This window comes from Arachis ipaensis, chromosome B4, assembly GCF_059453495.1.
Source record: "Arachis ipaensis isolate K30076 ecotype BB chromosome B4, ASM5945349v1, whole genome shotgun sequence".
In the NCBI taxonomy this organism is placed as follows: domain Eukaryota; kingdom Viridiplantae; phylum Streptophyta; class Magnoliopsida; order Fabales; family Fabaceae; genus Arachis; species Arachis ipaensis.
The window spans coordinates 140,497,053-140,569,141 of NC_142439.1; the positions used below are offsets into that span (position 1 = coordinate 140,497,053).

General features: G+C 34.3%; 3 protein-coding genes across 3 annotated transcripts in view; all 3 read left to right on the top strand.

Annotated features, from left to right (window-relative positions):
• Positions 1–3,036, top strand: part of LOC107637227 (proline-rich receptor-like protein kinase PERK3) — a 7,226-nt gene extending 4,190 nt beyond the window's left edge. The window contains exons 4-8 of the mRNA XM_088485343.1: positions 1,282–1,352; positions 1,422–1,498; positions 1,596–1,728; positions 1,847–2,008; positions 2,899–3,036. Coding sequence (XP_088341469.1) covers positions 1,282–1,352; positions 1,422–1,498; positions 1,596–1,728; positions 1,847–2,008; positions 2,899–3,036 — 581 coding nt within the window. The remainder of the gene's footprint in view (positions 1–1,281; positions 1,353–1,421; positions 1,499–1,595; positions 1,729–1,846; positions 2,009–2,898) is intronic.
• Positions 3,037–40,701: 37,665 nt separating this feature from the next.
• LOC107637228 (proline-rich receptor-like protein kinase PERK1) lies at positions 40,702–46,730 on the top strand. The gene is made up of 8 exons (XM_088485494.1): positions 40,702–41,224; positions 42,693–43,031; positions 43,335–43,418; positions 45,002–45,072; positions 45,142–45,218; positions 45,319–45,451; positions 45,566–45,727; positions 46,593–46,730. The coding sequence occupies exons 1-8, from the start codon at positions 40,702–40,704 to the stop codon at positions 46,728–46,730; spliced, it is 1,527 nt and encodes a 508-aa protein (XP_088341620.1).
• Positions 46,731–71,644: 24,914 nt separating this feature from the next.
• The window catches only part of LOC107637229 (proline-rich receptor-like protein kinase PERK1), a 6,789-nt gene continuing 6,344 nt past the window's right edge, over positions 71,645–72,089 (top strand). Inside the window, exon 1 of the mRNA XM_088485063.1 lies at positions 71,645–72,089. This exon is cut by the window's right edge and continues 60 nt beyond it. Within this exon, the coding sequence (XP_088341189.1) occupies positions 71,645–72,089 (445 nt within the window).

Genomic DNA, 72,089 nt, shown 5'->3' on the forward strand with positions numbered 1-72,089 from the left:
GTATCTTATGACAACCATGTTTATGTTAGACATACATCAAAATTAACAATAAAAAATAGTTATTAGAAGTATAAAATAAGAATAAGTATTGTTTGCATTGGTTCTTAAGATTTACAGTCAAAATCAATTCATCTCTAACTTTATTTTTTAATTTGAAATCGTCCTCAACATTTTATTTGGTATTAAAATCGTTCTTTTGATCATTTTATACTTATCTCATTAATCTTACTTTTTCACCTTTCTAATTCCAAATCCTATCATCTTCATCTCCACCGTCATACTCTCTCCCACAGTGGTTTTCGTCGTAGCTGAAGGAAGCCACCGCCGAGTTGCTCCCCTCTCTACAGTGCTCCCGCAGTGGTTTCCATTGCGGCTGAAAGAGGCTGTTGCCGAGCTGTTCTCCTCTCTACCTCGCTGCTGCAACCACCTTCTTCATGATTTGCCCATGACTCTACCTTTGTTGCGTCCTTCTTGTAGCGTCGGGGCTGACCCTCGAAGCTACTGGAAGCCGTTGGCATCATTGCTGGAGCTTGTTGCCGGGTCTAATAAGAGCAAGGCCGTTGGGTGTAGCAGTAGCAGACTAGCAGTGTCTCTCAAAAAGACAGCCTTTTCCGGCAATAGCAGTGGCGAAACACGGACCTTGTTGCTTCTGCTTCTTTCTATATCTTGCTCGTTTGTTTATCCCTAAAGACGCTAAATGATGAATTTTTTCATTCTTTTTGTTTTTAAAAATATCTAAATCTTTTGTTATTGTTGTTAAATTTAAAAAATTTGATGTTATTAAATATCTGAAGTGTTGGTGGCGGTGGTAGTGACTATAAAAAGGTAGAAAGGTGATTGTAGGACAAACGCTGGTGTAGTGGGGGTATTTTTTGTCTTTTAAAAAATTATTGTCTTCAAAAAGATAATTTTAATACTAAATAAATTGTTGAGAATTATTTCGAACCAAAAAAAAATTAGGAATATTTTGATTTTGATCCTAAATCGTAGGAATCAAAACAATATTTATTCTTATAAAATATATATTAAAATATAAATACATATCAATAATAAATTAAACAACACATATTTATACACAATTATATAACAATTAATTTCAGTATACTTATAACATTTTATCTAATAAATAGCAAAAATCCTTTTCATTATAAACTTCTACGATATATGCAGTTTCGGTGGATCGGAGAGAATCCACCCTCATGCTCTATATATGCATTCGAATGTGATTTCTTCTACTACGTTGCCTATCAAGTATCAACATATAATGGTTTGTATTTTCAGGTTATCCCAAGATCATCCATCGTGATATCAAAGCTGCTAACATTCTCCTCGATTTTAATTTCCAAGCGAAGGTGAGCGATAAATGATCAATTTATCCATTTGATGAACTTGATGAACAACCCCTTTCATTGTGTCAGCAGGTTGCTGATTTTGGGCTTGCAAAGTTTTGCCCAGATATGAATACGCACGTGTCCACTCGAGTGATGGGAACTCTAGGGTACATTATTACAACACATCCTTCTTTTTCTCTCTTCACTATTCTTCATCAATTCAAACATAACAATAAAATGCTCATGCATGAATTGTTAGGTCAGGTATGTGGCCCCTGAATATGCTTCCAGTGGAAACCTCACTGAAAAAGCCGACGTTTTCTCCTTTGGAGTCATGCTTCTTGAGTTAATTACTGGCCGCCGACCAATAATTAATTCACATCATACTTTCATGGAGGTTAGTTTGGTACAAAAGCTAATGCACTATATATTATATCCGTACAGATATAACTATTCATATATTTTTTCTTATTAGTTTAATCTTCTCACAGAAGTGATTTCATGAATGCTCGCAGGCAATGCCTTTGCTAACAAAGGTTTTGAAAGAGAATAATTTTGAAGTTGTAGCTGACCAAAAGCTCCAAAATCAGTATGAACCAACCGAAATGGTTTCCATGCTGGCTTCTGCAGCTGCTTCTATACGATATGAAGCAAAGCTTCGACCAAAGATGAGCCAGGTAATAACAAAATACTCATAATTTTGACTTTTATTAACAAAGATTTAACTTGTAAGTTCACATCAAATTAAATGAGAAATTAAATTTGCACGAAAGTGGACATCTCTTTTGTACTATCAAGGATAAAGATTAGCAAGTGTATGCAGTTGAGCACTGTTATGGTAGTTAGTGCCTTAGTGGTTGATCTGCTAAATAGGGAAAGTTTGTTATGGCTGTTAGACTTGTTGCTAGCTGAGGCATCTGTTTGCATTCTTGTATAAATACTTCATATCTTTATAGAAATCTTGTTAGAAATAATATAACAGTGACTTTTTTTTGTTTGTTTGTTTAAATTTTTAAACAAAAAAGTATTAGACAAATAAAAGAAAAAAGTCTATACAAAAATAATTTTAAGTCCAAAAAAATTTACCTAAAAAATCATATTAGAAATATAAATATTTATATATATTTTTTTATTAATTTAATCTTTTAAAAAACTTAATTTCATGACAAATTTTACACAAGTACTCATTCCTTTTATAAAGTCTTGAATATGCAATCTTTGGTTTCTCTTCCTTACTTTCTGCCTAAGTCACAATTTGTATGTTCATGTACATATTTTGTTAATGGTATAATAAAATAATTTTTTTTAATCTTTTTTAAATTTTATCTATCACTTTTTAGTACTAAAATTAAAAAGAAAAGTGTACAACAGAAATGCATATAACATTTTTCAAATTAAATATGTAAAAGATCTATTTATAATGGTTTTTTTTTTTTTGAAAAAGGAAATTATTTTTTATTCAATAAAATATATTTTATATAATTATAAAAGTTTTTTACCATATTTTTTTAAAAAAGAAAAGACTATTTTTAATTATTTCAATGATCCTTGCATGTATGTGTTGCAGATAGTTCGTGCTTTGGAAGGAGATGCATCTCAAGTAGCTGAGTTCACTTCTAATGTATTATGCTTAGATTCCGAGGCTGCTAGATACCGACGAGAAATGATCAAAATCATTAGTGACATGAGTGGATCCACGAGTTAATTAGTTGGTATAAACCCATTCGAGAACGAGGGATAATTCTTAAGTATTTCAAAATATACACAAATACAATATTAATGACCCTAATACTACGAAAAAAATCTAGAATATTGTGGACAATAGAGCTCATTCACCAGCAATAGAAGAAATAGAGTGATGCACTACAAAGGCAGTTATGCTACAACTGCTATTTAAGTACTGAATAACTTAACTAGAGTTAGATGTTAATCTGAGTTTGTTAGCTATAGTTAGAAGGCAGTTACATTTTTAGTTGTGTATATAAACGCCATTGTATAAACTGAATTGGGTGTGATTCATCATTAATTCCATTCTCTCATTTTTTATTCTGCATGTTCTGAGTTTTCTCTCCCAACTCTTCTCACTCACCTTCACAAACTCTGCACTCAGAGCATGAGTTTTCACATGGTGCGGTGAGCGTGGAAGAGTGCAGAGATCGAGAATTTCAGAACTTCTCAACAGTGCAAGAATCGTGAGAGTTGGCTCTCTAGTGCGAAGGTTTATCAATGGCAACCATGGCACAGGGAGAAGCGATGGATCCAAGTTCGAACCAGAATTTTACTGCTAGCGATTTCCAGAATTTTGCTCAGATGATGAAACAATTTTCCGCGTTCCAAGCACAGATGAACAAATCGAACATGAATCTGATTCAAGATCCTTCGAGCCATTTCTTCTTACATGCAAGCGAGAATCCAGGTATATCTCTTGCGCCATCTCTTCTCACTACCTGTAATTACCATGCCTGGGCGCGATCTGTTTGGCTTTCACTCGAATCCAAGAATAAAATCAAATTTGTTGATGGAACCCTACCTAGACCTAATGAGACTGATCCAACCTTTGGTGCTTGGAAAAGAAACAACACGATTGTCCTGTCTTGGTTGCATACTTCAATTAGTCTTGAGATATTACAAAGTGTGTTGTGGTGCAACGATGCATGTGAATTGTGGAAAGACCTTAGGCATAGGTTCTACGAAGGGGATTTATTCAGAATTAGAGAATTGGAGGAAGAAATGTTTAAATTGCGGCAAGGGGAGCTTACAATTATAGCCTATTTTACCAAACTCAAAGTGATTTGGGAGGAATTAGATGAGTTTAGACCTATTCCAGTATGTTCTTGTGGCGAGACTTGTTCTTGTGGTCTTGCTGTGATGAGAAGGTACAGACTTGAATCCTATGGTGTTAAGCTCCTCCGAGGACTCAATGATCAATATGCCACTGTGCGATCTCAAGTAATGCTGATGACGCCTCTCCCTGACATCAATACAATCTATTCCTTGCTTCTCCAGCAAGAACGACAGATGCATCATGGTGACTACTTTGACCCGAGTATGCTGATCAATGCAGCGACAAATGACTACAAAGAAAGAGATGGCAGAACAAGCTCGAATTATCGAGGGAGAGGGTGCTCAGGCAGTGGCAGAGGCAGAGGAGCCTCAAAACTCTGTTCTTATTGTGGCAAGCACGGACACATGGTGGATACCTGCTATGCCAAACATGGATATCCCCCAAACATGCAACGCAAGATAGTCAATGCTGTCAGTGTGAACAGCTCAATTGCTGAAGGAAATGTAGAACTCAGCAACACTACCACTCCTAAGGGTGAGAATGGAATCAGCATTGATGGTTTATTTTCAGAAAAACAAAAGGAGGCCTTGATTGCTCTTTTTCAACAACATGACCAACAACCTGCTCATAGTGGAAACTTGGCATCACCTGTACTTGCTCCATCCGCAGGTATATTCCAAATACTCTCAACCACGAATTATAAATTGAAAAACCATGATTGGATCCTGGACTCAGGTGCTACTGCACATGTGTCTTCTTCGTTGACACTCTTTCAATCATATCATCACATTAATCCAGTAACAATTAAGATGCCAAATGGTTCAAAGACTGTTGCAACCATCTGTGGAACAGTCTTCTTTTCAACTAATTTGTATTTGACAAATGTGCTTTATGTCCCTACCTTCTCTTTCAATCTGATTTCTGTTTCACATGCCACTAAATCCTTGCTTTGTGTTTTTTCATTTGATAAAAATGCATGTAAGATCCAGGAACTCCTTTCCTCGAGGATGATTGGAGCTGCTAAACAGTTAGGAGGTTTATACATCATGAATAAAGAGACTATTTTCACACATGTCATCAACCACAACATTCACACTACACATGACTCTCAGCACAAACAGTACAACACAAACAACATCACACATTCCATTGGAGACAGTAGCATTTGGCATCAAAGATTAGGACACTTAGCTTTAGATAGGCTTAGTTCTATGAAAAAGAAATATCCCTTTCTGATTTGTCCTGATGCTGGTATGCCTTGTGACTCTTGTCACTTTGCCAAACAAAAGAAAATTCCATTTGGCACTAGCATCACTCAATCAGAGAGAAATTTTTCCCTCATTCATGTAGACATCTGGGGTCCCATTAACATTCCTTCAATTGTTGGTCACAAGTATTTTTTGACTATAGTTGAGGACAAAACAAGATTTACTTGGTTGTACTTCATGCAAAATAAATCTGAGACATCCTCTTGTTTGAAACAATTTGTTCAATTCATAAAAAACGCAATTCAATTGCAGTATATAATGCATAAGATCAGACAATGGCAAAGAATTTATATTAGGTGATTTCTTTCAAAAAGAAGGCATTATTCACCATACCTCTTGTGTTGAGACACCTCAACAAAATGGTGTGGTGGAACGTAAGCACCAAGAAATTTTAAATATGACAAGAGCATTGCTTTTTCACGCGAATTTACCTAAAAATTTTTGGCATTATGCAGCCGCATATGCTGTACACATTATGAATCGGGTACCAAGCTCCGTTCTTAATGATTGCAGTTCATATGAAAAACTTTTCAATAAACTGCCTGACATCAGTCATTTTAAAATTCTTGGGTGCTTAGCGTATGCCTCCACTTTAGTTGCCCATCGAAAGAAACTAGATAAGCGAGCTCGAAAATGTGTTTTTCTGGGTTTTAAAATTGGTACCAAGGGCTATGTACTCATGGATGTTCAAACCAGAGAGGTTTTCATCTCAAGACATGTCCAATTCTATGAGCATTGCTTTCCTTTCCATAATCACAACACTGAACCTTCATCATCATCCAATAGAAAGGTTGATTTTACTATAAACAACACTCCTTCTTCGTACTTCATGGATGATGTTGATGATTTCACTCACCTTCCCTCTGATGCCATAATGCCTACTTCCTCACATTCTCATACTCATTCATGTTTTCCCTCTAATTCAACTCATGCATCCTTAGGCAGCACTAATACCACTGTCTCACCTGCATCTCATAATTCTAGTGTTCCATGTACTTCTACTCCAGCACCGCATGCATTAAGAAGATCCACTAGAGATAAACATAAACCATCTTATCTCCACGACTATCATTGTTTTCAAACCTCTTCTAACACCGCTCCTGCACCCTCATCTAAATACCCCATTTCCAATTATTTGGACTATGCATCTTTATCACTTGAGCATAAAGCATTTTCTATAGCACTTACTAACACCATAGAACCTACAAGCTATGAGCAAGCTGTTCTTGATGACTGTTGGAAACAAGCTATTAAAGCTGAACTTGATGCTTTAAATGAAAATAAGACATGGATTCTGACCAAACTGCCCAAGGGAAAGAAGGCCATTGGGTGCAAATGGGTGTTCAAAGTGAAGCTCAAGCAAGATGGTTCCATCGAAAGGTATAAGGCTCGTTTGGTGGCCAAGGATTTCACCCAAACTCTCGGTTTTGATTATTTTGACACATTTAGCCCGGTGATAAAGATGACTACATTTCGTTTGTTACTTGCCATTGCTGCCTCCAAAGATTGGTATGTGCACCAATTGGATGTGAACACGGCATTTCTCCATGGCGATTTGCCAGAAGAAGTCTTCATGAAGCCTCCACCGGGCCTGGCTGCACCTCCGGGGATGGTGTGCAGACTCCAAAAATCCCTCTATGGGTTGAAACAAGCAAGTCGTCAATGGAACACCAAACTGTGCTCTGTTCTGTCAGAATCAGGTTATTTGCAATCCAAGGCTGATCCGTGTTTGTTCACTAGGTTGTCCCCTCGAGGCTTCACTTGTATTCTCATCTATGTTGATGACTTGGTGGTAGCTGGAGACTGTTTGGCAGATATTCAACATATAAAGAAACTCCTTGATGACAGATTCAAAATTAAGGACTTGGGTAATCTCAAATTCTTCTTGGGTATGGAGATTGCTAGAAGCACTCAAGGTTTTGCTCTTTATCAATGCAAGTACACTTTGGAGCTCTTGAAGGAGTTTCATCTCGAGGATGCTAAACCCGCATCAACTCCAATTGATTACACAGTGAAACTTTCAAGAACTACTGGTTCGAAGCTGGAGGACTTTACTGCCTATCGAAGAATAATTGGAAGACTCATTTATCTTACCAACACTAGGCCAGATATTACCTTTGCGGTAAGCAAACTCAGTCAATATCTTGACTGTGCTACTGATTCTCATTTCAAGGTAGCCTTGCATATTCTTCGTTATCTCAAGCAATCACCCGCCAATGCTGTTCTCTTTCCTCCTTCTCCAGATCTTTCTCTCACAGCATTTACAGATTCCGATTGGGGCAGCTGTCCAGACTCAAGGCGCTTTGTTTCTGGTTTTTGTTTCTTCTTTGGAAAGTCCCTAATTTCTTGGAAGAGTAAAAAACAAACAACTGTGGCTAGATCCTCTACTGAGGCTGAGTATCGCGCCCTGGCCTTGGCCACATGTGAAGGTCTTTGGCTCTCTTATGTGCTCGCTGACTTCAGACTTCCGTTGTCTAGGCCCATTCGCATGTTTTGTGACAATAAATCAGCTTTGCATATTGCTGCAAATCCCGTCTTCCATGAACGTACCAAACATATCGAAATTGACTGCCATGTTGTACGTGACCAGGCTCAATGTAGGATGATCAAGCTTCTTCCCGTTACTTCAGCTAATCAATTAGCCGACGTCTTTACCAAAGCACTGGCTCCTGGACCTTTTAGCACCTTTCACTCGAAGCTAGGAATGTTGAATTTCCATGCTCCTAGCTTGCGGGGGGATGTGGACAATAGAGCTCATTCACCAGCAATAGAAGAAATAGAGTGATGCACTACAAAGGCAGTTATGCTACAACTGCTATTTAAGCACTGAATAACTTAACTAGAGTTAGATGTTAATCTGAGTTTGTTAGCTATAGTTAGAAGGCAGTTACATTTTTAGTTGTGTATATAAACGCCATTGTATAAACTGAATTGGGTGTGATTCATCATTAATTCCATTCTCTCATTTTTTATTCTGCATGTTCTGAGTTTTCTCTCCCAACTCTTCTCACTCACCTTCACAAACTCTGCACTCAGAGCATGAGTTTCCACAAATATCATTAGATTTACAGTTAAAAAAACGAAAAAATTCGATGGTAAAATAATTATCGTTGAAAATAATCAGACAGTATAAATTTCGCCGGTAAATGTTTACCGTCGAAATTTTTTTGTTCGACAATAATTACTATCAAATTTTACGATGGATTACCAGCTCGAAAAACTAATTGGTTACTGGCGAATTTTTTTGACAGTATTATTGGTGCCAAAAAATGTTTTGCGTACTATTGTCGTCAGATTATTCCTAAAATAAATCCGACGGTAATGTCAATTTTTTTTAAAAAAAGTTTGAAATAAATAGTCAATTTTAATTTAAAATTTAAATTTATTTTTTTGCAAAATTAACGTTCAATTCATAAATATTGAAAATCTATTTTTTAAAATAAATAATACAATGTTCAAATAAATTAAAAGTCAAGTACATCAAATAAATACAATGAAACAATAAAATGAAACAGAAATAACTACAGATTCAGGTAGTCCTTATCGTCGTCGTCGTCCTCGGTCCCGTGGTCCTGTGTCGGCGACGCAAAATGTGGTGATGTCCATGTGCCACTAGCAGGACTGCTGCCACCAGCAGTGGTGATACCACCAGCAGGGTTAATGCCAGTGGCGTTCATCTGGGGTTGGTACACCTCCATTTGAGCCTCCATATGCTGAAGTCGCTTCTACTCCCTCCACTCCAGCCTGAGCTCATCCATAGACGTCACGCGAGTGAGGAACTCCTGATACTTCTCCCAATAATTGTTCAGCTCCTAAGCCTGCTAGTGAAGGTTGTATTAGAGCTTCTGCACCTGCAGTCTCAAATCCACGCTTTTCTTGGACTCGACTAGTGGCGGAGCCTGACGATGGCCTCAACGTGGAGGTGCAGATGCTACTGGCGAAAAATGACCCCAGCCCGTATACGCGATTCTTGTATGACGCTGAGGCGGTCTCGTACCAAACTGCATCCGGCCCACTTTGTTGAGACTGCTAAGTCGCGGCCTCTAGTCTCTGTATGTAGGACTCCTATGTAATTAATACAAGTTATTGTGCTTAGTACGACAGATATACAGTTAATCACTAATAATTTTATAGCAGAAGATAATCAAATGTATGTTTACTCACATAATGGTCCTGAGACCGCTGATCAGCAACTCTCTCTTTGTTCTTCTTCAGTGTGTGAGTGTAGTTGAATGTATCTGCCAATGTCGCCTTATTGTCCAACGACTTCGACTACACATGTTGCATTGAAACAATATGATTAGGATACCTAGTAATGATATGCAAAAGAATATAACTACGTTATTAACAAAATTAAAGTCACTACGTACCAGGATGGCCTTAGTCTTCATGAAGATCGCTGATACGCCGATATACTTGGACGACCTGGCCGATGCCTTGTTAACTCTGTTGGTGAGACGCCGATGCCTGAACCCCTCATCGGTCTCCCAATGAATTAACAGACCCTTCTTTATATCCAGTCGGGGCCAGGTTGTCAGGTGGTCCTGCCCCTGACGAACATCATCCAACATCTGCTGGAGGCACCGACCCATTCTACAGTCGAATATTTTTCCTATGGTAAGATCGTGCTCAACATTCCATCTAAAGTGCAGCTGTAACAAAGAAACTTTAAAATTAGTTAAGCAAGATAGAAGATATAAACTAGTTAAGAAGGTTTGAAACTAAAAAAAAAGGAATTACTGCCCATTTCTGAAACCATCGTTCCCTGATTTCAGCAGGGATCTTCTTATAGTTGGGCCAGGGATGATCGTACATCAGCTTGATGATATTGGTTATCTCCTGAGTACACTCATTGTTGTTTGGCGCCAACTTAACAACAACTCACAAACAAAACAATATGGCAATTCCATAACCAGGCAACCAAATAAATCTAAATCCACTAAATAGGAATCAATTTTCAGGAACTTTCAGCAATAATCATAATCAGGCAACCAAATAAACCAAAATCCACTAAATAGGAATCAATTTATATAAACTTTCAGCAATATCCATAATCAATAAATAGAAAATCATAACCAGGCAACCAAATAAACCTAAATCTACTAAACAAGAATTAAATTTCAGGAACTTTCAGCAATAACCTAAATACGTACTTATCCCATACCGCCATCAGGCCAAATGGTCAACCGTACGATGGGAGGTGGTGGAGGGGAATCAGCTGCCTTACTTTCGTGAGAGAACTCCGGGCCTGTATCTTCCGTCGCTGGAGGCGGCGTCGCCATGGCAGTGGGCTACTGAGCGGTAGGAGGCGATATCATCGCTGTAGATGGAAGCACGTAGTTGAGGTTAGGGACCGTGATAAATGGCTGGTCTGTTAAACCCGCAACTTGTGACGTCACCGGGGTGGTCAGAATAGATGGAGCGTATCCAGAAGTCTCTGGGGTATTAGAAGAAACCCTCCCTCTACCCCGACCACGGCTACGACTATAACCAGTAGCCTGATCCGAAACACCTCTATCGGTCGTCATGTTTGCAAATAGCATACCAATTAATAGAAATTTAGAACAACAAATGAACAATAATACGAACACAGAAAATCTTATCATCGAACACTTCACGTGCAGAAACACAAAAAACACAAAATAGAACTGACAATCAGACTTAGTGTACTTGTTTGAAAACTAAAAAAATAACGGATAAATGAATGCAACCATTTCTATAAACCAAATAAGGTATATCTTTGACATATGGAATGGTATAAAGTGGTATAAAGTGAATAAAAGAAGCATGAGAATAAAAGAAGCATGAGTTGAAATGAGGCAGCATACAATACTTATGTGTTAAATAAGAGTATGTTCTCAATATATAAGCATTCAAATTGCAATCGAAGCGGAAAAGATAAAAGATATCAAAACAGAACAGATCAAATAGAGAAAATAAGTCGAAGCATGTCTGGATTTTATATACGTGTTTATAGAAAAAAGCAAATTGTAACATTGAGTATGAACCTAGGCACATTGGACCAAATTAATAAAAGCATATTATAAAACAAATAGACATTTAATTATTTTCAGCAGTCTATTAGCTAATAATATTCTTTCAACAAAATGAATTTACTAAGGCAATCAATCACAACTCACAACTAAACCAACTTCTGCTAAAAGCATATGTAAGAAAAATGAGAATAAACCATTAAAATACCAGTATAATTTGGGCAAAAAATGAAACGTATGTATGATTAAATTGTATGGTGTTGATTAAAAAGTGGTGTTAAAAATTTAATTGAATAGTGAAACTAATATTCAAAACTACAAAGTGATGGTTCGAAATAATGAGTTAACTGATCTATTGTGGATCCCACAAAATTCAGCAAAATATCAGTCAATGAACCCTAAACAAATTTAAATTACAAACCCAAGAATCACAATAGCTTGCTTAATTACTTATGAACCAAGAGAAATCCTAATAAAAAATTTCTAATTTTAATCTAAATCAACCTAACAGTAAAAAGTAATTTAATTAAATCAAATTACTAACGAAAAATTAAACCATAATGAATTTAAAATAGAGAAGATTAATAGTAAAATTGACAAAATCCTAAAACCAACTTTAGAGCAAGAAGAGTGGAGCAATGGTGGAGGTGGAGGTTGCGGCGGTGGAGGTGGCTCGCCGGACTGTGCCTCAGTGGAGAGAGCGGCAGACGCTGCGGTGGTGGAGGCCGTACGCGTGGCTCACAGTGGAGGTTTTGCTTCCCCAAGTAAACATGGAGCGTTGAGCACGGCCGGCGGCGAAGGTTCTAGTTCGCCGAGAATGGTGAAACGGCAACGGCGGCAATGGGAGGGCAGAGAACGGAGGTGGAGGCGATGATTAGAAAGAGAGGGTGGTGATGGAGAGAGAGAAGGAGAAATTTGAAATGGGAGAGACGATGGTTCACGCTTTTATTTAGGACACGATTACCATTGGATTTACCGTAAAAAAAAATCTTACAGTAACGTTTTCCGTGTGTCCAAAACGCAACGTTTTACTAAACAAGATTAACGTCGGATTTACCCACCAATAAATTCAATGGTAGTGAGCGCGCCATAATTTCTTTTTTTCTCACCAAATATTACTGTCGACGATGTTATTGTCGGAACATCAATCTGACGATAATATTTTAAGATTACGAATTTATAGCCAAATCTAACGGTAAATCTGACGGTACTCATCGTTTTTTTGTAATGTAACGAGATTATATATTCACAAGAGTTTTCTCACCCTCGAAACTGGTTAAGTGATTAGTGTTTCTTTTATAATTAATAACTAAGCTTATACTATCCCAACAGATGTTAATTAACCATACAGACCAAAAACAGTGTGTGTCATATAGTACATACTACATCGATTGTCGATCTATTAAAAAAAGCTAAAAATTTGAACTTTAATTCATCTTGGATGCATACTATAAATATTACGTAACAGCTAATATGTACAAAAGTATTTAGAAAACCATTACAACTACTTTTATTTTGCAATAGTTATACAAATTGATTGTTGATAGTGTGAGATTTCAAACATTTACTATAAAGTGTCAACTCTAGTTGGCATACTTTAATGGATCTTTTTAAGACGCATACATTATTATTATATTATTTATTTTTTGATTGGGAAACATGATATTATTTATCTATTTGATCGGAGAACATTATATTATTTCTTTTTTCTCTTGAACATTCTATTGTTTTAATTCAGCAAAATTCACTCGAAGTCTGTCTATTTTTTTAAATGATAATTCGCTTGTTAACAATACAAACATTGTTAACAATACAAACATGATATACTCTAACATGGTAATTACTGTAAATTAAGGAATATTTCACTTTTCAATTTCCAGTTGTTCACGGGCTTGTTAGAGAATGCAGCCTAGCTCATATATATCATTGATGTATATAAACCTTAGCGTTCTCTGTACTATGTACGATTCTCAAATTCATTCAATTCATTGAGTATATATTCTATCATCTCAATCTTTTTTATTGTGTTTTGTTTTGAATCATATTCAAGAACCTTTCAGTTAGCATATATTTCTGTTTTACTCGATTTTTGGTATATTTTGACAGAGTGTCGAATCAAGCATGCATTAAGATCTCAATTTGGAGAGCAGATACGACTCTTTTAAAAAAGAGTGAACTCGATCCGAAAATTAGTTAGGGCCCGTTTGGGAAGGTTCAAAAGTAATTTTTTTGAGCTTTTGACTTATGAAAAGTAGTAGCATTAATGTTTGGTGTAATTTTCAAAACAAAATTGCGGCTTTCTAAGAAGCTATTTAGGAGCTTATAGAGAAGTTAAAAAAATGACTTCTCTCATAATACTACTCTTTTTACCACATTTTTATAAAATAAGCACTTTAAGAACTAAAAATCCAAATACAAAATAACTTATTTATAAGCTATTTTTAATATAATCATTTATTGTTTAAGCTATTTTTTCAAAAGGAGTTTAATTAAGTTGTTACTGGGCCTTAGTAATCATGTTGAAGTAACTTGTATTGAAATTACTAGCAAAATAACAATAAAAGTGCAAAGAAATGAAAGAAAATGAATTAAATAAATAAAAGAAAATAAATTATAAGTTGACTTCTAATACTCACATGCACTTGCACTCCATATTCTTTTGTTACATCACTGAAACTGAAAATTTTATGAGTTTATGTGATAATCTAGTATTCTTGATTGAAGTCTCCCCAACCTTTCTAGGTTCCTCGTATTTATAGATTACAAGGATGGACTAGCTCATGAATAATCTTGACCATGACCTGATTCCTCTTTTTTCTAAGGCGACGACCTTACCTGGACCCTAAAGGATTCTCATGGTGACTCCCCACGTGCTATCTGCCTTGTCCTTCAAGCCCCACGTTCTGATAATTTTTCCATATTTATCACGTGGTATTTTTCTGGTTTCAACCCTGTTTTCTCGACCCCTCTTATTATTAAAACTTTCGACCTATACACAAAGAGGGATTCCTCTATAGCTAGCCATCTATATCACACCTTTGCTTCCCTATATCCTCTGATAGAACTTTTTATAGGTCGAAAAACTCATACTAACAAATTGCCCCTTAAAACTTATCGTTTCAAAGTATGAAACGATGGGTTTTACTCAATCACATGTTCCTCACGTGCTTCTTTTAAATTTTAAAATTTTAAAACATGGTTATAAGAAGATGAAACAGTTCGCTTTTTATGGGGATGTTATGACGCGTTTCTAATGGGATTTAATTGGCCTTTATTAATTCAAATCCTTTTATATTCTCCAAGTCTTCATTATTCTCATTTTTTAGAGAATATTTCTCAGAAATTCTTCATCTTCCTCAAAAACTTTTCTTACTTTCTTGCAAATCCTTCATTTGAAACTTTCGGTTCCATGGCTACTCAATCTGATCTTCACTTTAGTAGTACTCTAGTTATTATAGCTGCTTCATCTTCATCCATCACTATAGCTGCAACTACTATCACCAACATTTCTATTACTGCCTTTACTGCAGGAATAACCATGGCATCTACCTCTGTCTCTGCCACTAGAGCTGCTACTGCTGCTCTAGGTGGAACCTCTGCTACTCCCGTTTCGTCATCCCAGGAGGGTGATGACGACGTTCACGTTGTAGGCCCTCCACCTCTGGTGATTAGCGTGTCACAGTTTTATAATGATGATGGGACTTTAAGAGCTCCGAATCCAGATGTAGAGACCCCCGCCTTATGGCGTAGCTAGGTACTACTTCCATTTCAAGTCTCCAGTGTCACATATTCATTCCTAGGTATAACCTCCACCTTAGAACAAATTAAGTCGATTTCTCCTTTCTTTTCTTATCCTCCTGAATACCTTCCTTTAATTTTTTGTAAAAACATTAAGGCTACTTATTTTACTAGTGTAGTCTTTAGGACCACACCCCCAAAAGAGTCAAGTTCATCTTTTTCGACATGGCTGTCGAGGCTTTCTTCAACTTACAAATCTATATGGAAGTCTTTAGGTATAGTATCTGCTCTTCGACTTTCTACTTATGACCTCTCTTACACTAATCCTTTGCTTGGAGCTAGTTTATACTTTTGGTGTCTAGCCACAAATAATTTTTATTTTCTCTATGGGATGATGGGTCTGACCTTAATGAAAATCTTAGCTCTAATAACCGACTTATCTCCCGATGGGAAAGATGTTTGATGGTCAACCCCATGTCCTGAAGATGTCTATGACATCAACTTCGACTTGACCTCAGTGTCGGGTTTCATTCAAAATAACATGGATTTTGAAGGCGACCCTGTTACAGATAGTGAACGTGTAGCCTTCCTCCTCTTGTGGCTTAATGCCTTTGTTTTTTGTCCCAAATCAATCCAAATTCAAAAGAGTAACTATCTTTTTTAAGCCATCATGCTTCACCACAAAAAATACATCAACATTCCCTCTTTTATTCTAGGTCAATCATATGAGACATTTTCTTTAGTAGTTAGCGAGATTCGATGAAGAAAATCTTCAATTAATCCATTCGGTCCTCTTTGGATTGTCAATTATGGCTTAAATCGGTGTTCGAACCTCAACTCATTGCCCCATCTGAGTTCCTAAGAACTCCCTTTGAAGGCGTTCGACTGTCTAGTCTCTCATGGTCAAAACCAAAGGGTATGTTTTCTATTGATGCCTTTTGCTATTTTATTAAGCAACTCCTCAACATAAAAGACATCAATGATTCTTCATATTATCCTAACCCATTGTCATGTCGAAAGAGTACTGTGGGTTACCTCCATTCTCTCACCAGCCTCAAACCAGAAAATCAAGAATCCCTTGATGAGCTATGGTAAAAAACTTTAACTTCTCATGTCCTTCCTGTCGGACATCCTCATGAGTCGACCATGGCTTTGAAAATGAAACTTGTCACTTATTTCCCACACTATGTGTCGAGGCAATTTGGCCTTGCACACGCATTACCTTCCCTCTCTCTCTCTTGAAATTGGAGCCCAAATAGTTCACTACGAAGTGTCGGATTTGAAAGAAAATTCGACCAAATTTTGGATTTGAACCATCAAAGAGTAACTATCCAATACCAACGATATGACCTTAAATTCTGCTTCCTCTCGAACCCGATTTTCACAAATGGTTGTCGAACTATTATGAATCTCATTGCCCCTCAGTTGAGCAAGCACTTTCTAACTTGGTTCTTCCTCCTGCATAGACTACTGCTGAATCAAAGAAAACCAAAGGTGAGTACTGGTGCGGGAATTTAGAATTCCCACATCTTAACCGGCAAGTACACCGGGTCATCCAAGTAATACCTCAGGTTAGTGAGAGTCAACCCCACAAGGATTTTTGGACTGAGAAATAATGGTTATCCAATTGGCTTAGTTAGGCAAAAAGAAAAGGCTGTTTGATGGTGTAATTCGCATAAAATAATAAACAAGAGAATAAAGAAAGCAAATAAAAGGTTTGGTGTAAAACAGTGAGAGAAAACAGTTAAGGCTTCAGAGATATTTACTTTTTTCGGATTAAAAATTCTTACCAACTATTTTAACAATGCATGATTCATTCCATGGCAAACTATAAAGGTCTAAACCCCATTCTCTTAGTGATTTAGCCTCCTCTAACCTTCATTAACCACCACTCTCGTGGTCACTTAATTCCGACTAGAGGATTAAGTTCAAAAACTAGTTTATGGCCACAAAAACCCTAATTACCCAAAGCTAACAGGATTATATGTCACGTATCCCAATTAGTTCATATAACTAGCAATTTAGGAGGAATTTGTTTTCAAGCTGTTGTTCAAGCGAGATAACTCTCTCGAGAATCACAAGAACTCATGTAGAATAAGGGTCATACTCTCGTTCCACCCAGATTCATATGATTAAGAACGAAAACAATCCTTGAAACTGAATCAATACATTAATTAAAATAGAAAAGCAATATTCTTAATCCATAGAAATAAACAGATCTTCTAACCTTAACCGAAGAGGTTTAGTTGCACATGACTTACAAAGAAAACTAGAGTTTTGAAAAATGTACGGAAGAGTGATCCTCTGAATCCAGAGATCTTTTCCCTTTTATACTAACCTAATTCAATTTGAAAATAAAATAAAATAAAATAATAAAGCCTAAAACTAAAAGATATTGTTTGTAAATAAAAGTTTCAAAACGAAAATAAAATATAACTAATAAATGCTAAATCCGCTTGAGATGCCAAAAGAGGGGAAATTCGGTCAGCCTTGCTGGCGCTAAACGCCAGATGGGTGTTTAGCGCCCTAGAGGGGGTAGCACGTTGCTGGCTTATGTCCGTTGCTGGCGTACGTTAAATGCCAGTTGGGCGTTTAACGCCCAGGGAGGGTGCTGCCAACTTTTCTTTTTCAACTCAAAACTCTACCAAATTTCTCTGAATTTCACCTGAAATCATAAAAATACTAAAACAACTCAAAGTAGCATCCAAAGAGGATTTTTGCATTGAAATTAAGTAAAAATAAATAAAATCTAACTAAAAATAACTAAAAAATGATTAAAAAAAGGGTACAAGATGTTGATGCATCAAGCACATTGAAGAAATCACTGCCTTTAAAAAGTATTATAAGGTAAAATAATACTTCAGGAATGTAAGGTATGTCTTCATCGAGGCCTTAAAGGTATGGGAAAACAAAAAAGAGGCACATTTTCATAGATGTTTTGATTGTTATTTTAAAGCTTGATCTCGAGATCCTTTTGTTCAGAAAAAATATTTTATGAAAATGTTCAAGTTTTCTCCATTTCACAATACCCCTTTTGGTCTTGTTGATCGACTATTTGACCCTCCCAAAGGAGCCTTGAGAGTAGATTATTGACTTCGAAAGAAGGATCATACCTTAGGCATAAACACAACTGGTGCCATCTATTACCCAGGCGTCATGGATAAAATTTATGGTCGGACGAGGATTGCTGGATATCCTCCAAGTACCATGTTTTCCTAAATGTTTAATCTTTTTAAGTCCTCACTTCCCTTATAATTTCTCATGTTCTAGCTGCTCGACCAACGACCCTAGCAGGGATTGCTTCTGACTAAACCAGTGGAGGAAAACTGGGAATCGGATGAGGAAGCTGCCCCATAAAAAAAGTCCAAAAGGGGTCGAGGAAGAGGACGATCGAGTAAGGCCACTTTGCCTTTGAAAAAACGGGGAGCTATTGACATCCTCATGGGGGATAGACCCAAGAAAGTACAAAAATCTAATCCAGCTCCTATCTTGGTACTTTTCACACTTTTCACCTTCGATAGTCAACTTTAGTTATGCATATTTTAAAAATCTATTTCTTCTTTTAGTCAAAACCTGCCAAGCATAGCTCAAAGTCTCAAGCTGAAACGCAAAGTTATTCCGAGCCAGGTGTTGACCCATTAGGTGTCTAGACTGAAGTTACCCAACCTCCTCCAAAGATTACTGTCTCTCTTTCTTTCTTAAGTATAATTCAGCCTACTCCATCGGCTGCAGCTTTCCAGGCTTCTACTGACTCCGCAATGGTAATTGTACTTGTCTTTTTTTCTTTCTTTTATTACGTAACATTTTTTGCTTTATATAACATAGAATATATATTTTTCAGGCAAGTTATATGCCTCTACCGACCGATGTTGAGACCCAGCAAGAATCTGGTCCTATTTCGACATCAGTTGCAGCTACTTTGACCATTTTTCCTACCCAAAAGCCAGCTAATGTCGAACGTGACGAGTCTCCTATCAATGTTCCTACTTCTGAAGTCGAAGATCTAAACTTTGATAACTTCGACTTCGACCTTGCAAACATCCTTTTGGAAGCTCAAAAAGTGTACTCTTCTGAAGGGACAAGAGTTTTGTCCTCTTCTGGGTAAGAACCTGGAGTCTCCCTAGTGCAAGAAATAGCAAAAATTATTCTGACTCGTGAAGAATAAGTCACCTTTCCTGAGCTGCAACTTCCATCAGGCCTCGACCCTTCAGTTGTCAAAAGGGTCAGCATTGTTCTTGAATGTCTCAACCATCCGTTGGAAGATATCAATAATAATTCTCACCTGAAAGCTCGACTATTAGCCGCCCCTGATTTTCTGAACCAGAAAATTTTGATCAATGGCTTGACAGCCTTGAAAACTTTACCAAGGTCGACTCTGTTGAGAAAAACTTCAACAAAGAAATTGAGACTTTGGCTATCCATGATAGACAGTTAAAGAAATGCGAAACATCCAAGTCTCAAACTGAAGATGTCTTATCAGAAGGTCGGGTTAAGAAGAAGATTATAGTCACTAAAGTCGAGATTCTTGAAAAAGAATTGGCTGAGTTGCAGGCAAGCAAAACCAAGGTCGAAGTTACAAATGCAGACCTTGATTGGAGACTTCAGGAAATAAATCAGGTTCATGCATCCAAAACTTCAGATCGTACTGCCCTTATGGAAAATGTCAATCAAACAATTAATCCCAAAGAGGATACTATCGAAGAAGCTGCTGCCTTAGGTCGAAAGTAGAAATATATTAAGCTTAACTTTAGAACATTGTTTTGAATTATTGTATTTATTGGAACTTTGAATATGAACTTTTCTGCTGTATGCTCCTTCCATACTTTTGATTAACGAGCAGTTGTTAACAATGATATAACTTTAGATATTTACCATTTACATGCCCTATTTGTTCGGCAGTTGTTATATCTTTTAATTCATAAGCATTGCCATTAAATATCTTTTCGACTCTAAAAGGTCCTTCCCATAGGGGAGACCACTTTTCTTTAACTTACTCGGTTGGGAGAACTAATTTTAACACAAGTTACTGGCCATAAATGTTTTCCTTTTTACTTTCTTGTTGTATGACTTAGTAATATTATCTTTTTGCCTCATCATTCAATCAAAAGCCATTAGTCGAGATTGGTCTAATTGATCTAACTCATTAATCATGCTCCACCAATATTGTTTGATAGGTAAATCATTTTGTCTCGCCACTCTAACTGGCAAAACCGCTTTATGACCATATACCAGCTCATAGGGAGTCAACCATGTGGCTTCTCGAGGGGAACATCTATAAGCCTATAATACTTTACTCAAAGTAATATGCCAATTTTGAGGCTGTCTCCCTATATGCTTCTTAATCAAACTAATTAAAGTTTTATTAATAGCTTCGACTTGGCCATTAGCTTGTGCATAATACAAGGTCGAATGTATCTGTTTAATTCCTCTCGATTCAGTATATCCCTTGACTTGTCGGCCTATGAACATGGTTTCTTGGTCTGTAGTTATAGTTTGAGGGATACCAAACCGATAAATAATCGATTCTTCAACAAAATCAATTATTTTGGCTTATGTAACCTCTTTCATAGGTATAGCTTCCATTCACTTAGTAAAGTAAGACCGCGATCAGAATGAATTTATGCCCCTTAGTCGAAGGGGGATTAATCGTTCCTATTAAATCCAAGGCTCATCCTCTAAATGGCCAAGGGTTAATTATAGCATGCAAATCTGTTGCGAGGACTCTCTAAATTGGTGCATTCATTTGACATTGATCACAACGTCAAGCAAAATTAATACAATCCTTCATCATTGAAGGCCAATACAGTTCTTATTGACGCAAGGTCCAATGTATTTTTTGACCTGCTTGATGAACGCCACAAATTCCTTCATGCACCTCAGCCATAGCTAAATATGCATCTTGCATACTCAAGCATTGGTGTAAAAAACCATCGACACTTTTATTGAAAACATCACCTCCAACCAATATAAAGCTTAATGCCAAATATTTGGTTTTTTGATCTACCCTTTTATTGAGATTTTGAAGGAAGTCAATGATCTTATATCTCTAATCATTTGAATCCAGGGTGTTTGCATAACAAACCCTCTTACTTCTAAAGGAGTTAATATAAGTTACTTTCCATTTCACTAAACTCCTTTATCAACTTGAGAGATATTTTATACCCAGAAGCCATTTGAGCTAACTCATTAGCATCCTGATTCGACTCTCTAAATATGTGTTTAATCGAAACTGAGTCAAACTCAGCCAAGATTGGAGTGGATACCATAAAATACTTAACCGAATTTTGACTAATAACTCAATAGTTTCTAGCCAATTGTTGAATCACTAATTGTGAATCTCCCAATATTTTGACTATTCTAACTCCTTTCTCAATTAAGAGTTCTAGGCCAATGATCAAAGTCTCATATTCTGCTTCATCATTTGATAGCCCTGACTCTAGTCGAAACATAAAGTTGGTCAAAATATCATCAGGGGTGACTAAGACTATTTTCACTCCCACCCCGTTTTGATATTTCGACCCATCAAAAAATAACTTTCAAGGTTTGAGTTCTAAATACCCAATTTTGGGTTGTTCATCAATATAGACACAAGGATGATCTGCTAAAAACACAACGATCACTTCCCCTTAGAATTGGATAAGAAAGCATGTATTTGATAACATCATATTTTGACACAACATAAATATTCCTTCCAATTAAATAACTTTTAAGTTTAGTACTAGAGAAATAAAGGGCCAAACAAAGCTTTTCAACTGCACTATATCTAGTTTCTACGTCAGCTAACATTCAACTCAGATAGTAAACTACTTTTTCGTCAAATTTTCAAACTTCTGTACCTCAAAGTCAGGTTTCCATCCTTGTCCTCCTGGGCCAGCATGCTCCCTAGAGTTGTATCTGATGCAGCAATATATGGTTTTAGTGGTCGACCTTGTTTGCTCGGTGTCAAGATTGGTGGTGAAGTCAAATACTTCTTTATTTGGTCGAAAGCTTCTTAATGCTCCTTCTCCCATTTAAATTTTTCTCCCTGCTTCAATTTCAATTAAAAGAGTAAATATTTTTATTTCTTCAGAAAGATTCGAAATAAAGCGTCAAAGAAAATTCACTTTACTTAAGAAGGATTGAAGCTCTTTTTTATTTCTAAGAGGAGATGAGTCAAATATGGCCTGGCATTTTTTGATGTCGATAACTACCCCTTTTTCTACATATTAAATCTTAGAAAATTTCATGCAGATACACTAAGGGCACACTTTAATGGATTCATCTTAAGTCGATGATGCCGCAATCGTTTAAAAGCTTGTTCCAAGTTACATAAATGAGACTGTTTTGACTCTAATTTAACTACTATATCATCAATATAAATTTCCATAAACTTACCAATGAAATCATGAAAAATCGAATTCATAGCTCTCTGGTAAGTGACCCTCGCATTTTTAACCCAAATGGTAGGACTAACCATTCATACGTGCCAATGGCTCCAAGGCATCAAACACATCTTCATGGGATATGAATATTTGATTATATCTTGAGTATCCATCCATGAATCTCAAAAATTTGCTTCCTACTGCAGAATCGATCAACATTTCTGCAATTGGCATGTGATATTTATCCTTTGGTGTAGCCTTATTCAAATTCCTGAAATCAACACAAACTCTTAACTTTCCATTTTTCTTAATAACAAGAACAATATTAGCAATCCATTCGGCATACTTGGCTATTCGGATGAACCCAGCTTTTAGTAAGAGTTTGACCTCCTCTTTTATCTTAATCATGATTTCAAGAGCAAAATGCCTAGGAGCCTATTTGATGGGTTTTTTAAATTAAAGAAAGTTTATGCTTTAACAGGGATCTATCCAGACCAGACATTTTCTTATATTGTCAAGCGAAACAATCTTGATACCTTTTCAAAACTTCTATCAGCTCTTTCTTGAATTCAGGATCTGAGTTTTAGCTAATGTAAGTTATTCGACCTTTCCCACTAATCTCAACTTTTTCAAGAGGATTGTGTATTTCAACTTTTTTATTGTGCAAATTTTCAGAAACTAAATTTGACTTCTCAAACCTTAATTTGAAAAATAGTAAGAAGAAATGGTTCGATCCTCTTATTTTGATTTCTCGAACAAGGGTCGAGGTCATATATACAATCCAGTGCATGTTTTCCTGTGCATTCCCTCTTCTCAGCTATGTAGGCTGAGATTCGAACCCAATGGCTCGATATATCCATTTAGGTGGATGTGATGACCAAGTTTCCTTGGCCTTAGGGACCAATTTCATACCATGGGCCTCCTACATAGCAACCTTCGATAAAAGTTAGGTCAAAGGTGCTCATATCAATATCCAATGGTCGAACACTGGTATGATATTCTTTGAAGCTGACATTTATTTGATCAACATAACAGGGGCTATCATTAGGGCTGGAAGTGAGTCAAGCCAGCTCGAGCTCGACTCATTAATAGCTCGATAAGCGCTGGTGAGCCGAGCTTCAGCCTCGAATTGAGCTTATAAATTAAACGAGTCGGGCTTGAATTTGGATAAGTGACGAACGGATTTTCTGCTAGTAAAGAATTTTACAAATAAATTCTCGTTGAAAGTATAGTTTCTAAACCAACAAAGAATCCTTTCGTACAAATAAATTGGTTGTCACTTAAGCAAACCCAATAAAAATAAACTGAAGTATTTAAACCTCGGGTCGTCTCTCAAGGAATTGCAGGGAGGTGTGTTATTATTGGTTATGGAAAAGTATCTTTTTAGGTTTTTGAAATGTTGAACAAGGAATGTAAATGACAAGAAAATAAACTAATAATTAAGAAAACTCTTGGCAAGGTATGAAAATTAGAAGTCCTATCCTAGTTATCCTTATCAATTGTGATGAGAATTGTTCATTGCTCCCACTTAGTTATCCTCTAACTATGAAGAAAAGTCAAGTGGATAAATCAATATGAATCCTCAAGTCCTAGTCAACTCCCAAGGAAAGACTAGAGTTAGTAGAATTCAAGTCAATTAGCAAATTTTAATTATCAATCAACAAAAGAGTTTGATAACTCAAGAGTCTCCAATTAATCAATTCAAGCTAAAATGTAAAAAGCTAAATTAAAATCATAAATATGAATTACCTCAAATTGCATTAAATAAAGAAATCAAATCTAACATGGAGTTCATAAACCAAATTGTCAACATAAAGTAATCAACAAGGAAAATAAATAAACTAGAATGCTAGAACAAATAAAAGTAGAAGAGAACTAAGGAACATTGAATCTGGAATTGAGAAGAAATAAACCTAAAACTAAGAGAAATCCTAAAACCTAGAGAGAGGAGAGAGGAGTCTAGAAACTACATCTAAAACCTAAATCGTGAATAATGAGAAGTGTGTGAATGAATGTATTCCCCCACTCTGTAGCCTCTAATCTGTGTTTTCTAGGCCGAAAACTGGGTCAAAAACAGCCCAGAAATTGCCCCCAGCGATTTCTGATACGTCCAGCATGTGGCTCTGTCACGCGTACGCATTGTCCACGTGTGCACGTCATTTGGCCAAATTCCTTGTCACGTGTACGTGTCAGTCACGCGTACGCATCGCTTGTCTTCTGCGCTAGGCACGCGTACGTGTCGTCCATGCGTGCGCGTCGCTGCCAATTTCTCAAAACTTCATTTTTCGTGTTCATTCCACTTTTGCATGTTTCCTTTCCATCCTCTAAGCCATTCCTGCCCTATAAAGTCTGAAAACACTTAACACACAGATCCCGGCATCGAATGATAATAAAGGAAAATTAAAATTGACAGTTTTAAGGCCTAGGAAACATGTTTTCAACTATATCACAGGATTAGGAAGGAATTGTAAAATCATGCAAATTATATAAATAAGTGAGTAAAGAGTTGATAAAAACCACTCAATTGAGCACAAGATAAACCATAAAATAGTGGTTTATCAATAAGCTCAGTTCATTAGCTCATGAGCTGGCTCGATTATATATATAATATTAAAAGTATCGATTAAATACATATAGGATATGTGTCTTAATATATATATAGACACACACACACACACACATACAAATAAAATAGTAATATATAAGTTTACATATATATTAATGTTCTTAATTATTTAAAATTTTATACTCATTTTTTTATATATAGTTTTGATGTAGGACATAAATAAAAAATTTATAATTGATAGATAGACAATATATAAAATTTATCTTTTTTAATATATATAAGTTATAATTTATTGATATAGAATTATATATTATATTCCTATTATTTGAGTCAGCTCATGAGCTCGAGCTAACTCGTGAGTGTTCGTTGAGTCGAGTTTGAGCTTACGAAATAGACTCGATTATTAATGAGTTGAGCTATGAGCCAAGCTTAATTTTTGTGAGCTGAGCTTGAACTTAGTCTAGCTCGACTCAACTCGGCTCACTTCCAATCCCAGCTATCATCAGCTTCAATTCTTTCGACCCTTCCATCCTTGTCCCATAGTACCAATTTCTGATGCAGAGTCGAAGGAATTGTCCCTACACCATGGATCCAATCTCTTCCCAAAAGCATGTTGAAAGTTTCCTTAGTAGGCATAACTATAAACATTTTTGGTTGTTCGACACCTTCCAACTTTAACCTTGAGTGGGGTCATTCCCAAAGCAGTTGCCAACTTACCATTGAATCCAATAACAACCAAATTTGTCTTAATCAAATCTTCGACTATTTTCTGGAATAATGGGAGCATACTTTTAGGTAACAAATTAATTGATACTCCCCATCGACCAAGATGCAATTAGTCATCAATCCTTCAACTTTTGCCTTAATATGCAATGGTCGAAGATGACCTCTGGTGATCTCATTAGGTCTTTCAAATAACCTTTCCTTGATCATGCTATTTTTGACAAATCTGCATCCGTCACTTGAAATGATGTCATCACAGTCCCCTTCGAGACAACTCTAAAGCCCTTCAAGATTGCCCTGGATGTCGAACGGGAGAACATAAACTGTGGCAACATACCCAAAACTAGTTTCTCCAAACATCACATCTAAATCATCCTCAAAACCAGAGTCAAAGATTTCTATTAGTGCCTCTTCTTTTTTTTTCCTTTGGGGATTAATTTGATCGACTTGATAGCCGATATCTCCTCCGACTCCTCCGTCTCTTGGTCTTTGCTCGAGGATACCTTGTCACTCCTTTGTTCCTTCTTCTGAAGTGACTTATTTTCTTTTCTCAATCCTGGATATGACCCCTGTGTATCAACATAAGAATTTTGCACTTGGACCACAGCTCTTGGAGTGAAGGGAGCTCTTTCTTGAAAATTGCATCGAGACTTTTCTCGACCATTTCCCCTTCTACCTGCTCCTCGTCTAGAGCCACCTCTTTTCTGAGCTCCAGCCTAATTTTCAAAACCTCCTCTAGAAACATGCAAATTGTAATTCTTGGAGTAGTTTAGGGCATTGTTCTGTACCCATTTGTTGTTCAATACATTTGATGGAGGAACTTTAGTTTGACTTGACACCCCCTGGAGTTTCTAGTCAACTGTCACCATTGTGTGCATGTGTTGTTTGATAGGAGCAACTACAGGCTCTCGACCTTTAATCCCTTTCTTCAATCAATTTTGTCTTAATTCTTCCTGATGAACATGCTCTCTACTCTTTTTATATGAGTCGAAAGCCTTAGCAGCTGAAGTGTCGAACAAGGCACTACATCGAGGGCATATAGTTACATTTCCTTCCTCTTCCCTTTGTCTCAACAAGAAATCTAACAGATCTTCTCATATCTTTGGATAAATAGACCTTTCTGCTTCAAACATGTCCAGCTCAAACTGCTCATCTTTCTACAGGTTTGACACAAGCCATGTTGACTGTAAATGCCACTTCTTCTATTTCAACGAAGTTCGATGTGACTTGGAAGGGATCAGAATTCACCTTCATTTTAGGCTTATCAGCAAACTTTAATCGACCTTCGTCAACATCCTTTTGTATCAAGTCCCTGAAACAAACACAATTGTTAGTATAATGTCCAGAAGCTTAATGCAATTTGCAAATTTTTTTTTTGTAATTTCAGAAACAGATGGCATTCTTTTCCCTTCAGGGAGTACAAGCTGCTTATCTTTTAACAACATATCAAAGATCTATTAAGATTTTATTCGGTCGAAATAATAATTATTTCCTCATGACAAAGGAGTCTTATCTTTTGTCAGATTAAGAGATCGACATACATAAAGAGACCCATTTTTTAATTCTGCAGGATAAGTAGATTTACTATTCGACTCTTTCTCACTCATGCAGTCAATGTAGTTCACTTTTTTTTATTGAAAAAGAGTTTTCTTTTGTTCGAATCTATAACTTCTTTTTCTTTATTTAACTTCTCAATTTGCTGGACTTTATCAGCCGACTGAGCCAGGTCGAAGAATTGTTGATTTACTAATTTCTTTTGAATATTGAAATCAAGCTCATTGATAACCATCTTAACTATTTCAAGTTCAGAAGGAGTAAAACATTTATTTCTCATATTCTTGAATCGGATAAAGTAGTCATTGATCGATTCAATTTTTTCTCTCTTCACTATGAATAAATCAGACAAAGTCACCTTCATTTCTCCCTGAAAGAATTCATCATTAAAACTTTTTTCTAATTGAACCCAATTATGGATCAAATTAGGTTACAAATTTGAAAACTGAGTAAAAACGTTCTTTGTTAATGAAGAGGAAAAATATCTCATTTTCAAATATTCATTATTGGCCAACTCGCCTATTTTGACTGAATATCAAACAATGTGCTCTACATTCGATTTTTCACTTTTCTCAGCAAACTTTGTAAGGGATTTAGGAGTTTTAACTCCCTAGGAAGTTTAGCCTGCAAGACATAATCTGAAAAAGGGGATATAAAATAAAGTTGATTTGTCATCCCTATATTTAATCCTGCTCTATTTACGATTGGGTCGACAGCTTGAGTTATATTTTGACCATAAGCTTGAGCAGCATTGTTTGTTCTGGCTTCATTCAATATACTGTTTGGGTCGTCTCCCCTATTCAACATTAAATGAGGATCATTAACGTGAATATTTCCCAAAGGTTAAATTAAAGGTCGATTGATTGTTCCTGCAATATCATTGACTCGTCGAGCAACTTGCTCTATTATAACATTGTTATTTTCTAACATGGGATTTAACACTGTAGCCATCTATTGAGTAAGCATATTTACTAAATCGTGATGGCTATCCTCAATTTATTGTCTAAGTACGGCTAAAGATTCGACTGTATTAGGTGATGATGTCCCAACAAGAATATGTCTCGACATCTCTGAAAATATAGAGGCACGTGTCCCTACTACCGGCACTCTAGGTATCCTTACGCCTTGTGTTGAAGTGACATTCGACATCGTAGAGATAGATTGTGGCATGGTAATAGCTCCTAGATATGGATGGTTGTTCATTAAGTGTTGATATGCATTATAGTTTGCCATGCCAGGGTTATAATGGTATGTCCCCATGAAGGGATACCCTGGGGTGATACTGGATTATACAAATGATTATTCCATATAGTAGCACCTTTTGTGTTCCCAATATTAGGATTTTTTATAGGTGGAGAATAATTTGGGGGTAACCCATATAGAGGCCACGTAATGGGTACAGTCATTGGGATCCCCTCTGTCTCAGAACCTCTTGTAAAATCTCCAATATCATTATTTGATGCATCTATCGAAGTCGAGATTCTCTCAGACATTATCAATTTGCTACTGTGTAATTGCATGCAAATTCTGACATGTTACTTAACCCGGAGTCCCACCGAGCGTATCAATTTGTTTCACTCAATTTTTGGTATGTTTTGACAAGATGTCAAATCGAGCTTGTATTAGGATCTCAATTCGGGGAGCAGATCCGACTCCTTTAAAAAAGAGTGAACTCGACCCAAAAATTACTTAGTAATCGTGTTAAAGTGACTTGTGTCGAAATTACTAGTGGCAGATTTATAATGAATAAAGTAAAAGAATAAATTAATTAAATAAAGAAAACTTAACAAATGAAAGTGTAAAAATTTCAATGAAAGCAGAATAATAACAAAAGTGCAAAAAAGTGAAAGAAAATGAATCAAATAAACAAAAAAAAAATTTAAAAGTTTACTTCTAACACTCATATGCACTTACACTTCATGTTCTTCCGTTATGTCACTGAGACTGAAAATTTTATGAGTTTATATGATGAGCTAGTGTTCTTGATTAAAGTTCTCTATTCTCCCAACCTTTCTAGGTTCCTCATATTTATAGATTACAAGGATGGACTAACTCGTGAATAATCTTGACCATAACCTGATTCCTCCTTTTTCTATGGTTGTGACCTTGCCTTGACCCTGAAGGATCCTCATGGTGATTCCTCACATTCTATCGTGCCTTGTCCATCAAACACTACATTCTGACAATGTGTTCATATTTATCACGTTGCGTTTTTTAATTTTGACTCTATTTTCTTGACCCCTCTCATTATTAAAACTTTCGACCTATATGCAAAGAGGAATTTCTCTATAGCTAGCCATCTATATCACACTTTTGTTTTCCTATATCTTTTGATTGAATTTTTTATAGGTCGAAAATCTCATTTTAACCATTTCTATTCTTATTAGTCAGTTCTTGAACTCAGATGTTTGTTTGGATGAGGAAAAATTGTTCACATCAACAAGGTAGCCCTAGCGTTAGTTTGATGGATGATTTTCCATCTTAAAATAAGTGCATTCAAGTCCGAGACATAGCTAGATCTAATCATTTTTCCTTAATTTCCTATGTGCATGAGTAATGATCAATGAGTATGCAATAATGATTGTTCCTGTGTGAAAGATATCTCCGAGGTATAGCTTGTCCTGCTAGTGCTTGAACTTGCTTTTCTTGGAGGTGAGAGGAAGGAACGTCGTTCTTTTTGTAGGGGAGGCGGCGTTGGACACTTGCAAAGGGACTCCAACGCTCAAGTAAGTATGAGAGTAAGAGAGTTCAGAGTAGAACTGGAATGAGTTGCGTACCTCTGGACTAGTTAGCTTACTAGTATATATATTGAGCTGTTGTTGTGTGGTTTGTTATTCAGGTTTATTGGTATCTTTGTTACTAGTTTGACGGAGTCTATCCGAATTTGTTGGGATAGTAATGGTCTGAATGAAGAGGTTGTTAGAGGAAATATCTCTGCCAGCTATACTAGGTTCCGAGATATGTGCGGTTGTGGGCCAGAGTTTAAGTAACAGATCAATGATCATTAGACATTTTGAATAGAAATACGGAATGGTATTATAGTACTCAGAAATCAAAATCTATAAATCAAATTTATATTTATAATGAAACAAATTTGCAATCATAATCAAATTCCATTACCGTAAATTCATCCAATTTTTTTGTTTGTCGAGCAAAAGTTATTTTCTGCTATAAGGTAGCGTTTGGTAGAGAGAGAGACTGGGAGACAGATACTGAGAGACAGAGACAGAGAGACAAGAATTAAAATAAGTCTCAGTATTGTGTTTGGTATAAAATATCGTTCAAAATATAATACAGAGACTAAAATAAATGAAATGACCAAATTATCCCTACTAATTAAAAGAAAAAAACAAAAATAAAACCTAAATCCAATCCTTCAAACAACCATTTCCCTTTCCTCCTTTCTCAATCCCTAATCTCCCGTCAGTTCACCCAATTTTGCCGCGTCAATCTCTTGCTTGGCGTCGAGTTCGCCGTCGACGAGGAAGCCTTGCCATCGTTTCATCAATTCCTTCGCTTACGATTCTTTCCATCTGTCTCTCCTCTCACGTTCGATCTCTCTCTCTCTCTCTCTCTCTCTCTCTCTTGCTCTCTCTCACTTTCTTCTGTTGGTTGCAGGGGCAAATTGGTTGCTATTCATGCTGGAAACAAGGGCTATCCTCCGAATAAGGTATGTAAGCTGATGATTATGATAATTTTGATACCAAATTTCTGATGATTCGATGATGACACTGATATGAGATAGTTAGCATCGTTGTTAACTTTGAATAAAGTCTCGATTTGAAAAGTTATTTTCCACAGTGAGTGATTTTGAGTTTGTGGTCTCTGAAATTTAAAAGGAGAAAATGGTTACATGGTGATTGAGTTTTAGAGCACATAACCTAGTCTGTCTTTGCTATTTTTCATTGTATTTCAAGAACCAAAATTGCTTGCAGTTGATATGCTTATTGGTTGCAACTATTTTACTCTGCCAAATGTTTGCAATTATGTCATTGAGAGCTAAAAAGGAAGATAATTTTGTTTCATTACAATTTTGTTAGCTGAAGTCAAATTTAATCAACTCAATTTTGAAGCTGGCAAAATGTCACACTCATGGTTTGCTCTTTAACATAATGTTAGAGAGCTATTAGAATTTATTGTTTTTGACGCTATCAATTTTTAAAAGTATGGAATAAAGTATATTGGTGGATTACTAGACTAAAAGAATTGAATTGGTGGCTAAATGATGACAAAAAAACAATAAATTTTAATGATCTCCTAACATTTCTCTATTTTGTACTTGGAAATATTTTTTATAATATGCTATCTTATAAAGCTAGATGTCTAGATGTTAAAATCCAACTAAGAACTCCACACAAGGTGTTAAATAAACACTATCCCGACAAATCGATTATGATATCTCCCAACAATTTGAACATTATGAAATGTAATCGGAGTTCAACCGATACATTTGCTCAAGATGATTTTTCTGACCAAAGCTAACTACTCTACTTCATATGCACTGAAAAAACTTGTATGATTTGCATTTGTTTTTCCAAAGAAGATATTATTAGAAGGAAAGACTCTTCTAACTTACACACAAATCAGACTTTACCCATGAACAAGATGTTACAACATACAATGATTTTAAGACAGAACATACTAGGAAAATACAATAGGCAAAAGCACAACTTGCTTGTTATTTCTTAATAAAACATTAATTCAAACCATGAAGAGATATGGCTAAAATGTAAGCTCACTCGAGGGTAGAAATATGTCTTGGTATTGAGCTTTGTGTCTCGATATCAACTCATTCCACCATCCTTGTTCACCCCTAATAGATCTTAGGTTTGTTTCCTTGTCTTTGCAAAATGGTAAAAATTTCAACAAAGGGCACCTGTATACATTTACTTGCTCTAGAGAGGACCGTCTCAATATTGTATTTGTGCATATAAATAGGAATCTTGGCAAGTTATCTAGCAGCAGCACCTCTAGTTTTGGAAGAACTTCCTCACCGATCTCTGTGACTATAAGTTCTTCTAATTCCATGCAGATGTGAATTTCCAGTTTCTGAAGTTCTGAGAGGTATTGAATAGCCCAATTGCGAAAAATGGTTCTTAAACGTGGGCAATTATTCAATGTCAAAACCTTTAATTTGGAAAGGGATCCAAGATGCAGAGGAGCTTGAAACACACAATTCAGTAAAAGCAATTTGTTTAACAGCAATTTCTCTAGACTTGGCAGGGTGCTTTCATCTCTAGCACCATTCTCATTACCTACTATAAGGGTACGAATTCCATTGCATTCCTCGAGTGAAAGACCGCAGATTTGCTCCAAGTTTTCTTTTCCAACTTCTGATATTTCTTCGATGTCATTGAAGTGTACCAATTCAACTACATAGGTTTGAGGAAGTATCTTACTAACTGAAAAAGTATTCTCATGCTTGCTATTGTCATACCTTATGTATTTGCAGATCCTATACTCAAAAGGCTCCAAAATTTGAGGCCGTTTTGAGTTTGGACATCCGACAAAGAACTAGAACGAAGTAAATTGCCTTCCAGATCTCCTTCTTAGAAATCTGTCAAGAATTTCGAAAGAGGGAAAGCTGCACTGGAGGTTGGTTAGATGTTCCAAAGAAGCCAACATCGCCATCACATTTTCTGCATTACTGCACCAATCCTTATAGGAAACTACTTTAATGACCAATTTTTGTAATTTTGTAAGCCTTGAAATTGCATTTTGGTTTGCTCTTTATGCACACTATATTTCTTTTACTTGTGTTCTATTTAACTATTATGCTTTTGTATTCTCTTTTGCTAAAATCCTACAATCAAACTTCAAGCTGTTTTGGCTTAGAGTTGAAGTTAATTTATTTCATCTACAGATCTGCTACATACGCTATCATCTATTTTGAGACATTCAAACTTCATTGAGCACACCAGTGAGAAATCCAAGCAAGCTAATGATATACAAGTGAGAAACCTAGTGGGTACATAACTTATGCATCACAGAATCTCTTGAAGGCAAAAGGAACTACAGATTAAGTTATAGTGTTGGGTTTTAAATTGCAGCATGAGTATTTGTGTGTAATTTGTTTGTATTTGTAAACATGTTGTAAAAGCATGTATATGAATGAATTAGATTGACTGATTTGTTGACATTAAATTTTTGAAATTAGATTGGCTGTTTTAGGAAATTCTTGTATTCTTTACCTAATTCCAAACAAAACAACTGCAAAATCTGATCCAACTAAAAAGGTATATGATCATAATATCATACAAAGCATTTAATATAGATGGGAATAACAACTTGCTAATAACATAGATGGAAGGAGACTGAATTTAGCATATTGAACTCATTAATATAAATTCATGAAGCATTAGTTTGAATATTCAGTATCTAATATTACCTTGAAAATTTATGAAGCAATAATTTGAAAAGACAGAATCTAATAATAACTTGTGAATTAGGACATTTCACCTAATAATTTATTGAATTCATAAAAATAACTAAATCATCCTAATAAGTTAATGAATTCATAAAAATAACTACATAAAAATAACAAAATCATCCTAAATTCATAAAAATAACTAAATCATCCTAACTAGTTATTGAATTCATAAAAATAACTAAATCATCCTAACTATGTTCAACAAGAATCGTTAGCTAGAACCACTTATTCTAATTGAGAATGGATCGCATATAACCACTCTTCTGAGAATCCTTCAAATCCCAGAAAACCTTCTCCATCTGTGCATTATTAGCAAACTTCACTGCAACCTGCACCACCTCATCGTTATCGAATCCAAGCTGTTCAAGCTTCTCACCGACCATGAACTTCTCATTCACCTCAGATATAGCATCAGCAAGAACTTGGGCATTCCTTCCTTGTTCAGCAGTCGAAAATTGCACCTGATTAACCATCCTCTCTAAAATATCATTTTGCTTCCGCTTCTTTCCCGAATGCCTTCCGCTGGCTGCACAAGCATCAGAGTGTGAACCTGCTCCTTGTCTTTCATGAAAACTTACATTTGCTGACATTCCAAAATCGTCCAAACTTGGACAATGATCTTTCTCCTCCTCTTGAACTTGCTCCTGTACATCAAAACCACTGACTGCACCTGCACCCGTGGCTCGATCCTTTCCAAATATACCCTCTAATCGGTGGAACAAAGGGAATGGCTTACCAGGAGTATAAAATTTGGTTGGGTGTGCCTATGATGAAACTTACAGAAGTTAGTATACATATTCTAAAGTCACTAATAAAATAATTTCAAGTAAGTTTGTTAACAACCTTCATCCACGCATCAAGAACGTCTCTACTGTCAACATCTACGCACTATTTTTCAGAATTCCACCCAAATCCACAACATGCCAGTATCTCAGAGGCATATTGATACTTCTCTTTCAGTCGCTTATGCTTATTCTTGCAATGCTTGGCAGTTACTGTACAAGTTGGGAATGCTTCCAACATCTTCAAGGCTAATTTTTCAAAAGTTCCTGGTCTGAATTGTCCACAATCAGCTTTCAAACCATCAACAACACACTGCTCCATGAAACCAACAAATGCTTCAGTTTCTTCATCAGTCCACATGCGTTTGTCCATTGTCATCTAAGAAGAAATGTAACATGCAATAAGTTGTACAATCCATTAAAATCAAACATCACCTATGATAATAGAAATCTAACAACACAATAATTAGTCATATTAATAATTATGAATATTACAAACAAGGCTTACAATAACCATTTAAAAATTTCAATGACAAAAAGTCCAACAAAACAATGGAAAGTCTTTCGCACACAAATTTAGCTATTACATCACAAGTTTCATGCCAAATTAAACAAGGAGATTCAAGTTGGGCCTATAAGCTTTCCTATTCCGTACGACTAGTTCGCCACTCTTCGTACATCTCAATTGCAATGTTGTCACGCCATTGTGTTCACTCATTCGTATTTTCAACCACATCGATCAACTCATCTGGTGCTTCCTCTCCGACAGGCAGAAATTCATCTAAGAAGCTAGTTTGCTCTTCCGGATCCATATCCATGTTCTTCCGAATAAAATTTTGCAACAGACAACAAGCAATTATGATATGATTTTGTCTTTTTATAGGGTAAAAGTTAGGACTTCTTAAAATTGACCATCTCTTCTTAAGTAATCCAAAGCATTGCTCTATGACATTCCTAGCAGAAGAATGCTTTCTATTAAAATACTCCTGGTAGTTGCAAGGTGCACATGTTCCTTGAGCCCACTCTCTAACATGATAGCGAGTGCCTCTATATGGTGATAGGAACCCAGGACCATTTGTGTAACCCGTACCCACTAAATAGTAATTACTTATAAATATTACATACAAACAAAATAAGCTCTACAACTGTGCAGTCAAGCTTAATGTCAAAATCTAACTTATGACTTATAAACTAGATATTACCATGAGGTATCTTGAGACTATTACCATAAGTGATTGCATCTCGAAGTATTCTTGAATCAGATACTGATCTCTCCCATCCACTAAGTACATAAACAAAGCTCATATCTTGGTTATATACTCCTAAGATATTAGTACATATTTTACCCTTCCTTGTTCGATATCTTGATTTATCAGACTCGGGGACTGTCACCTCTATATAAGTGCCATCTAATGCTCCCAAGCAATCCTATAATTCACAAAAAATTACAACTTTTAGATAGACAATCCTTCTAGGCTTAAAACAAATTACATACATAATCCATTTAGGTTTACCTTAAACTTTCTCCATGTTGGGTCTATGCAATCCTCTTCAACCGGTGAGGCCTTCGCGAATAACAAGTTTTGCATACGTATAATAGCCTTTAAAACCTTATTGAAATACTTACTAACTGTTTCCCCAGACCTACAAAATCTAACTTGTAGACTACGGTTTTCCTTGTGATGAGCTAAGATAATTAAAAAAGTTGCAACTTGTTCCAACAAGCTTACTTGGACTTGAAGCAACTCGCACAAATTAGCAAAGGCATTTGTTTTCATTCTTAACTCCCAAATACAATTCCTATCACCCTCACCAATAATACGCTCTAAAGCATCACGTCTAATTCTACTATTCATTCTTCCGCCTAATGACACTTCCCCACTACTTCTATTCCTAAAGTACACAAATAATGTAAGAACAAAGTTCAACATCAAATTAGCATGCTTCGATCTCATCGTTTCATAAAAAGAAACACATCGTTTAATAATTTCCGACCGTTCCATTCCTTCCTAACAAAATTATTTCATACAAAATAAGCATAAACATTCAATTTACTCAAATCAAAATCTAAACTAGATATAATCATTCAATGTCTTTTGTCACATGTACTTGAATACGAAATGCACTTATTATGAAGTTTTAATTTAAATTTAGTTTGCACCTACTATGAGTATGAGCAGTTGAGCACACCTCCATATCCAATTCCAATAAAGTTTGCAGTCCAATTTTATAAAAAAACACACAAACTCTATTTTTCATTACTCAAAAATATCTCATTGAATAAAATTATAAAACCACCAGCAAGACATAATACTCTGTCTCAGGTATAGTAGGTAACCAGGTAAGGGCATAGGGCATTTTAGTTTCAACAAGAAATCAGCACACAAAATTAAAATGGATTGACATTCACAATAAGAACAGGTCACAATCATATCTTTAAGCCTTTGACTTTACACAGTCACGCAAACAGCTCAATGTAACCCTAAAGAAACAGCTAGCAAGATTAACTACATGAAAGCCAACTGCACTACATAACATAGTGAGGAATGAAATCATATGCTTAAAAAAGTTGAGTAAAAAAAGAAAGAAAGATATTTTGTACCATGTGATCCTATATTATGTGTATCCCCACCATGTTGTCACTATCCACCACAGAATGTAAATGTATGAGACTTAAAAAAGGTTGGTGAATGCTGATATTTTCTAATCACATTCAAGATGAATAGCTAATCCCCCATTTCACAAGCATCATAAATAATAGTTAGAATGGACAACGATGCGGCCAATACCGGAGACACAAACTTCTTTTATCAAAGGTATATCACAATACACTTTAATTTCAAACAAAATATTATCATCCGATATAAGTAGGATAAGAGAACAAAAATTTGCCAGGCTATATGTATAAACCATGTGTAAACTTAGGCATGGTTAAGGAAAAGTGTAAGCCATCAAAGTACAATCACACACTTAATCTTTTTCAGCGTTTCAAATTCTAATTCCTATGTAACAACTATGGCCCTAAATAGCCCAAAGTAGTACAATTTATAGCAATGGAATTAGTTACTGAAGGAATTAGTATAAATAGGATAATAGGAAGTGCATTAGAGGATAGTTGAACTCTCTTCTCCTGATTAATCTTCTTTCAATTTGCATAATTCTCCCCCAAATTCCCCAATCATCCTACCCTAAATCTTATTACTCATTACAATGGTGCTTCCTTGAGCATCAAAACGTTGTCCCCCGCAAAAAAAGCCAGCTTTATTAGTAAAAAGGGTCAAAAGGGAAAAATAAAAATAAAAAATAAAATCAGAAGCAACACAGCTTAGAAAAATTCATGCATTTGCAGTTTGCATAGACCATGAATTAATTAGATACCCTGTGCATTACAATTCTAGACCTGAAATAAAAAAGTTAGCTTCGAAAATTTTCGTTGGTTATTACAGAAAAGTTTCCAACTTGCAAATAAATGCAGAATAATTTGTGAGATGTAAATCGAGTACCATACGAGCTTGATATTAAAAATTGAAAAAATAAGAATGAAACTGCGGGCAGAGACAAATGGTAGGTGTGAAGATGAACTCACCGGAAGGGAGCTAGGGATTCGACTCAGAAAAGTGCATAACAAAAACACGACAACAATTTTCACGCAGCAATTCCGAGTACAAATTTAAATTATGCAAGAAACAAAAACAAAAAATACCGAAATAGAAGATAATCTGCAGAAGGCGCTGAAATTTACCAAAAATTTTAACAAGCAAAGCAGTACAAATTTTGAATAAAAAATCATATAACTCCATACAACTTCTATAAAACTGCAATAAAAAGCAACATAAATGCGAAAAATACACGAAGAGACGACAAGCAAAATGCAAATATGGAGGAGAAGAGAAGAGAAATAGAAGCTTCATGAGGATACCATGAATTGAAAAATATGCCTACGAAGATGAAGGTGTGACGGCGACTAACCTTGCTCACGATGGTTCAACGATTTCGACGACGAGGTAGTGGTTTTGTAGGCGGCGATGGGCAGCGGCAGCGGCAGCGGCAGCAACTTCAGGGTTGGCTCCAAGGTCTGATTGACATTATATTAGAAGAACTCAACCCTGATTATTTGATTTGGTCAAAAGGGCAAATTAGGAATTAGATAATTAAAAAGTGTCTCTACTTTTTGGAAGTACTGAAATACTAAAATTTTTAAGACAGAGACTGAAATTTTAATACCAGTCTCTAGACCAACAAACATAATACTGAGACGGAGTCTTCCAATCTCCATCTCAATACCTCAAAACAAACAGTACCTAAAAGTTAGAATCGGGCTGACACCCGGGGTTTGAAAAATTTTCAAGGCCCAACAAAGAAAAACTGCGAAGGTTTAATTTCTTTTAGTTTTCAAGGCTTCACTAAAGGAAATTACATTAAAGTTACGTTGAAAAAGAATAAAATAACATATTTAACCTTTCGAAGTTCATAATCCATTCCTCACATTCTCTACTACTTTGAATTTCGAAAAGACATTTAGGAATGTGTTAGAACAAAAATATTTTTAAATTGCGACCACTCGTGTGTCTTACTTTGAAGGAATAGAAAAGGACGCACGAGTTCTATTAGTTCCTTTTTTTTTTCCCGATAGTTTAAGTAAAACATCGATCCATACGGAGAGAAGAATTCATGATATAATTTATATTCAATTAATTAATCCCCTTCAGCATAATCATCAAGGATAATCACTCTTCCATAAGTCAAAACTCTTCTTTTTTTTGGGTTTTATTTAGTTTCAAAAGGTTAAACGATTTCGATGAGAGTTGAAATATTAAAGTGCATCAGAAATATTTTTCATTAATATTTTAATAGTTAGCTCATGTCAATTTTTAGGTTGTTTGATATCACAAAAAATACATTCAAAATATTTTATTATTGATAAAAATATTTTCAAATTTTATTATCGATAAAATATATTTAAATTATTTAAAAACGTGGTAAAAATACACATGTGTGAATAAAGAGTTTTTATATTAACTGAAAAGAGTGATTTGGCAAAAAGAACTTCTTATGTATATATGATAAGTGAGATTCTAATATTAGTAAGTCACATAACGTTTTTTATTAATAGTGCAGATTTTTTATCACAACTAAGTATTTTTGGCATATTTTAAAATTATTTAAAAATATTTTTATTAATAATAAAATTTATAGACATGTTTTTTTAGCACTAAGATAATTGGAGTTCATCTTTTATAATTTACTCTCGCTTGAATGTATTATTATTATAAGCCAGTTGATGTTGATGATACTTGCTACTGGCAGGTAAATAATCATAACGGTTATTTTATTTAAATAAAAAAAAAATACATTTTCACCATTTTAAACTGAAATAAGTTGATGAACATACAGATCAACAAAATTAAACATTATGTTATATTTTCGTAATTACTAAATGTAAAAAAAAAAAAATTTAAACAGTTCACGTAAGTATATTCAATAAAAATAAAATATTTTTTTCATTTTTACACATATTACCAACAAAAATAAAGTAATTATTTTTCTCATATTTTTAGTTTTACTAACAACGAAAATAGAGTAGGAGTAGAAAAATTTTATTGATGCGCAAGAATAGAAAAGAAAATCATATATCTAACTTGACGGATCTGTGTCAAAAAAAATTTACAAATATTTGTTTTGACAAATTATTATTTATACACAATAACACAATCATATTGCAGCTCTGGTGGTAGATATGCATAAAGAAAAAAAAAAAAAGAGGCCGGCAAAAGTATCTAATTAAATATAAATAAAATGATAATAAGTTATTATTATTATTATTATTATTATTATTATTATTATTATTATTAATAGATGTATATATTAGTCCCTCGTTCGGCTGTGTTAGCCCCTCTTCTTATCATTTGAATTTATTTAGTTTTTCCGTTATATAAAGTTATTAGAATTTATTATTTATTATTATTAATTAATTATTAATATTTAAAATATAAATAAAAATAATAATTGACTTATAATATATTATAATGGATTTTCTAAACTTTTTTAAATATATTATAAGATCTAATAATAATAAGACTGAAAGAAAGGCGCATATATATATATATATATATATACACGCTTAGCTGATTATTTATGAGATATACAACACTCTGATTTTAAAGAAAGAAATGGCATCCAAATTGGGACCACCAAATCCTGTTCCCTGTGCTCATTACGGTCAATTCTTTCAAAAAAATCCCAACCTTTGTCAAGCAGTAGGATGTGATTGTTTTCATCCTTCTCTAGTTTCTCCTCCTCTTCTTTATCCACCGTCTTTGCCGTCGCCGCAGCCACCACCACCACCATTACCTTCTCCTCCGTCATTGTTGCCGCCACCACCACCATTGTCACCGTCACCGTTACCGCCACTAGCTCTTTCTCCACCAATGTCGCCACCACCACGACTTTTCTTTCCTGACTCTCCGCCTCCTCAAACTTTTCTGCCGACGAAACCTTCCTCTAAACCAACCCAGGTACTACGTTTTCCTCCTCCAACTTCAACTCCGGCACCATTTTTTTCGTCAAGTGGCCTCATCGTTGAAATGGCGGCAGCAATCACTTTTGCCATTTTGATTGTGGTGCTTTGCACTTTTGGCATTTTTCATTGGAAGAATAGGAAGAGAGAACATGATAAAAGCCTCGGACTTAAAGGTACGTATTTAGAGATTGAGAGACATAAAGATTGAAATTAAATTAAATCTCGATATTATGATATTATGTTTGATGTAAATTTTATAGAACATAATTATATTTTTGTATTTTATTTGATTTAAGATAATTATAAATATGAAATGATAATATTTAATAAAATATTTTTAATTATTAAAAAAAATATTGTTAAAATTTTTTTGATATCTAAAAATTTTAGTCTATTTTTACTTTTTGGTGATTTCGAAGAAGTTAAAATTTTGTATTTAAGAACTAAAATTTTAGTTATAATCTCTGACAACTAAATATAATATTAACTTTCAATCTTTTAATTATAATTCTAATTTCTAAAAATAAATATTACCTAAGAGATCGGGTGTTGCCAATAATTATAGTAGAGTAGTATTTAAACTTTACAACTCTAACTCTATTAATAAATTTAAAATCTTTTTAACACTCAACTTTTTTTCTATCACTCTTTTAATATTTTTTCAACTCTAACCTCATTTCTAACTTAAAATTCTCCATTGGACCCTATTTAATTAAAATTAATTTTTTTTCAATTAAACACAATATTTAATCCAATCCGTTCATATTTCATAAACATATTAGTAAAACATAAAATATAAAATTAAGTTTATATTAAAATTAAAAATAATAAAATTATAATAAAATCAGTATTAAAATTACAAATAACATAATCATCAATTTATCATCAAGTCCTTGCTAAAATTATAATAACACAAACAACAAAAAATTTTTTTGTCACTCTTCTTCAAACTTAATTTGTTGCTACAATACTCTCTCTCTTTCTCTAATAGTTTTAAAAATCTACTATGATATATTAGGAGTATAAATAGGTTGGGTAGGATTTACTCTAAATCCACACTAGATCTAACTTGCAACTCAATTTGCTGTGAATTGGACTATTAAACCTATTCAAACGGGTTAAATTGAAGTTGAATTCCTATAAATAGGATTAGTATTACGAATCCTAAAAGTTGCGCAGACAAATTTTAAGTATAGAAAGTCAATAGCCTAAGCGTACAATATGTACAGTGGAGGTTTAGGAAGTATTAAAGATATGACCATTAGTGTTACATTGTCCTATCAAGTTACACTTTTGGGATGAGTGGTTTCATGATATGGTATTAGAATTATAGATCTGAAAGGTCAAGAGTTCGATCATTGGTGAACCCTAAAATCGATAGTATGGGTGATGTTCATTTTATTCATGGACCAAAGATTTAGCCCAATAACAAAATATATTTTTTGTAAGAATTTTACACGCTGTACATTCATATTTTTTTGTCACATTGAATAAATCAATATATATAGTTTTGAGATCGTTGCGCAACTTTAGAAAATAAGAATAGAATAATATATGCACGTTGCTTACATGCAAATGCAACGATGCAAATGCACGCTCTTTCCATTCTAGTTACCATGCTTCTTACTAATTATTGTACAGGCAATAGCGGCATAATGGAAATGTCATCAAAGAACAGAATATTCAGATACGAGGAGTTGGCAGTTGCAACAGATGGGTTCTCCAAAGCAAATTTGCTTGGAGAAGGTGGATTCGGTTTTGTCCACAAAGGACTCCTTCCAAACGGCAAGGAGGCTGCCATCAAACAGCTCAAGGATGGAAGTAGGCAGGGAGAGCGTGAATTCCAAGCTGAAGTAGACATAATCACCAGGGTTCATCACAGGAATCTCGTTTCTTTGCTTGGATATTGCATGGCCGGCCACCACAGGCTTCTCGTCTACGAATTTGTTCCAAACAATACATTAGAGTTCCATCTACATGGTATTTTTTTTAAGTTGTAAAATAATACAACTGTATGTTAATCTTTTTCCTGCAAATAATGTGTACAAATTTAAGAAAAATTATCATGTGTATAAATAGTATTTTTTTATTACATAAATATACTAGTAAAAAGTCATTGAAAAATTATATTCGAGTATCAAAATCTTATCGGTTTTTACCAAGAGATTTTCTATAATAGTACAAATAAATAACAATATTAATAAAATTGTTTTGTGGTTGCATTAATAACCTTTTATGAATCGGATACAAATTATAATGGCTATTCACTTATTTGAACAACAGGGCAAGGTCCTACTATAGATTGGCCTACAAGAATGAGGATTGCTCTAGGAGCTGCTAAGGGAATAGCATATCTTCATGAGGAATGTATGTCCTTTCATATGAAATTTAAAAGATTTTACTTCTTCGATAGATATATATGGCTCACATATTCAACATTATTATTAATGAATATTTAATTAATTTTTTAAACTAAGTATGAGAATATTATTCATATTCAAATTTAAATACAATGTTATGTTTAGATTTTTCCATTGGTTGAAGAACAAAATTGTTATGTACATATAAAAAAATTAATAATTTATTTAATTTTTATGTATTTCTATATAAATATATGTATTGTTTAATATATTTTGAGTGTATTTTACGACAACATATATTAAAATTAATCATAAAAAAGTTATTAGAAGTATAAAATAAGGATAAGTACGGTTTTAGTTCCTAAGATTTACGGTCAAAATCAATTCATCCCTAACTTTATTTTTAATTTAAAATCGCCCTCAACTTTTCGTTTAGTATTAAAATCGTCTTTTTTGACCATTTTATCTTTATCTCACTAATCTTACTTTCTCACCTTTTTAATCCCAAATCCTTTCTTCTTCATTTCAACCGTCATATACTCTCTCCCGCAGTGATTTTTGTCGCGGCCGAAGGAGGCTGCCGCCAAGCTACCCCCTCTCTATGGTGCTTCCAAGTGGTTTCCATTGCAGCTGAAGGAGGCTGCCGCCAAGCTGCTGCTCCTCTCTCTACGGTGCTCCTGCAGTGGTTTTCGTCGTGGTTGAAGGAGGCTGTCGCCGAGTTGCTTTCCTTTCTACATCGCTGCTACAACCACCTTTTTCATGATTTGCCATAACTCTGCCTTTGTTGTGTCCTTCTTGTAGCATTGGAGCTCACCCTCAAAGCTACTGGAAGCCATTGCCATCGTCATTGGAACTTGTTGCCGGGTCTAGTAGGAGCAAGGCCATCGGGTCTAGCAGTGCGTCTCTCAAGGAGACACTTTTTTTGGCGATAGCAATGGCAAATCATGGACCTTACTGCTTTTGTATCTTGCTCGTTTCTTTATCCCTAAAGACCCTAATTGATGAACTTTTTCGTTCTTTTTGTTTTTTAAGAAACCTAAATCTTTTGTTGTTGTTGTTGAATTAGAAGAATTTGATGTTATTGAGTATCTGAGATGTTGGTGGTGATAGTAGTGACTATAAAAAAAGAAGAAAGTGACGGTAATTGCAGGATGAACACTAATGTAGTAGGAGTATTTTTGTTTTTTAAAAAATTATTATCTTCAAAAAAATAATTTTAATATTAAATAAAACGTTGAGAACCATTTCAAATAAAAATAATAAAAATATTTTAATTTTGACTTCAGATTTTAGGGATCAAAATAATATTTATTTCTATAAAATACATATTAAAATATAAATTTTTATTAATAATAAATTAAACAACATATATTTATATATAATTATATAACAATTAATTTTGGTGTATGTATAACATTTTATTTAATAAATAGCAAAAAACTTTTCATAATAAACTGCTACAATAATATATGCAGTGTCGGTGGATCGGAGAGAATCCACCATCATGCTCTATGCATTAGAATGTGATTTCTTCGTTAACTGCTACGATGCCTATCAGCTATCAACATATAATGATTTTTGTATTTTCAGGTTATCCTAAGATCATCCATCGTGATATCAAAGCTGCTAACATTCTCCTCGATTTTAATTTCCAAGCGAAGGTGAGCAAATGATCAATTTATCCATTTGATGATTAACTTGATGAACAACCCCTTGCATTGTGTCTGCAGGTTGCTGATTTTGGGCTTGCAAAGTTTTGCCCCGATATGAATACGCATGTTTCCACTCGAGTCATGGGAACTCTAGGGTACATTATTACAACACATCCTTCTTTTTCTCTCTTCACAATTCTTCATCATCAATTCAAACATAACAATAAAATGCTCATGCATGAATTGTTAGGTCAGGTATGTAGCTCCTGAATATGCTTCCAGTGGAAACCTCACTGAAAAAGCCGACGTTTTCTCCTTCGGAGTCATGCTTCTCGAGTTAATTACTGGCCGCCGACCAATAATTGATTCACATCATACTTTCATGGAGGTTAGTTTGGTACAAAGGCTAATGTACTATTATATCTGTCCAGATATATCTATTCATGTATCTTTTTTTATTAGTTTAATCTTTTCACAGAAGTGGTTTCGTGAATTCTCGCAGGCAATGCCTTTGCTAACAAAGGTTTTGAAAGAGAATAATTTTGAAGTTGTAGCTGACCAAAAGCTACAAAATCAGTATGAACCAACCGAAATGGTTTCCATGCTGGCCTCTGCAGCTGCTTCTATACGATATGAAGCAAAGCTTCGACCAAAGATGAGCCAGGTAATAATAAAATACTCATAATTTTGACTTTTATTAACAAAGGTTTAACTCGTAAGTTCACATCAAATTAAATGAGAAATTATATTTAGCACATCTCTTTTGTACTATCAAGGATAAAGGTTACAAAGCGTAGGAAGTTGAGAACTGTTATGGTAGTTAGTGCCTTAGTGGTTAATCTGCTAAATAGGGAAAGTTTGTTATGGCTGTTAGACTTGTTGCTACCTGAGGCATCTGTTTGCATTCTTGTATAAATACTTCATATCTTTATAGAAATCTTGTTAGAAATAATATAACCGTGACTTTTTTTTTTGTTTAAATTTTTAAATAAAAAAAGCGTAAGACAAATAAAAAAAAGTCTGATCTATACAAATAATTTAAGTCAATCCAAAAAAATTTACTTCAAAAATCGTATTAGAAATATAAATATTTATATATTTTTTTTAACTTAATCTTTTAAAAAAATTAATTTCATGACAAATTTTACGCAAGTATTCATTCCTTTTCTAAAGTTGAATATTCAATATTTGGTTTCTCCTCCTTACTTTCTGCCTAAGTCACAATTTGTTCATGTACATATTTTGTTTATGTTATAATAAAATAATTTTGTTTTTATCTTTTTTAAATTTTATCTATCACTTTTAATACTAAAATTAAAAAAAAAAGTGTACAACAGAAGTGCATATAACATTCTTCAAATTAAATATGTAAAAGGTCTATTTATAACGGTTTCTTTTTCGAAAAAAGAAATTATTTTATATTCAATAAAATATATTTTATATAGTTATAAAAGTTTTTTACAATATTTTTTTAAAAAGAAAAGACTATTTTTTATTATTTTAATGATCCTTGCATGTATGTGTTGCAGATAGTACGTGCTTTGGAAGGAGATGCATCTCAAGTAGCTGAGTTCACTTCTAATGTATTATGCTTGGATTCTGAGGCTGCTACATACAGACGAGAAATGATCAAAATCATCAATGACATGAGTGGATCCACGAGTTAATTAGTTGGTATAAACCCATCTGATCAAAAAACACATCGGATTTATTGTCGAAAAAATAAAAAAATTTAATGGTAAATTAATTACTGTCGAAAATAATCAAACGGTATAAATCTCATCGGTAAATATTTATCGTAGAAATTTTTTCGTTCAATGTTAATTACCGTCGAATTCTACGACGGATTACCAATTCAAAAAATTAATCGGTTACCGGTGAATTTTTTCGACAGTATTATTGGCGCTAAAAAATATTGTTTCGCACAGTATTACCATCGGATTATTTCTACAATAAATCCGACGGTAATGTCAATTTTCAAAAAAAAATTGAAATAAATTATCAATTTTAATTTAAATTTAAATTTATTTTTCACACAATTAATGTTCAATTCATAAATATTGAAAACCTATTATTTAAAATAAATAATACAATGTTTAAATAAATTAAAAGTCAAGTACATCAAATAAATATAATGAAACAATAAAACGAAACAGAAATAACTACAAATTCAGGTAGTCCTCATCGTCGCCGTTGTCGTCGGTTCCGTGGCCCTCCTGTGTCGGCGGCGCAAAAGACGGTGATGTCTATGTGCCACTAGCAGGATTGCTGCTACCATTAGCGGTGATACCATCAGCAGAGTCGATGCAAGCGACTCCCTACACTCCGGCCTGAGCTCATCCGCAGATGTCACACGGTTGAGGATCTCCTGATACCTCTCCCGATAATCATTCAGCTCCTGAGCCTGTTGGTGAAGGTTGTGTTGGAGCTCTTGAACCTACAGCCTCAAATCCACGCCTTTCTCAGACTCGACGGCTCGACTGGTGACAGAGCCTGACAAAGTCTGTCTATTTGTTTAAAGAGTAATACTATACATTTAAATCTTTTTATAAACTAAGTACAATTAAATTAAACAATAAGACTTAAAATAATATTATCTATAATCAATTTTTATTGATGTTAAATCAACTTAATTGGACTTAATTAACATAAATATTTGAATGTATAATATTATTCTTATTTTATTGATAATTCGCCTGTTAAGATACAAACATGATATACTCTAACTCTCTAACAATTCACTATTCATTTTGTAGCATTTTAACTTTGTTGTGATAAATATCTCTGTTATCTCTTAGCAGACAATCCCACATCACCCATTTTAAATAACAATTTGATTGTTAAAGAGAAACCAAAGCAAATAGAATAAGTAGTATAATAAGAAATATTTTAAATTAAAAAGAAAAACAATGCTAAATCCTTTTCATTAAAATAGACACTTAATCTAGCAGCTAATTTTGAAGTCATATAATCAAGTTTCTTAATTAGCTTTAATTAGTTTATATGGGACAATCAATCAACTTATACATGCTCTATATAAAAATATTATGTCGTCTTCATCTTGTATATATGGTTAGTATAAAGGATAATAATACAGTTAGGCAAAAGACCAAAGTTAGTTATGGTAATTACTGTAAGTTAAGGGATATTTCACTTTTCAGTTCCAGTTATTCACTGGCTTGTTAGAGAATGCAGCCTAACTCATATCATTGATGTATATAAACCTTAGCGTTCTCTGTACTATGTACGATTCTCAAATTCATTCCATTCATCGACTATATATTCTATCATCTCTTTATCTTTTTTATTGTGTTTTGTTTTGAATCATATTCAAAAACCTTTCAGTTAGCATAGTTTCTGTTTCATTCGATTTTTGGTATGTTTTGACAGGATGCCGAATCGAACTTGTATCAAGATCTCAGTTTGAAGAGCAGATACGATTTTTCTAAAAAAGAGTGAACTTGATCCAAGAATCACTTAATAATCATGTTGAAGTGACTCGTATCGAAATTACTAGATGGCAGATTTATAATGAATAAAGTAAAGGAATAAATTAATTAAATAAAGAAAACTCAACAAATGAAAGTGTAAAAATTTCAATGAAAGCAGAATAACGACAAAAGTGCAAAGAAATGAAAGAAAATGAATCAAATAAACAAAAGAAAATAAATTAAAAGTTGACTTTTAATACTCACATGCACTTGAACTTCATATTCTTCCATTACGTCACTGAGATTGAGAATTTTATGAGTTTATGTGATGATCTAGTATTCTTAATTGAAATACTCCCAACCTTTCTAGGTTCCTCATATTTATAGATTACAAAGATAGACGAGCTCCTGAATAATCTTGACCATGACCTGATTCCTCTTTTTTCTAAGGGCCACGACCTTGCCTTAGCCTTAAAGGATCCTCATGGTAACTCTCCACGTTCCATCTTGTCTTGTCCTTCAAGTCCCACATTTTGACAATGTGTCCATATTTATCACGTGGTGTTTTTCTGGTTTCGACCTTGTTTTCTCGACTCCTTTCATTATTAAAACTTTTGACCTATACGCAAAGAGGGATTCCTTTACAGCTAGCCATTTATATCACACATTTTGAAGGTTGTGGTAGGCTTAGAGAATGGGGTTGAATCTATGCCTTCCTTTTAAGTTGCTGTTATTACCCTTTTAAACAAACTTTCAATTCAGGTTCTGTTTGAACTTAGCAGCGGAAATTTATGAGACAATTTATTTTTGTCTCATGAATATCATAAAACAGAACTCAGCAGAGAAGAGAAAAGCTAACACCAGCATGTATCCTGGTTCGGTTGCCTTGTGCTATGCAACCTACATCCAATCTCCTCCACAACTATGGAAGAATTTCACTATAGTTAATAGTATTACATACACCAATTTTACAGGATTAACCCAATCCTTTCACACTCAAGTTCTAACCTAACTTGACATTGGCTATGCTAATACCTAACTAATCCTCTTAGTGCTAACCCAACTAAGAAAGGGATACCTCACAGGTACGAGATACAAGACATAAACACACCTAAAGAAATCAGAAAATAACTCTAGGCTTTTCTCTCAAGTGTATCACTCAGCCTTTTTCCACTCATGGCTTTTACTTGAGTTCTCTCAATATGCCTTTTCTCTCAAGAAATTACAGAAAGATAAACATTGAAAAGTAAATTACAATCTGTAAAACATGAAGGAGATTGACTTCATCAACAGCCTCTTTGCTATGTGCAAAACCAGATTTGCAAACCTCAGTTTGAGTTCTTCAGTATTGGCCGAATGCTTCTTTGAAAGAAAGCATTATCCAAGTAGAGGAACTTCCTTTTCAAAACACAACTCTCAAACTCTGGTTTTCTCCCTTTGCCTTCTGAATGAACAGCAAGCTTCTTTTTATCTCCTTGCATGTTGCTGGGTTCTTCTTCCAAGGTCAATACCTTGAGCCTTGAGCTTCACCAACTCACAGATTCACTTTTTCACCTTAATCCTTAGAGAAGAAACTTTCCCTCTGACTTCCTCATGTTGACCGAAAGCCACAAAGCAGTAACAATAGAAATCTTCTTATGGTCAACTTGATCTTAGCCATTGAAAAACTACTTGGTCCCCAAGTATCACTTGTGACCGTAGATGTGAAGCAGAATAGAGCAGATAACAACTTTCCCTTGAATGCTATTTTCGGATGGAGCAGAGAGTTGGGAAGAAGGAAAGAAGATTTGATGCAAGCAAGATGAGATGGATTACCTTTAACCTAAGCTTGATTTGGATTAGATTTTCTGCTTTAGCTTCTGTGCTTCAAGCTTAGATTTTCTCTTTCTTGCTTCTTTGGTTACTGGCTTATGGAGGAAGCTTTTCTTCTCTTTCTCTTTCTTACTTTTTCTGAAGTCTTGATTTGACTTGATTAGAGAGGAGAGGAACGTTGCTTTGGTTGGAGCAAGATGGAGGGAATTGAAATCAATTCGGGCTTGGATCGGGTATCCATTAGCTTGGCCCGTTTTGATTTCTCAGCTTTGAATCCTTTTAGGCTTTGTTTATTTCATTAACCCATTACCCTTGTTTTATTTTCCCTTCCATTTGGGCTGTAAATCAGATTTTGGCCTGCAGCAATTTTATAAATAATTAGTAATATGCAATTATAATTAATCAACACTAATTATTTATTTTCCCAAAAATAATGTTTGTCATCACTAATTAATTTAGTTAATTTCTTAACTCAACACATTTTCTTTCCTATATCCTCTGATTGAATTTTTTATAGGTCGAAAAACTCATATTAACAAATTGCTCCTTAAAACTTATCATTTTAAAGTATGAAACGATGGGTTTTACTCAATCACATGCTCCTCACATGCTTCTTTTAAATTTATGAATTTTGAAAGATGGTTATAAGAAGATGAAACGGTTCGCACATTTTTGGCGAGGTTATAACGTTTCTAATGGGCTTTAATGCGCCTTTATTAATTCAAACCCTTTTATATTTCCCAAGTCTTCATTATTCACATTTTTCAGAGATTCATCTTCTTCAAAAACTTTTCTCACTTTCTTGCAAATCCTTTTTTTTAATTTCATTTTTGTGGCTACTCAATGTGGTCTTCACTCCACTAATACTTCGGCCGTTACGGTTACCTCATCTTCATCCACCACTATAGCTACAACTACTACGACCAACATTTCTGTTACTACCTTTATTGCAGGAATAATCATGGCATTTGCTTCTGTCTCCGCGGCCATAGCTGCTATTGCCGCTTCAGGTGGAACCTCTACTACTTTCGCTTCTTCATCCCAGGAGGGTACGTGGTGATGACGACGTTCACGTTGTAGGTCCTCTACCTCTGGTGATTAGCGTGTCATAGTTTTATAATGATAATGAGACTTTAAGAGCTCCCAATCCAGATGTAGAGACCACTGCTTTATGGCATAGTTAGGTATTACTTCTATTTCAAGTCTCCAATGTCACATATTCATTCCTACGGTCCAATCTCCACTTTAGAAAAAATTGAGCCAATTTCTCCTTTCTTCCTTCTTCTTATGAACACCTTCCTTTAATTTCTTGTAAAAACATTAAAGCTATTTATTTTACCAGTCGAGTCTTTAGGATCACATTCCCAAAAGAGTCAAGTTCATCTTTTTTGACATGGTTGTCGAGGCTTTCTTCAACTTACAAATCTTTATGGAAGTCTCTAAGTATAGTATCTGCTCTTCGACTTTATACTTATGACCTCTCCTATATTGCGCCTTTGCTTGAAGCTAGTTTATACTTTTGGTGTCTAGTCATAAATAATTTTCATTTTCTCTGTGAGATGATGGGTTCGACCCTAATGAAAATATTAGCTCTAACTGGCTTATCTCCCGACGGGGAAGATGTTTGTTGGACAACCCCATGTCCTGAAGATGTCTGTGCCATCAACTTTGACTCGACCTCAGTTTCAATCTTCATTCAAAATAACATGGGTTCTGAAGGCAACCCTGTTACAGATAGTGAACATGTAGCCTTCCTCCTCTTGTGGCTCAATGCCTTTGTCTTTTATCCAAAATCAACCCAAATTCAAAAGTGTAACTATATTTCTTTAGCTATTATGCTTCACAAAAAAAAAAAAATACATCAACCTTCCCTCTTATCCTAGGTCAATTATATGAGACACTTTCTTTAGTAGTTACCGAGATTTGACGAGGAGAATCTTCAATTAATCCATTCGATCCTCTTTGGATCGTTAATTTATGGCTTAAATCAGTGTTCAAACCTCAACTCACTGTCCCCTCTGAGTTCCCATGAACTCCCATTGAAGGCGTTCAACTGTCTACTCTCTCATGGTTGAAACCAAAGGATATATCTTCTATTGATGCCTTTTTCTATTTTCTTAAACAACTCCTCAACATAAAAGACAACAATGATTCTTCATATCATCCTAACCCACTGTCACATCGAAAGAGTGTTGTGGGTTACCTCCATTCTCTCACCAGCCTCACATTGGAAAATAAAAAAGTCACTGATGAGCTATAGTCAAAAGCTTTAACTCCTCAAGTCTTTCCTTTCGAACATCCTCATGAGTCAACCATGGCTTTGAAAAGGAAACTTGTCACTTATTTCCCACAATATGTGTTGAGGCAATTTGGCCTTGCACAAGCATTACTTTCCCCCCTCTCTCTTGAAATTGGAGCCCAAATGGTTCACTATGAAGTGTCGAATTTTAAAGAATATGACCAGATATTGGACTTGAACCATCAAAGAGTAACTACCCAATACCAACTATATGTCCTCAAATTCTGCTTCCTCCCGACCCCCGATTTTCACAAATGGTGGTCAAACTATTATGAATATCGTTGTCCCTCAGTCGAGCAAGAACTTTCTAATTTGGTTCTTCCTCCTGCACAGACTGCTGCTGCATCGAAGAAAACCAAAGGTGAGCACATCTACGAAATCACTGCCTTTGAAAAGTATTATAAGGTAAAATGACACTTCAAGAATGTAAGGTATGTCTTCATCGAGGCCTCAGCGGGACCTCTCCTACACTGCTTCTTTGCTTGGAGCTAGTTTATACTTTTGGTATCCAGTCACAAATAATTTTTATTTTCTCTATGGGATGATGGGTCCGACCCTAATGAAAATTTCAGCTCTAATTGGCTTATCTCCCGACGAGAAAGATGTTTGCTAAACAACTCCATGTCCTGAAGATGTCTATGACATCAACTTCGACTTGACCTCAGTTTCAAGCTTCATTTAAAATAACATGGATTCTGAAGGCGACCCTGTTACAGATAGTGAACATGTAGCCTTCCTCCTCTTGTGGCTCAAGGCCTTTGTCTTTTGTCAAAAATCAATCCAAATTCAAAAGACTAACTATCTTTCTTTAGCCATCATGCTTCACCACAAAAAATACATAAACTTTTCCTCTCTTATCCTAGGTCAATTATATGAGACACTTTCTTTAGTAGTTAGCGAGATTCGACGAGGAGAATCTTCAATTAATCCATTCGGTCCTCTTTGGATCATCAATTTATGGCTTAAATTGGTGTTCGAACCTCAACTCATTGTCCCCTCTAAGTTCCCAAGAAATCCTCTTGAAGGCATTTGATTGTCTACTCTCTCATGGTCGAAACCAAAAGGGTATATCTTCTATTGATGCCTTTTGCTATTTTATTAAGAAACTCCTCAACATAAAAGACAACAATAATTCTTCATATCATCTAATCCACTGTCACGTCGAAAGAGTACTATGGGTTACCTCCATTTTCTCACTAGCCTCAAACCGGAAAATCAAGAAGCCTTTGATGAGCTATGGTCGAAAGCTTTAACTCCTCAAGTCCTTCATGTCGGACATCCTCATGAGTCGACCATGGCTTTAAAAAGGAAACTTGTCACTTAGGCTGCGTTTGTTTTTGTAGACAGGACAGGACATGATACTGAGACAGAGACACTGAGACAGAGACACTAAAAATTACTTTTTATGTATTGTGTTTGGATACAATGGATAAGACACTAATGTAATGTCTAGTATTATATTTGGATAAATATAAACAAGACTAAAATATAATATAAAATTACTAAAATAGACCTATCTAATAAAATGGATAGGATTTTTCACAAGATAATAAAAAGGGATAATAGGAGAATAATGAAAAATAACTATGGAAAAAAAAGGAAAAAAATTTCATTAAAAATCCCGTGTTCACCTTCCTATTCCCGTGTCCATCCGTGTCCTTCGTTTAGAAGTGGACACAAAAATAAAAAGAAAGTGTCCCAGAGACATTGTGTTCAGTGTCCATGTCTCTCTATCCAAACACGTTTTACATATGTATTGTCCATGTCTCTGTGTCCTGTCCATAGAAACAAACACAGCCTTATTTCCCATAATATGTGTCGAGGCAATTTGGCATTGCAGAGGCATTACCTTCTCCACTCTCTCTTGAAATTGGAGTCTAAATGGTTCACTAAGAAGTGTCAGATTTGAAAGAATTTGACCAGATTTTGGAGTTGAACCATCAAAGAATAACTACCCAATACCAACAATATGACCTCAAATTCTACTTTCTCTTGACCCCCGATTTTCACAAATGGTGGTCGAGTATTATAAATATCATTGTCCCTCAATCGAGCAAGCACTTTTTAACCTGGTTCTTCCTCCTGCACAGATTGATGCTGCATCGAAGAAAACCAAAGGTGAGCACATCGACAAAATTATTGCCTTTGAAAAGTATTATAAGGTAAAATGGCACTTCAGGAATGTAAGGTACGTCTTCATCAAGCCCTCAGAGATATGGAAAAAGAAAAAAGAGGCACATTTTTATAGATGTCTCGATCATTATTTTAAAGCTTTATCTTGAGACCCTTTTTGTTCAAAAAAAATATTTTATAAAAACGTTCAAGTTTCATCCTTTTTCCAATGCCCTTTTTGGTCTTGCTGATCGACTACCCGACCCTCCTAAAGAAGCCTTGGGAGTAGATTATCGACTTTGAAAGAAGGATCCTCATACCTTAGGCATAAACACAACTGGTTCCATCTATTATACAGGCCCAGGGATAAAATTTATGGTCGAATTAGAATTGCTGGATACCGTTTAGGTACCATGTTTTCCTAAATGTATAATCTTTTTAAGTCCTCACTTCCCTTATAATTTCTTCATGTTCCAGCTGCTCGACCAACGACCCTAAAAAACATTGATCCCGACCCTAAACCGGTCGAGAAAAACTAGGAATCGAATGAGGAAGCTGCCCCCAAGAAAACAAAGTCTAAAAGGGGTCGAGGCAGAGGACGATCGAGTGAGGCCACTTTGCCTTCGAAAAAACGGGGAGCTGTTGACATCCTCATGGGGGATAAACCTAAGAAAGTACAAAAATCTTATCCAACTCCTCCTATCAAGGTACTTTTTGCACTCTTCACCTTTGATAGTCAACTTTAGTTATGCATATTTTAATATTCTATTTTTTCTTTTAGTCAAAACCTGCCAGGTGTAGCTCGAAGTCTCAAGCTGAAACGCAAAGCTACTTTGAGCCAGGTGTCGACCCATCAGGTGTCGAGGCTGAAGTTGCCCAACCTCCTCCAAAGGTTACTATCTCTCTTCCTTTCTTAAGTCCAATTCAGCCTACACTATCGACTGTAGCTTTCCAGGCTTCTTCTGACTCCCCAATGGTAATTGTACTTGACTTTTTTTCTTTCTTTTATTACAGTCACATTTTTTGCTTTATGTAACATAGATATATATATATATTTTCCAGGCAAGTTATATGCCTCTACCGACCGATGCTTAGACCCAGCAGGAATCTGGTCCTGTTTCAACATCAGTTGCAGCTACTTTGACCATTTTTCCTATCCAAAAGCCAACTGATGTCGAACGTGACGAGTCTCCTATCAATGTCCTTACTCTTGAAGCTGAAGATCTAAACTTTGATGACTTCGATTTCAACTTTACCAACATCCTTTCGGAAGCTCGACAGGTGTACTCTTTCAAAGGGACAAGAATTTTGTCCTATTCTGGTCAAGAACCTGGAGTCCCCTAGTGCAAGACACAGCAAAAATTATTCTGATTCGTGAAGAAGTCACCTCTCCTGAGCCGCAACTTCCACCAGTCCCCGACTCTTTAGTTGTTGAAGGGTCAGCATTGTTCTTGAATGCCTCAACCATCCCTTGGAAGAGATCAATAATAATGCTGACATGAAAGCTCAACTATTAGCCGCCCTTGATTTTCTAAACCAGAAAATTTCAACTGATTTCCTGATAGCCTTGGAAAGTTTCATGAAAGATATTTACAATGCAACTACATTGCCAAGGTTGATTCTATTGAGAAAAACTTCAATAAAGCAATTGAGACTTTAGCTACCCATGATAGACAGTTAAAGAAATGCGAAACAGCCAAGTCTCAATTTGAAGAAGTCTTATCAGAAGGTTGGATCAAGGAGAAGATTATAGCCACTAAAGTCGAGATTTTTTAAAAAGAATTAGCTGAGCTGAAGGCAAGCAAAACCAAGGTCGAAGTTACAAATGCAGACCTTGATCGGCGAATTCAGAAAATAAATCAGGTTCATCCATCCAAAACTTCAGGTCGTACTGGCCTTATGGAAAGTGTCAATCAAACAATCAAGGCCAAATAGGACACTGTCGAAGAAGCTGTTGCCTTAGGTCGAAAGCAGAAAGATCTTAAGCTTAAGTTTAGAACATTGTTTTGAATTATTGTATTTATTGGAACTTTGAATATGAACTTTTTTTTTCTATGCACCTTCTATACTTTTGATTAACGGCAATGATATAACTTTATATATTTACCATTTACATACCCTATTTGTCAAACAGTTGTTATATCTTTTAATTCATAAGCATTGCCATTAAATATCTTTTCGACTCTAAAGGTCCTTCCCACAGAATATTACAGTTAGACAAAAGACGAAAGTTAGTTATGGTAATTACACTGTAAATTAAAGGATATTTCACTTTTCAGTTTCTAGTTATTCACTGGCTTGTTAGAGAATGCAGCCTAGCTCATATAATTGATGTATATAAACCTTAGCGTTCTCTGTACTATGTACAATTCTCAAATTCATTCAATTCATTGACTATATATTCTATCATCTCTTTATCTTCTTGATCGTGTTTTGTTTTGAATCATATTCACTACAAGAAAACACCCATTCAACCACACTTTTTTAAGCTACATTTGAAAAGCGTAGCCTATTCTATGAATAGGCTACGCTTTTCTTCGTGTTACCATTTTATACGAGAATAGGAAACACAATTGTGGCATCATTTAAAAAGTGTAGCCTTAGATACAATAAAAATCACTTATGAAGCGTAGCCTTATCTTAATATCTATGGGTACACATTTCTCACCAAAGAAGACGCTTTTCAAGAGTAGCCAAATCATTAGGCTTTAGGTGCGCTTTGTAAGCGTTTTCTAATATAAGCATGCTATAACACTTAGAATTTTTTTTCCCTTTTTAACACCTGCGCCCTCCTTCTCCTTTTGCAGAAAGCTAAGAGCTAGGAGAGTTCTTTCCTCTCTTCCTAAACCTCGTCCATACCTTCCTCTTCTTCTCCTTGCACCACATCCTCACACGGCGACTCTGCTACACCACACCACCACCGTGGCTCTGTTACGACACAACAACGCCGTAACTCTCCTACGTCGCATCGCCGCCTCGCCGTGCTCTTCTGCTTCTTTGCTCGCCGCTGCTTTCTTGTGCTCTGCGTCTCCTTTGTTCCTCGTGCCGCCTCTGCTCCATCCATTCATGCTCGATTCACTTTCCCTCATCACAATAGGTAGGCTTTTAGTTTTTTTGTCTGATTTAGGCAATTAGGGTTCCTAATCTCCATTGTCAAGAACAAAACATACGGCTCAAGTTGTTGCAGCTGGGCTCAATCTTACTTCCGATGAGGCAAAGCATCGATCCCTAACAAGCGAGGTAAGCGCCCGATGATGATGATGGTTCTGTGAAATTTGGGAAGTTTTGGTTTTTGGTTTTAGGGTTTTAATTGGGGGTCTTAGCTTCTGTATTCTGCGTTGTTTATTTGTGGACTGCCAGATCAAACTAAAATCACCAATGTAAATTTCACCATGTGTCAACTGAATTATTATTCTTATTTTTGTTATTATTGTTGTTGATTTTTTCTTGTTTAAATTTCACTTTTAAAGAGAGCAGAGTATTCTGATGAGCGGATATTTTATACGCTTTTTGGGGATAATTTCATATAGTTTTGAGTATGTTTTAGTTAGTTTTTAGTCTATTTTTATTAGTTTTTAGGAAAAATTCATATTTTTGGACTTTACTATGAGTTGTGTGTTTTTCTGTAATTTCAGGTATTTTTCTGGCTGAAATTGAAGGAGCTGAGCAAAAATCTGATTCAGGCTGAAAAAGGACTGCTGATGCTGTTGGATTCTGACCTCCCTGCACTCAAAGTGGATTTTCTGGAGCTACAGAACTCGAAATGGCATGCTTCCAATTGCGTTGGAAAGTAGACATCCAGGGCTTTCCAGCAATATATAATAGTTTATACTTTGCACAAGGATAGACGACGTAAACTGGCGTTCAATGCCAGTTCTCTGCCCAATTCTGGCGTCCAGCGCCAGAAAAGGATAAAAAACTGGAGTTGAACGCCCAAACTGGCATAAAAACTGGCGTTCAACTCCACAAATGGCCTCTGCACGTGACTCACTTAAATCTCAGCCCCAGCACACACCAAGTGGGCCCCAGAAGTGGACCTCTGCATCATCCATCATAGTCCACTCATATTTTGTAACCCTAGGCTACTAGTTTAGTATTTAAACAACTTTTAGAGACTTATTTTCTATCTCATGACATTTCAGATCTAAACTTTGTATTCTCTGACGGCATGAGTCTCTAAACCCCATTGTTGGGGGTGAGGAGCTCTGCTGTGTCTCGATGAATTAATGCAAGTATTTCTGTTTTCCATTCAAACACGCTTGTTCCTATCTAAGATGTTCATTCGCGCTTAACTGTGATGAAGGTGATGAACTGTGACATTCATCACCTTCCTCAAATCATGAACGTGTGCCTGACAACCACCTCCGTTCTATATACGATTGAATGAGTATCTCTTAGATTCCTTAATCAGAATCTCCGTGGTATAAGCTAGAACTGATGGCAGCATTCATGAGAATCCGGAAAGTCTAAACCTTGTCTGTGGTATTCCGAGTAGGATTCAAGGATTGAATGACTGTGACGAGCTTCAGACTCTTGAAGGCTGGGCGTTAGTGACAGACGCAAAAGGATAGTAAATCCTATTCCAACCGGATCGAGAACCAACCGGTGATTAGCCGTGCTGTGACAGAGCGCGTGAGCGTAGTTTTCACTAGGAGGACGGAAGGTAGCCATTGACAACGGTGATCCACCAACACACAGCTTGCCATAGGGGGACGTGCGTGCGTGAACAAGAAGACAGAGGAAAGCAGATATTCAGAAGACAAAGCATCTCCAAAACTCCAACATATTCTCCATTACTGCATAACAAGTAATTTTTAATTTATGCTCTACTGGTTACTCACAATTCAATTGATAAACATAATTGACTTCCTGACTAAGATTTACAAGATAACTATAGATTGCTTCAAACCAACAATCTCCGTGGGATTCGACCCTTACTCACGTAAGGTATTACTTGGACGACCCAGTGCACTTGCTGGTTAGTGGTACGCGTTGTGAAAAGTGTGATTCGCAATTCGTGCACCATATTCTCAAGAGAGGATTATTCTTATGCTTTTAAATTGCTTTGTTGGTACATGCTAATGATTATTTGAGATGATGCTGGTCTATTTGTTATATATGATGCAGTAAATTGATGATAATATATGTGAATTGCTTGAGTGATTTATGGCTGGATTGCTATGTTGAGTAATTCAAAAATTGTTGATTTCATATGAGTATGCTTAAATGTGAAAAGTGACAAAAAATGGTGATTTATTAATCCTGAGCACTTGGGGCTGATTTAATCTTTCCAACAAGTTACAATAGGTAAAAGAAAGTTAGAATGCAAGATTAGAGTGAGTGAAAAGCTAGGAATCAATTTTTGACCTCTCAAAACCCGAGGTTACATCTTGCAGAATTATGCAGTTCCTATAGAATTTGTGAACAAAACTGGGAGCAATCTAGCCACTCAAAATGAGTGAAATTATTTTTCTATGAAACCTTAAGATGTCTAGATTATTCTCCTAAAATTTCAGAATTTTTCAATGTGTGTTTTGGGAGATATGATTTTTAGAAAATGGTCATTTTCTGCAGAAATAATGTTGTACGAATTCTGGAACAACAACTTCAAAACCACATATTTCAATACTCTGAAATTCTTTGGAGGTGAAACTAAAGAGGAATAAAATATTAGGATGTCTAGTATTTTATGTCCAAATTTCAGGATAATTCAAATTTTATAGAGAAAGTTGTGTCTTCTGGAAGCAGGGCTGTTCACTGCTGCGACAGCACCCTTTCCTTAAAACAAAACCATATTTCGAGAGGCATAACTTTTTCTAGAGAAGTGAAAATGCTCTGAGACTTGAACTGGGTGAAAGATGGATAAGTCTAGTTCAATCACACCAAACTTTAGGAGAATGCAACCAAAGATGGAATTTATATGATTTTTCTAAGTTGGTTACTGCTTGCTATTTTTTTGAAGTGTACTAAATCCGTAGTCGGTTTTTAAAAAATCATATAAAATTAAATTCTTAGAATGCAGTTGCAAAACCAAAACCAAAGTACACTTTAGGATTCCTATTTAAAATAAATAATAATATATTAGGATTTCTTTTGCCCCTTTTTTTATATGTATAATATATTAGATATATGTATAATATGTTATACCTCTTATATTTGCATATGGTTAAGTTAATTGCTATGGCTGAAAATCATATGTTGTTGGCTTTATTGACACTTTAACACTTGAAGTTATATTGTTATGGCTGATGAAGGATTACCATGTGTTCGTAACACGCAGCGGAAGAAAAGAAAGTAATCCTAAAGATCTATTTTGTGCTTAAATTTTATTCCAATAATTTAATATATAGATCAGATCTAAATACCTGAGTACGCTCGTAAAAATCTTTTTCTCCTTCGATGGTACGAAGGCGCTATGCGTATCCACACCGAGACCAACCTTTGCTATCAACTCTTTGACCAATGGATATCTGATCTAAATTGAGAAACCTCTTGCAACTCTTTGCAATCCATAAAATTCTTCTCCAAGAATTAGGCTCACATACATTTATGTGCGTAGAGGTAAAGGAATAACAACCCTTGTTATTCTCTCTGTCATTCTCAACTATCCTCTACTCTTGGCATACATATATATAGTATGAGATTTGTTACTGATTTTAAATTTGATTCTCAATTCAAATTTAAATCATATCTTGTTATTTAAAACTTGAATCTTTCAAATTTATGAGTCATATCATAACTCAATTTGAAACAAAATCAGTTAGGATCTCATCCAAATTTAGAATTCAAGTTTAGAAATAGAATAACTAATTATTCTCAAATCTCATATAATATTCTCAATTATCATACTATTATTATATTCTTGGTGCTAGCAAAGAATATAATAATATTCTATTTGAATTAATATAATTATTTATTTGATCAAATCAAAATAATAATTAAATAATTCTATAGCAAAGATTAGGACACTCGTTAGTGTGTGACCCCATAGGTTCAATACTAAGCGAGTAGTAAATTAGTCATACTAAATTTACTAATCAAGGTTGGCATCTAGCAACACTCCTTAACGACCCCATAGTATGAAGTAGTATTTTTACTAAGAACCTCAGAAGAACAAAGTATAATTCCTTCCATCTTTTCAGCTCTTGGTTAACCCTTAGAGTATGGTTTAATTGTCAAACTCTAACTTGTTACTATTATTATAATGAACTGTGAATGACCTAAGAAACTCATTTCTTCATTCATTCAATCCCCTTGGCCAAGGTTTTATTCATCTCAGTCATTATAATCATAGAGCTCAAACTCTTTACCGAGAGTTGACGGATTCCTTATTGACTAATCATTAATTCTACAAGTATTTAAATCATACCCAATATCCATTCAACTAGCACCATAGGGTATTAGGTGTCCGGAATCAAAGTATAATAAATACATTGTTAATTACTATGACAGTCGCAGATCAAAGGAAACTCTATTATTGTGTTCATCTTGAGAATATCCTATTGACAAATATACGGTAATTATAACCATTAGGAATTCTCAAAGTGAGTCAGTTCAATGGTCATATCTCTATATGCACCATCTATATATATAATTTAATAAATGAGATCTATTAATCTTCATCCAATGAAAGACCATTATATATATATTGATCTTTCCGGATTATTAATGTCCTTTTTAATAATCCTATGACCAAGAACAATTTAGATTAAATTATAAAAGATTTATCTCTCAATATTGTGATCACTATCACAATGATAAATCTCTAAATTTTATCAAGGACGTTATTATATTAACATTTTAATATAATAACAATAACAAATTATTTGACACGTGATTGATTGGATTGTGGTCATACTACTTATTCCTAACAATCTCCCACTTGCACGAGAGCCAATCATGATGGATTGGATCTTGGGCATACTATTATCACAATAATCTCCCACTTGCACTAGAGCTAATCAATCATGTGTATAATTTTTCAATGCACATCTGTGTTTATCAAAACTCTTTTGACCTTAAACACCTTTGCTCTTGAGTATGTTTGCTTGACCTTTTGTAAAATACACCTAGTGCATAATAAATATCACGTTTTCTTAAAACATGAAATCTCCCACTACAATAGTGTATAATTTTATTTTAAGGACAATCCTTATTGAACATGATTATAAAAAATCTAAGTAACCATTAGATCTATCTTTATAGAATTGTATCATCATACAAATAGGCTACTTTTTTGAAAAGTTTGTTTGACGATCAAACATTTTATACTTTCAGGAAAAAGTATATCCTCTATTGAGTGGTATACAATTCTAATAAAAGTAATTGTACTCCCACTCTTTCTTTAAGATGGAATCCCTTTTCTAAAAAAAAGAGTTTAACCTCTTATCACAGACACTTTGTCATAAGAAGAGTGATAAAAATAATCTCATTATTTCTTTAGGGTAACCAATAAATCTCATTTATCGGACCTAGTGTCAATTCTATTGTTGTGCAATCTCTTAACACATATAAGACATCTCCAAACTCTAATGTTCTTGAGTTTCAGCTTATGCCTTTTTCATATCTCATATGGATAAAAAATTGATTTGGTAAAAAATTTGTTAATTTAGCAATATTTCTAAAACGTAGTCTAAATATTTAACAAATACTGATCTTCAACTAAATCAAATTTCATGTTTCTTTAAACATGATGGAGTACATAGAGTACTAGTATTTATGCGTTAAGAGAATCTCATTCTCTATTCAATATAATATCAATTAGATATTAGAGATTTTACTTTAAAACTCTTATAAAAATACTCAATATTTTTATTATTGGTCAAACCAACCCTTAAGAGCAATTTTGATTCGTATCCTCAATACTTATGTTGAATTTTTCTAAAAAGATCACAAACCTTAATCATATTAAGGAAAATTTTGTTTGTAACAAAATAAATATCCAAAAATGCTAGCAAAAACAATTCTCGTTAAAGCCATTTGCCTAATAGCATTCCAACTTCTAAAGTTGTTTAATTCAAAATATATTGTCCAATACTCCCACTAGTTTAAATAAAATCTTTGATAGTCATACTATCTTACTTTGGGCACCATACATCTTCTCAAGATGTTCGATAATAAATAGTGGGGAAGTGCCTTTGAAATTAGAACTTATGGTTGTCAAAACAACACATGTAAAATAATATTACAAATACTTCACAAGTTTTGACCATTTCAAAACCAATTTATTGGAGAATATTATCATCTCAATGATAACCCTTTAAAAATACAATTCTAAATTGTAGTCAATACATTACTTTCAAGTATGTCACACAAGAATGGACATATTTAAAAATTTAAAATATGAAAGTAAATTAAGAAATCTATATTTCTGGCAAAATTATTTAGAATCACGAATGAGTATCTTGGTTATCAAGTTGTTACTCACACCTATTCCAAATAAACATGATTAAATTGTATTCCATACAATTATAATCCCAAATAATTATCTGGTTGTCAGACAATTATTTAACTGAATTATATTTTATACCCCTAGGTTGTCTGGGTTCAAGTATAAAATTAATTTTCCTTATGCATCATTATATACATCAATAAATTCTATCCGTGATTACAAGTCTCCTGGTTGTCAGGTCATTCCTTGTAAACAAGAGATAAATTTATTTTTGACAATATCCTAACTTTTAGGACTTATCTCTATTGTTAGAGAATTTCTACCAGTATTCTTGAATTAAATTTTTATACTCCCAGGTTGTCTAGGAAAAAATATAAAATTTAATCATTAATACATCAAATGTATACACTGATTATTATCTTGAAATAAAACTCCTGGTTGTCAGGCCGCTCTTTATAATTAAGAACATTAGAAAACTAATTTCTAAAATTATAGTGTTTAAAACACATCAATCAAATCAAAATTTGATTTTTCATGTACTAACATTTAGTCTTAAAAAATTATCAAATCAAATTTGACCTTTATATATACACTTATATATATAAAAGATTTTTTGCATCTTATTCCTTTTATTGTGATCAAAATCACAATAAAATTTAATAAATAAATTGAACCAAAACAAAATATTTGATTATAAATATAACTATTATATTTAAAGAATGATAATTTAATCACAATTAAATAATTAAAATTAAAATAAATTAACTATTAATTTATTAGAAAATTATCTGTATGAAAATAACTACATCACATGCTTAAAAAAAATTGAATTAATCCTATTAACTCACAAATTTTAAGAAAATAGGAATAAAAATTTAAACACAAAAAAACCAGGCTCTGATACCACTGAAGGATTACCATGTGTTCATAACACGTAGCGGAAGAAAAGAAAGTAATCCTAAAGATCTATTTTGTGCTTAAATTTTATTTCAATAATTTAATATATAGATCAGATCTAAATACCTGAGTACGCTCGTAAAAATCTTTTTCTCCTTCGATGGTACGAAGGCGCTATGCGTATCCACACCGAGACCAACCTTTGCTATCAACTCTTTGACCAATGGATATCTGATCTAAATTGAGAAACCTCTTGCAACTCTTTGCAAACCATAAAATTCTTCTCCAAGAATTAGGCTCACATACATTTATGTGCGTAGAGGTAAAGGAATAACAACCCTTGTTATTCTCTCTGTCATTCTCAACTATCCTCTACTCTTGGCATACATATATATAGTATGAGATTTGTTACTGATTTTAAATTTGATTCTCAATTCAAATTTAAATCATATCTTGTTATTTAAAACTTGAATCTTTCAAATTTATGAGTCATATCATAACTCAATTTGAAACAAAATCAGTTAGGATCTCATCCAAATTTAGAATTCAAGTTTAGAAATAGAATAACTAATTATTCTCAAATCTCATATAATATTCTCAATTATCATACTATTATTATATTCTTGGTGCTAGCAAAGAATATAATAATATTCCATTTGAATTAATATAATTATTTATTTGATCAAATCAAAATAATAATTAAATAATTCTATAGCAAAGATTAGGACACTCGTTAGTGTGTGACCCCATAGGTTCAATACTAAGCGAGTAGTAAATTAGTCATACTAAATTTACTAATCAAGGTTGGCGTCTAGCAACACTCCTTAACGACCCCATAGTATGAAGTAGTATTTTTACTAAGAACCTCAGAAGAACAAAGTATAATTCCTTCCATCTTTCCAGCTCTTGGTTAACCCTTAGAGTATGGTTTAATTGTCAAACTCTAACTTGTTACCATTATTATAATGAACTGTGAATGACCTAAGAAACTCATTTCTTCATTCATTCAATCCCCTTGGCCAAGGTTTTATTCATCTCAGTCATTATAATCATAGAGCTCAAACTCTTTACCGAGAGTTGACGGATTCCTTATTGACTAATCATTAATTCTACAAGTATTTAAATCATACCCAATATCCATTCAACTAGCACCCTAGGGTATTAGGTGTCCGGAATCAAAGTATAATAAATACATTGTTAATTACTATGACAATCGCAGGTCAAAGGAAACTCTATTATTGTGTTCATCTTGAGAATATCCTATTGACAAATATACGGTAATTATAACCATTAGGAATTCTCAAAGTGAGTCAGTTCAATGGTCATATCTCTATATGCACCATCTATATATATAATTTTATAAATGAGATCTATTAATCTTTATCCAATGAAGACCATTATATATATATTGATCTTTCCGGATTATTAATGTCCTTTTTAATAATCCTATGACCAAGAATAATTTAGATTAAATTATAAAAGATTTATCTCTCAATATTGTGATCACTATCACAATGATAAATCTCTAAATTTTATCAAGGACGTTATTATATTAACATTTTAATATAATAACAATAACAAATTATTTGACACGTGATTGATTGGATTGTGGTCATACTACTTATTCCGAACAGCTGAAAATTGTATGTGCAATTCTGGTTGTTGTAATTCTAGTTTTGTGCACTTCTATTTGCTAGAATTCCTGTTCTTTTGCACTTTTGAATTTGTGCATTTGTTTATATTGTTGGGAGCTTCTCATACTTGAAGAGTTGAAGTCATATAAAGATTATTAGAGTTGTGCTAACTGAAGCAGCACCAAGAATTGTGCTAACTTTATTTTTTAAGTTGACATAGTTTTGATAATTTATACAACTATTTTCAGTTTGGTTTCTAATTATTTTCAGTTTGATTTTTTAATTTTTATAATTGCGAATATCATTATAAATATTTTTCTAATTACTTTTCTATATAATTATGCAGGATAATATTGAGGATGATAATGAAGATTAAGCTGTTTATCATTGTGGTTTGTGGGTTAAGATGGAGTAATGTTGAGAATGAATACATGTATGATAGACTAATTACTTTTATTAGAAGATACTTATATAGAATATAATATTTTAGTTTTCCGTAGAGTATTAGTAGTAAATTCTAAGTGGTCTCATGCCTATTTTGATATGGCTATGTTTAATTTAGTGTGAGATGTATGAATATTAGTACTTTTGGATCATTATAAATATATTTAATTTACAGATAATTTTTATTATTTAAAAAAATTATTTAGTATAATTATGTATTTATTTTTATTTTATAATATTTAACTCGTTTAATTAAAAATACAGAATTATATATGTAATCATATTACTAAATATTATGTACAAAAAATTATTAGAATATATATATGTATATATAGAAAATAAAAAAAAAAACAATGAGGAACCTAAGGCTACACTTATATAGAGTAGCTATGGTTATACAGAAAATTAAAAAAAAAAACAATAAGGGACCTAAAGCTACACTTATATAAAGTAGCTATAGTATACAATGTGGCTACGCTTTACAGGTGATGCAGTAGCACTGAAAAGCGTAGCCTATTTTGGTAAAAATGGAAGCTGAAAAGCATAGCCTTTGGTCATGGACAGCATCACTTGAAAAGTGCACCCTATTCCCAAACGCCAAAAGCGTAGCCCTTGGTGCAGAAAAGCGTAACCTTTGAGAATAGGCAACGGCCGAATAGGAATCACCCCAAAAAGCGTAGCCGTAGCCCAGAAAGCGTAGCCGTAGCCTAAGGCATCATTTTTTTCACTTTTGGCTACACTTTTCAAGTGTACCTGAATGGGTGTTTTTCTTGTAGTGATTCAAGAACCTTTCAGTTAGCATATGTTTCTGTTTCACTCGATTTTGGTATGTTTCGACAGGGTGTCGAAAATCGAACTTGTATCAAGTTCTCAGTTCAGTGAGCAGATACGACTCATTTAAAAAAGAGTGAGTTCAACCCGAAAATTACTTAGTAATCGTGTTTATGAAGTGACTTGTGTCGAAATTACTAGTGGCAAATTTATAATGAATAAAGTAAAGAAATAAATTAATTCAATAAAGAAAATTTAATAAATAAAAGTGCAAAAATTTTAATGAAAGTGAAATAACAACAAAAGTGCAAAGAAATGAAAGAAAATGAATCAAATAAACAAAAGAAAACAAATTAAAAGTTGATTTCTAATACTCACATGCACTTGCACTCCATGTTTTTCTGTTACGTCACTGAGATTGAGAATTTTATGAGTTTATATGATGATCTAGTGTTCTTGATTGAAATTCTCTCAACTTTTCTAGGTTTCTCATATTTATAGATTACAAGAATGGACTAGCTTCTGAATAATCTTGACCATGACCTAATTCCTCTTTTTTTAAAGCCACGGCCTTATTTTGACCCTGAAGAATCCTCATAATGACTCCCCACATTCTATCTTACTTTGTCCTTCAAACCTTGCGTTCAGACGATGTGTTGATATTTTTATCACGTGATATTTTTCTGGTTTCGACCCTATTTTTTTGACCCTTCTCATTATTAAAACTTTCGACCTATACGCAAAGAGAGATTCCTCTACAGGTAGCCATCTATATCACACCTTTGCTTCTCTATATCCTCTGATCGAATTTTTTTATTGGTTGAAAAATTCATATTAACCATTTCTATTCTTATTAGTCAGTTCTTGAACTAAGATGTAGTTTGTTTGGATGAGGAAAAATTTTTCACATCAACAAGGTAGCCCTGGCGTTGGTTTGATGGATGATATTCCATCTTAAAATAAGCGTATTCAAGTCCAAGCAATGAGTAATGATTAATGAGTATGCAATATTAATCATTAGACATTTCAATAGAAATACGGAATGGTATTGATTCGTTACCACCAAAATCGGCCTAATCCAGCAAAGTTTGGAATCGAAAACTGTTAAAAGAGATAACTCTTCGAAAATCTCTCAAACCAAAATATCTGAATCTCAAATATTAGAGCATTAACAAAAGATTCCGTAAAACTAGCAACAAAGATACGGATAACCACTTTAAAATAACTCAATATATACTAGCGATCTATTAGGTCACAGGTACGGAATCCATTCTATCCTACTTTTGAATGCACTCACACTCTTACTTATTTGAGCATTGGAGTCCTTTTATAGGTGTCCAATGCCGCCGACCTCACCAGGAGACTACTCTCCTTACACCCACTCCAAGGAAGGCAAGTTCGAGCACCAAATGAACGAGCTATACTTCGGAGATTTCTTTCACAGAGGAACATGTATTATAGTACTCAAAAATCAAAATTTATATTTATAATAAAACAAATGTACAATCATAATCAAATTCCATTACTGTAAATTCATCCAATTTTTTTGTTGGTCGAGCAATAGTTGTTTTCTGCTATGAAACTATGAAAGTTAGAATCGGGACTGGCAACCGGGGTTTGAAAAAATTTCAAAGCGAAACAAACAAAAACTGCGATGGTTTAATTTCTTTTAGTTTTCAAGGCTTCACTAAAGGAAATTATATTACATTATTAAAGTTACGTTGAAAAAGAATAAAATAACATGTTTAACCTTTCGAAGTAGTTCATAATCCATTCCTCACATTCTCTATTACTTTGAATTTCCAAAAGACATTTAGGAATGTATTAGAACAAAAATATTTTTAAATTGCGACCACTCATGTGTCTTTCTTTGAAGGAATAGAAAAGGACGCACGAGTTCTAGTAGTTCCTTTTTTTTTTGATAATTTAAGTAAAAGATCGATCCATACGGAGGGAATAATTCATGATATAATTTATGTTCAATTAATTAATTCCCTTCAATATAGTTATCAAGGATAATCACTCTTCCATAAATTAAAACTCTTCTTTTTTTTTTTTTTTTATTTAGATTCAAAAGGTTAGACGATTTCGATGAGAGTTGAAATTAAAGTACATCAGAAATATTTTTCATTGATACTCTGATAGCTAGCTCATGTTAATTTTTAGGTTGTTTGAATGATAAATCACAAAAGATATACTCGAAATATTTTATTATTGATAAAAATATTTTTAAATTTTATTATCGATAAAAATATATTTAAATTATTTAAAAAATGATAAAAATACACATGTGAACAAAAAGTTTTTATATTAACTAGAAAGAATGATCTGACAAAAAAAAATTGTTATGTGATAAGTGAGATTCTAATATTAATAAGTGAGCCACGTAATACTTTTTTATTAATAGCTAGGTTTTTGATCAAAATAAAATATTTTTAGCATATTTTAAAATTATTTAAAAATATTTTTTATTAATAATAAAATTTAAAGGCAATTTTTTAACATTAAGATAATTCGAGTGCATGTTTTTAATTTATTCTTGCTTGAATGTATTATTATTGTAAGCCGGTTGATGTTGATGATACTTGCTACTTGTAGGTGAATAATCATAACGGTTTTTTTATTTAAATAATTTTTTTTCACTATTTTAAACTGAAATAAGTAGATGAACAGATCAACAAAATTAAACATTATGTTATATTTTCGTAATTACCAAATGTAAAAACAAATTTTAAACAGTTCACCTAAGTATAGTCAACAAAAATAAAATATTTTTTTTCATTTTTACACATATTACCAACGAAAATAAAGTAATTATTTTTCTCATATTAGTTTTACTAACAACGAAAATAGAGTAGGAGTAGAAAAAAATTTATTGATGCCCAAGAATAGAAAAGAAAATCAATATCTAACTTGACGGATCTGTGTCAAAAACTTTTTACAAATATTTGTTTTGATAAATTATTATTTATACACGATATTGCAGCTCTGGTGGTAGATATGCATAAAGAAAAAAAAAAGAGGCCGGCAAAAGTATCTAATCAAATATGAATAAAATTAGGGCTGCACATGGATCGGATAATATTCGCATATCCGCGGTAATTATCCGCATCCGATTCAAATTTTGTGGATATTATCCGATTCGCATTATGATAGGATCAGATTGCGGATTTGGCAGTGATATCCGCGGATCCGATCCGCAAATCCGCATATCCGTACATTTCATATAAATAGCATAGTTTAAGAAAGTAAACTCTAATGTGATATGAATTTTAGTGTGTTATTTTATGAATTTTATGATATCTTGTTTTTAATTTTTTATGTTGTACTTCAACTTAGAATAATTAAACTTAAATCTTGTGTTATTATTTTGTTTTTGTTATTCAAGAGAACTTTTATCGATAATATTTTAGAAGTAAATAGGCTAAACAGGTAAAAAATGAATTTTCTGGATTTTTTTTTTTGTAAAAATAGCCAAACAAAATCTTAAAATTGTTTTTTTGAATGATGCGGATATACCCGATATCCGATCCGATCCAATTCGCAATCGGATCTAACCTGAAAAAATGCGGATATCGTATCCGATCCGATCCGATGAGTGCAGTGCAAATCGGATAGAATTTTAGACTATATCCGATCTGATCCGATCCGTGTGCAGCCCTAAATAAAATGAGAATAAATTATAATTAATATTTTAATTTTTATATTTATTATTATTTTAATTTATATATATATAGATCCACTTAGCTGATTATTTGTGAGATATACAACACTGATCTAAAAGAAAGAAATGGCATCCGAATTCGGACCACCAAATCCAATTCCCTGTGCTCAATACGGTCAATTCTTTCAACCATTCTTTCAACAAAATCCCAACTTTTGTCTAATAGTAGGATGTGATTGTTCCAGTTCTTCTTTAGTTTTTCCTCCTCTTTCATCTCCATCGTTTTTGTCATTGCCACCATCATCATTATCTCCTCTTCTACCATTATTGCTACCACCGTCATCATCACTAGCTCTTTCCCCACCAATATTACTACCACCACCACTTTTTTCTCCTGCCTCTACGCCTCCTCAAACTCTCCTGCCAACGAAACCTTCCTCTAAACCAACCCAGGTACTGAATTTTTCTCCTCCAACTTCAACTCCAGCATCATCTTTTTCGTCAAGCGGCCTCATCATTGAAATGGCAGCAACAGTCACTTTTGCCATTTTGATTGTGGTGCTTAGCGCTT

Bases quoted from the DNA above. Each gene is read 5' to 3' on its own strand.
- LOC107637228 (XM_088485494.1), top strand. From the start codon at position 40,702: ATGGCATCCAAATTGGGACCACCAAATCCTGTTCCCTGTGCTCATTAC. The intron at 43,032-43,334 runs GTATTTTTTTTA...TTTGAACAACAG, and splicing joins ATTAGAGTTCCATCTACATG to GGCAAGGTCCTACTATAGAT. The intron at 45,073-45,141 runs GTGAGCAAATGA...TTGTGTCTGCAG, and splicing joins ATTTTAATTTCCAAGCGAAG to GTTGCTGATTTTGGGCTTGC.